Source organism: Vigna radiata, chromosome 1 (assembly GCF_000741045.1).
Source record: "Vigna radiata var. radiata cultivar VC1973A chromosome 1, Vradiata_ver6, whole genome shotgun sequence".
NCBI classification, from domain to species: Eukaryota; Viridiplantae; Streptophyta; class Magnoliopsida; order Fabales; family Fabaceae; genus Vigna; species Vigna radiata.
Window position 1 is genome coordinate 28,359,026 of NC_028351.1, and position 68,953 is coordinate 28,427,978.

Here is a 68,953-nt window from a genome sequence, read left to right on the forward strand (position 1 = left end):
TGTTGTTTTTACCACGATAAATGATTTAATAAAAATAACATGATAGTTTATTAATTTCACCAAAGTACTTATTTAACTCGGAGAAATTAGTTTCTATTTCTCTCTACGGGAATATTTTGGTGAAAAAGTTAGTTAAAAATCATTTCCCGTTAATGTTATTTTCTATAAATGTTAATTTTTTTTATAATTAATAAATTTTTCCAATTTCAGAAATTAAAAAGAATTCTTCTATGAAACACCAAAATTATTTTTTATATAAATCGTAATAAATTAAAATCGTATTTGCGTTGACTTAAAACTTATTTACTATATAATTAAAAATAAAAAGAAATTCCTATTTATTTATTTTATGTCTTGTTTGTGTAAAGCAGAAGGGTATCAACGTAAAAGCATGTAAATTCAAAATCTAAAGACAAAGGCGCGTGATTTTCTCATTCAATTTTCACTCGCTCTCAACGGTACATTTTTCTCTTCTTTTTTTCTCTGCCAAGCTCTTCAACACTTCAAACCAATACCTCAATGGTTTCTCTCACGGTAAGGATTTCACTTCCAATTTTCACTATTTCAATTTGCACCTTCCAATCATTTCACTCTCCGATTTTCAAATTTCGCACAATCCTGCTATCATTCTTCACGAGGTATTCACCTTCGATTCTGCCTTTAAACCCTAATTCTTGTTTGGTTCTTGCATACTTCAGGAAAAATCCAGAGTGGGCTCAACTCGAGCCTCTGTGGTCGCTGCTGCCGCCCAATCTCGCCCAAGCGGTATATATGTATTTGCTTGATTTTTTTTTCTGTGTTGTTTTTTGTTGCTCTCGAAATGCTATATGCTTTTGGTGATTTTGTATGTATATTGAGCAGTGGGTGGTAGGAAATTCAAGGTATTTTCGGAAATTGACCGGACTAAAGCTGGTGATGGGAATACGTAAGGTTTCTTTTTTTTTTTTTTTGTGATTGGGAATTTATAGCTAATATGTATGTGTAAATATTATTCAGAACTGATTTTGATTGTTTCTTTAGGACTTCTGCCAGAGGAACAGTTGCAAATTCAAGGTATGGTGCCTTAGTGGACTTCAAATGATGTGCTTTCTGATCCATGGGTGGTTTCTAGATGCTGAAATCGTGAATATCTGAAGAAATCTAATGTTTTGTCAAAATGATTTTGATTAATTGTTTGCTTTTATGAGATATCAGATAGATAAGGAAGCCCTTTAGTCGTGTCACATTAGGGAAAGGGGTTTTAGATAGCCGAGCTTTTAACGGCCTCTTGTAGTTCAAATTGGACGGGCTTGTCTCAAGATTGTATCTTTTATGCTATATGCTATTCATATGAAGCCTGAATCTGCTGGTCTGTTTTGTGTTTTTTATGTCATTGCCTGAAACAGTTGTTTTTTGTGAAACCATGACAACATTTTGCAGAATGATATTCATTTCTTGTAGATGTTCCTATATGCCTGAAATATGTAAAAGCACTGTAGTGATCTATCTATATGTTCTCGCTCCTCCTTTGCAATTTATGCAGAAGGAGTACCGTGGTGGCTGGCAAAGGGAATATTCTTACCAGTACCAGTAATCAAAAGGTAACAAACATTCTGAACTCTAATAGTTTTTGAGGTCTAAATATTTGTATTCTTGAGTCTGTCCTTGGTTACATTACACTCCATATGTCGAACTATCATGCAACTTTAATGGTGAAGGGTGGTCTCAAACAGAGTATGGATAAAAGTAGTGGCAAATATGGTACTTGTAAGTATTAACTGAACTCATTTTTTGTGTTAAAATTGCGTGGAATAACACACTTTTCATTTTCGCTTATTCTGGCTTCTAATACTAAATACAGCTGTGAGAAAGGCATTGGCTGATGTTAGCAATGTTGAAGAAAAGTTAACAGCAGCTGTTGGGCATGCTAACTCAAAAATGAAGTAAGAATCATATTTATTGTGGATAGAAAGAAAGTTAAAGGGAGGTGGTAGTATTACACTGTTTAAATAAAACACTTGCAAGTTATTTTTGGATACTTATTTTGTACAGCTATATAAAAATTTCATATATATTTATTCTCACATATCAGCTGATATAGACTCCAACTATTGACGCCATTCTTTTGTGACATGTTTTGTTTTGGATTTTCTGATAGATTGCTCGATAATATCCAGTGGCAACCTAAACATTTTCACCTTTGATTTTGTTTGAATATCTAGAAATTTTCTCATAATATTTATTGTATCTTAGAGTGTGTTAAATATGGATTTCAATTTCATGGGTTTTCCACCTCACTAATTAGGATTGAGAGTTGGGAGTCTAGTGATCTAGTATTAGTAAAAAATAGTGGTTTATGAAAGTATTTTGTCTCACGTCATATCACTTCAACTGTCAACCTTTCTCGTCCATGCTGGGACACGTTTGCCCTAGTTATCTCCGGTTATATCCTACCCACAGGTCCCAATTGGCCACCTTCCCATTGCTATGTGGCTCTATTGGACCACTGACTTTTCTTGTTTGATGGTAACTTTCATTTCTTCTTTCTGTCAGTATTGTCATTAGTTCTAGACAATATCTGTTCCTAGACAATTTCTGGTCTAATTGTGATTTTGTCCTGGTTCTGGCTCAAATGTAGTCCAAACCCAGTTCAGCTCCATTTTGGCGCATCATTTTTAATTTTCTTTTCTTGTTAAATGTAACAACAAACTTAGTTAGCTTTGGCTTTTGAGTTTTAGTATATTAAATAATCCCTTGGGAGTGATTTCATATTTCATAGTATATTAAATGATCCCATAGGATTAGGAGTCTAAATTAGAATAAGTAAGTGGTTAGTGTTTATATATTTTTTTTATCATGAAGTCATGTCTGTTTAAGATTTTGAGTAGTTTAACTCTCTTTGTCCTTACTATCTCAATCCTTCAATTTCAACAAAATGTCAAAAATTAACCACACGAATAAGTTGCTGCACAGAAGAAGAAAGAAGAGCAAGAAAATTGTGTTTGCATGAAACACTCTCTGAACAACCCCGTTCCTTTTGTTATTCTTTTAAAAACTTATAATAATAATATAAACAAAATAAATGAAAATAAAAATAATATTATTCTCTTTTTCAACTAAACAACATCTATTACCATCCCATTTTCACCTATTTGTCTTCTCTTTTGTCACCTACCTACTTCCTCTTCTATTTCTTTTCTCTCTACCAAACACACCTAGTCTGAAATCACATTAAATCATGTTTAGATTATTAATTAGTTTAGTCTCTATCCTTCTATATATCCTATCATATAAAACACTTAAGCTGATGTGTAGAATCACATGAATATGTTATAATTAAGTAGGTTAAGATGCCTTCTCACACTAGAGATCTTTGTTCTTGAGAACTGAACAATTTTCAGAGACCCGTCTTATCAGATTGAAGCTTAATATTCCTCTAGAAGAATGGGGCCAAAAACGATTTGTTGCATTTATCTATTATATGGTTATAAATAATAATATTTACACTAGGCATAACCAAGTCTTCTAGATTCTTAAGCTCCTTAATGCAAAAATCTCTTGAATTATTTCATATTTTAACAGCTTTCCTATGTTTTGGTCACATGGACCTTTGACATTGAAATAAAATTCAATCTCTAGACGCTTCACGTAAAAGAAACTGATCTTGTGGTAATGCTTCACGCGTAATAGAATTTGATCTTGTGATTTTGGTTTTTGTCATGCAGACATTGATCCAGTATTCTCTCCAGTTGCTTGATAGTATATTATTTCCTCTAATGTTTGCTTCATTATTTGATTTTGCATCTTATGTGCCTTTCCAGGGTTTTAACAGGTTCAAGTACAAAAATAGTGGGTGTATCTTTGAGGAAGTCCATAACGGTATTTTACCCACTTGACTGATTGTACCAATTTTCTGTTAAGCTCATGTTTTTTTAACATGATAAGTGCTTTATGTAGAGGAGTACTCCTTTTACTGGTGTTAGTTAAAGACTCAATACGCCAAAATGACCAAATCGATGAAGTTTTGGCTATGTAATCTACGAAGTGAAGTATAAAAGCATAATAAAGTGAAAAGAAGTCCTACAAAACCATTAACCCTATTTTAACACTTCTATTTTCTCTCTTTGTTAAAAATATATGATTATGCGTAATATTTTTTTAAAAGTTGTTTTTCTGCTTTTCCAAAGAGCTCCATCAGGGAATCTTTTTTTTCATTCGGAAGTATTAACGGTGGTACATCTTAACCTTTCATTATCTTGCTGAGATGGTCATGGTAAAAGGGAAGCATTTATAAAATATAAAACATTAATTTAAACTTCCTTCGGTCTATACTAGGATGAAGCACTGATAATTTTTCTTGTTTAAATTAGGGAAGAGTGCAAAGAAATAATAGTAAAGCTGATGTTCGGTTAGATGCTCTCAATAAAGGTGACTGATTCATTACCTCATGACTATTTTTATTGTATTTTGGAAGTTTAGAATATCATTTAGAAGTTTTTCTCCCTTTAGATGATCAGAAGAATAATACAAAAGGAGGCCAATCAATTTTCTCCACAAAGGACAGGTACTTAGGATACTGTCCTTTTTTCATCTTACATTTAATAGGATATTAAAGTTATTAATGGTTGATTTTTATGCTTCCGAGGACTTCATTACAGAAATTATATTGCCTTTTATTTTATATTTTGCAGGTTTACATGGAAGACTACAGCTACGAGGTTTCTTAATATTTCATTTTTTTGGTTCAAGTGAATTTTATGAATGACGTGAACTGAAACCAGTATATTCTTTGTCTTTTCCAAGCACTACAAGGAAGTCTTTACCAGTACCAAGGAGGGTAATCAGAGAAGATACGAGTATAACAAAGGTAATATTTCTTGTTATTGTTTGTCTTTTCTAACGGTAGAAAGTTCCAAAATAATATAGCTCATTCAGATTGCCATATTTTTCATTTTTTTTTTCAAAATCCTTTTCCTTTTCTTATACTTGCATTTTGCTTCCTTGCAGGAAAATGTTAGTTCTCAAACAGCAAAAGGCCAAAGTTGTCTTCCCTGTAAGAAGTTGTGGCATACATAACCACTTTGAAAATGTCAATGAACTGACATTTGCCATGTTAATTAATTTTAGTATGTTATTGATTTCAGCTAAGGCAACAACAAATAGAAGAGATAGCTCCCAACTGGTTAATGCAAGAAGCCATCTATGGAAGAATCGAGTGAGTGATGGTTTTGTTCTGACGTAAGTGATAATTAATCATATCATCAGCTTTGTTCCTGCTTCCTTTGTTGTCAATTATGCACTTCCGGTACATTTTATCTGTGTGATTAGCTTTAAGCTGCAAAACTGAGGAATGTAGCTAGTTAGCCGATATAATTACGAAGTGATGTCTAGAAAGCCTATACTAATTAGCTGCATCGACACTCTGCATTCCGACGGGCCAAAGAAGGAGGCACTTAAAGGCGGTGATATTTAGATTACCCTTTTCTAGCGTAATCCACAATATGATGTTGTTGATCTTTTGGACTATCTAATGCATTCACAGTATATAATTATGAAGTGATATCTAGAAAACCAGTACTATTAGCTGCATTCACACTCTTCATTTTGATGGACCAAAGGAGGCACTTGAAAGGGGTGATATTTAGATTGTTGATCTTTTTGACTATCTAATGCATCCACCGTATATAATTATCAGGTGATGCCTAGAAAACCGATACTAACTAGCTGCATCGACACTCCGCATTTTGATGGCCAATTAAGGAGCCACATGAAGGAAGTGATATTTATGATTACCCCTTTTTAGCGTAATCCACTTGATCTTTGACTATCAAATGCATCCACAGTATCTTTGACTGTCAAATGCATCCACAGTATCTTTGACTGTCAAATGCATGCACAGTATCTTTTACTGTCAAATGCATCCACGTCAATTAACTAGTATTTTTTAATCGCAAAATACTTGTAATACTGCAGTATTTGCTGTCCTAACTCAATCAAATAGAGACAAGTTCCTTGTGCAAACGAGAAGACAATAAATATATATTTCTATTTAAAAGAAAAGGTAATTGCTCCTAAATGTCTGCTGTGAACTGTCACCACGGCTGCTAATATTGAACATTTTCTAACAGTACGTAACTACTAATGATATGTTTAAACATTCTGATATTGAATTACTACTACTTTCCAACAATAACTGCCCGCAAAAGTTTTTGACCTGTCCCCTCAAATAAAAACAGTGGCCTTGCACCATATACAATGCACGGCCTCACCCTAGTATGTACTGAGATTTGAATTTTTTTTTTTTGGACGAATATAGGACAATAGGAAGTGGACTTTAGGGTTTAGGAACAAGAAGACAGATGGATGATTTTATATGTACAGAATCTATGAAATAGGACATCATTATCATATTTAGTTTGTAGCTGAAGGCCTGTTTATGCTCATCATTAACGATTAACATTCTTGATAAAAGATTAATTATCAATTGATAGACCATATTAGTATATTAATTGTTCCTTTCATGCAATTCACCTGTTATGCAGGGTTCAGCCTAATGTTTCACATGCATCCTTAAGGAAGCCTGCCAAGGTATGTTGGCTGCACTATGTTGTCTGTAGTTTGCTGTATAATTATTGATAAGGCCGAACAGTATAATGTAGTTTGGTGAAGTAAAATATAGCAGTAAATCTTTTAACGCATACATGTATATGATATGATTGATACTTGCACTGTTGTTCAAGCTCTAAATATTTACTTGGTTCATTTAATGACATAATGAAGTGTCTTCTCAGTCGTAATTTCCTCTACATTTTGATTTTTTTTCCCAACTTTGTGAGAAGTAATTGAAAATTTGTAGAGTGTGAACCTGAGTTTTACCTTGTTCGTTTCAGCCAGTCGTTAAGACCACACTGAAGGCTTCCATTGCGCAAAGGACTTCAAAATCTAAATCCATATCAGCTCAGAGTAAATTAGAATCAACTATTGCAACGTCATCTCAGAACAAATCCATATCAGCTCAGAACAAATTAGAATCGACTAGTGCAACCTTATCTCAGGAAAAAGAAACAGTTTCTTTGTCTCTTCCTGGGAATGGCTCGACAGTTTCTGATGATGCAAATCAAAGACATCTTCCGTCTGAGAGCACACTAAGAACTGATCTGTCAGAGATTATTCCAAGGAAAAAATCCAGCCGCCGAAAATCATATACAAGTTCATTAATTGAAGGATCTAAGGTTTCGATGCTCAAATGAAACTACTAGTTGCTTTTTAGTTTCCGTAAATTTAAATGACATGTAGCCCCTTATTTTGCAGTTTCTCAAGGAAAGTGAAGTTAGAGAGCAAGATAACCTACCCAATATAGATAATGAAAGCAATCAATTTGAAGTTTCTGAATACGTTGATGACATATATCAGTACTATTGGGTTACTGAGGTAATACTCGTCGTGCCTATGATGTCAGCTACTTTTTATGTTATGTTATCCTCTTTGTTACCCATTACTCTAGATATGTACTTTTTTTGTAGTTGAGTAAATTTATTCTTTGATGATATTAGATGTTTGAGAGGTTGATAATATAACATGTGGTTGAGAGGTTGATACTTTTAACAACTATGAGACGTTGATGCTTCCTCCATTTTTTTGCTAAAAATCTTTCTCCAAGTGCGCTCATGCCACAGTTGTAGTATTTGAAATTCTTGAAATTTTGATCTACTGCGATTTTTGACTTCCCCTAGAACGACCTCATCTCATAATCATCAGTCTTCCTTACTATTTTTTTTACCTTGATTCTTCTTCAAGAATAGCTCCAGCTGCATAGATGTCTATGACTCAGCTACCTCATCTCATAATCATCAGTCTTCCTTACTATTTTTTTTACCTTGATTCTTCTTCAAGAATAGCTCCAGCTGCATAGATGTCTATGACTCAGCTATTTGGTTTGCACTTTGTTACTCGTTACCCTAGAGAAATAATTTTCCTTTTATAGTTGAGTGAAGTTCTTCTCTAATGAACGTGCTTGTCTATTTCTTTCTATTTCCCTCCCATTCCACTGTAGGCTTTAATAGCTCCACCAAGTATGGAATTAGTAAATATTTTTCTACAATAAACATTTTTAGATTTGTAAGCTATGCATTTAAGAATAAAATCCCACGTCGGATGTAAGTAGTAAACGTTTACTTTGTGATTTGCCCCCACCAAGCCTACATATAGAAGCTTTGGTGGAGCCTTTAAATCATCCCAAAGTCTTCCCATAATTTTAGTTTATTTGGAGAAAAATTAAGAGAGAAAAATCTTTTTGAGGTTCTTTTATTCTTTTTTTTTTCTAATTTCTTACTTTGGCCACTGAATTATTGTTTTTCCAAAAGTTGACTGTATTAAATATAATTTAAAAAAACTTGACAATCGACCAGCAACTATCGTAATCAGCACTTCCAATGCGCACACTGACACTCAATGCAATCAATATATACAGTTTTTTTATATATTTTAAAAATCCTTTTATACGGAGGTCTTGATTCAGTTGTAATTTTTTATTTTGATGTTTAACTCTTCTCCCATATGCTTGAATAAATACTTTATTACACTAACAGAAGGAGATGATGCAACCTTGTTCAGCTTCTGTCATCGTTTGAAGACATTTTTTAACTGATTTTGTCGCTTCCTTTTTGGCGTAATCATACCACTGGGCTCATCTATACAAATTTATATTGTACATTTTATCAATATCCTGTAGTATCAAATAATGTTTTTATTTATTAAAAATTTGTTTCAACTGCAGGCACGTAATCCAGCTCTAGCAAATTACATGTCAATTCAGACTGACATTACACCACATTTGCGGGGCATTTTGATCAACTGGCTAATTGAAGTAAAGGATTTCCATGGCTTTTCTTTCATCATGTTGTTTCTTCATTTTTCTTGTTCTGCCGATTACTTATCATAGTCACTTTCTTTGCCTATCATCATTGGCTGTTGTAGGTACACTTCAAATTTGATTTGATGCCAGAAACACTGTATCTCACTGTTACGTTGCTGGATCAATATCTCTCCCTGGTGACTATCAAAAAGACTGATATGCAGTTAGTTGGCCTTACAGCACTTTTGCTGGCTTCAAAGTATGAGGATTTTTGGCATCCTAGGGTAAGAAGCCATATTAGAGCATGTACACTTTTGAAGAAAAGATGACATGCTTTATCGGGCTCACTTTCTTTTGTTGCATCTGTTCCAGGTCAAAGATTTAATTAGCATCTCTGCTGGGTATACTAGAGATGAAATGCTTGGAATGGTAAGAAGTGAATATTAAAATACATACGTAATTGCACTTCTCCCTTTCATCGTCATGTTTAAGAGTGAACTTGAATCTTGATATATTTCATAGCATGTGATGGATGCCTTAGCAAATTGGTGAAATTTTCATTCAGATAATACGGATTGATCGCACTATTCTTTTTACTGAAAAAATATGAACGAGGAAGTTTACACGTGCCAATTGATATATTCTAAAATTTTCCGCGTTCAATTACTTGAAGTTTTATACTAATTTGTCGTTTGGTTCTCTGTACAGGAAAAACTTATTCTTAGAAAATTAAAGTTCCGTCTCAATGCTCCTACTCATTATGTTTTTTTGGTGCGGTTTCTGAAGGCTGGACAATCAAATAAAAAGGTATGTAATTCAGCATGCATGGTCGTACAAATTTAGTTTATCCTTGCAGCTTAACGTTATGGGTAAAAAATCAATTTGAATATGAGAAATCAATCGGTCTTTCCAATTGACTGTTCTTTGCAGGAACACATCAAGTTTGATTTCTAACATTTTGTCTTGAATTTATTCTTCTAGATTGAACACATGGCATTCTTTCTGGTTGACTTATGCTTAGTTGAATATGACGCTTTAGCATTCAAGCCTTCATTACTTAGTGCATCAGCTCTCTACGTTGCACGGTGTACTTTGCAAATATCTCCACCATGGACCCCATTACTTCACAAGCATGCGCGTTATGAAGTTTCACAGCTCAGGCATTTACTCAAACTTTCTCTATCACTTTTAAAGTTTGCGATGAATTCCATTTATGCTGACTGTAACATTTGTAGGGATTGTGCGGAAATGATACTCAAGTTCCACAAAGCTGCTGGGGTTGGAAAGTTGACAGTTGCATACGAAAAGTACTCTAGACCAGAACTCGGTAAGGTTGCAGCAGTGAAACCTTTGGACGTACTTCCCCTGTGATTTGGACGCACATAAACATGCATGAGGAGAACCGTTGGATGTACTGTGATTTGAACTGTTCTCTAGTTATACATCTGTTACATAATATGATATTCCTATGAACACTCTAGTTATAATATGCCTTAAGATAGGAATTAAATTCGAAAAAATCTCGAGGTTTTATTTTCGTCGAGGTTTTCTTGTGTACAAACATGATTCTAGTTGTAATGGGGTACTTTTTTTTTGTTAAAAACAAATTGATTACTGTTATTAAGTCCAATCTACGGAATATTTATTATTTATCTTTGCAGTTTAAGGAGACATTCACTTGATTATCATTAAATGAAAGTTTTTGAATTTATCTGGATCATTCATTTATAATATATAAATTTATTCATTGAATTATTACTAGGGACATCAAATATAGCAATCACTTAATTTAATTTTTGTGGAATAAATTACAGATTAATTATTTTATCAAATGGATTATTACTGAATAAGATTTTTCATTCTTTAAACATATTAAAAAAATGAAATGAAATGGAAATATATTTTTAAATTTTGTTTAAGTTAAAATTAGAAAATATCAATATTTATTTAATTTTATTAATATAAACCTAGAGAAAAGGTAAAAAGAGAAAATAAAAAAGGTTTAATCATAATTGGTTCCTTGTGATTTTTGTTTGTTTTTTCTCAATTATATTTTTATTTTTTAAAAATTGAAGCAAATATCATGTGTCAATTATTTTTTAAATATTTTAATATTTCTTTTAATTATTTTTATTTATAATTTTTTTCTTTTAATTAAAAAAATATAAAATAAAATTATGGTGTGTCAAATGACAGTGTCATTGCATTAGGTTCCTTGTATTTTTAAAGAACATTAAACTCTTACATGTATATTTAAAAAATATAATTAACATTTACATAATTAACTAAATATAAATATAAATAAACTTAATTTTGTTAAAAATATTTATAAAGATTTGTATATAAATTAAATTGTGTTTGAATTTACAAAAGGATAAAATTGTTTAATTTTAAAAAAATAGAACTAAATTGAGATAAAATAAAAATATAAAGATTAAATTGAGACTAATGCAATGACACATGACTTGACAGTGACACATGATACTATCAGTGACATGTCACATTATTATTGTCACGTGTCAATTTGACATGTGATAATTTTTTTAATTTAAAAAAAATAATAAAAAATTTAGAACTGACATGTGATACTCTTTAATCGTGTTAATACGAAACTAGCGACAATTACTTCATTTTTTTAAAACTAGAGATCTAATTGAAAAAAAAAAATAAATGACTTATTTAAGAAAAGTTACCAGAAATAAACACTAACTATATGATTAAAAAAAACATGATTGTAAAGTTGAAAGTTTATTATTAGTCAAAAAGAGGTGGTATGGATAGATGATTTGTAGAATAAATGGTAAAAGGGGAGAAATGGGAGTTTGAGATCTTTGGTAAGGTAAATTATGATTTATTAGGATTGATTTGGTTATGTAAATGGTTTAGGAATGCATGGTAGATAAGAAGGTTATGTTTTTAAATGACTTTAAGTGTAGTTTTGAGGTATTGAATGATGAGTGTTGAGATTGTTGATAAGGGAAGTATTGGTTTAGTTTAACCTTAATCTCACAGTGCTCTGGTTTTTTATGATGACAACACATTATTAATAACACATGTATTGTTATGTGTTACATGTTCTATTCTTTACTGTGATTGATATTTAAATGAACATGTTTGTGTTGTTTCTTATACAGATATGCATATTCACTGATTTGATATTGGATATATCTTTTGTGATTGCATTACATTTGTTTAAGAAAGGAAAACCACATGCATTTTGATGAACTTATACTGTGTGGCAAAATTGCAAGTTTTAAGTCGACTTCATTATGAAGTAAGTTGATTAAAACTCGTGACTTTGCACAGATTTTCAAAAGCAATGTTGTGTGTGATTTTGCATTGAAAAGATTTTCAAACTAAACTGAAGTGTCTAAGTCGACTACATACGCATGAATTCGACTGAGTTAGTTAATTGATTTGAAATTTTGTTAATGTTTGTTGCTGTAACGACTAAATTTCAACTCTATGCTAAAGCATTAATTGAAAGTCAATTATATTAAAAATGAAATCATTTTGGTTGTTATGACTGTTGCTAACTGTCTTAACTGTTACAATTGTCTGATGACAGTTGACTTCATTAGTAGCACAATCGACTATAAGAGCGTCTGATTTATAGAAAACTATAAATAGACATGACTCAGTTGATCACAAGAGGACTTTGGAAATTCTAAACTTTCATTTGATTTACAGATTGTGATTTCTAAGAAAAAGGCTCCAAGAACTCATCAAGGTGGAGATCTTTCTTGCAAGAGTGTCTTAAGGAGGAAGTGTATTGCGCTTATTGTTTGATCAAATTCTACATAGCTGGTGTTTTCATATTGATCAAGGTTGTTTTCAATCTATTGGAGATTGGTTATCCTGTTGGGATTACACGAGGTAGACTCGTGGAGTATGGACACTTTGAGGATTGTTCAAAGTGGGTTAAAGATTGCAGAAGAGGGGATATCTTGCTGCAGATCTTTGTGCTGTTGCTACCTATATTTTAGTTAGAGGGTTAGAGAGGCTGTCTATATTTTTGACGTGGAGGTCTCTATAGAAATCTCGTTGTAAAAACCTTGACTATTATAGTGCACTGGCTTCCTGGTTGAGGAAGGACATTGGATGTAGGCATTGAGGCTGAACCAGTATAAAAACTGTGTTTGCTTTCTCTTTCCCTACACTTTTACATTAATTTAACTTTACTGTTTATGTAGTCAATTTTATATTTCCGTTGCACTGAATTTTTTATTCTTTACGATTCAAGAAACTTTGTAAAGGTTTAGACTTCGCGAAAAAGATTTTTAAAAGACTCTGATTTTTAAACCTCACCAATTCACCCCATCCCCCCTTTTGGTGTTGAAATCGAACCATCCTATTTCCAACAATGAGTTTTGAAAATTTGAGGCATGAGGTAAAGTTAAGGTTTTGAGCCTGTTATTGAGTTATTTTGGACTTTTGTTGATCCCTAATTTGGCCAGTTTTGAGTTAAAGTGGTTAGAATTGAAATTTGGTTTCTAAATTGAAATTTTTAGTGAATTTGGACTGAAACTCATAGTCATACAATTTTATATTTGGTTTAAGTTGAGTCCTATGCATTTGGATAGGTCATATGTGTCTTAGAATGCCTAATGGAAGTGATAAAAATTCGTAATTATGCCTAAAACAGGTAGGAAGTATTGATGGGTGCATAATATGAAGATTTTGATGCTACAAAATTATGTAGGATGGTTGGGTGAGCAAGGAGAACTCGTTAGGTGAATAAATAAGGATTTTGGTAATGAGTTTCAAGGGCTGGACGAGCTTTCTCGTTGGTCTGTGGGAATTCTTTGTTTTCACACTCACTAGGCGAGTGAATTTGGTTCGTTGGGCGAGTTTGTAAGGTTTTTAGGTGTTAGTTACAGGGGCTAAGCGAGCCATTGGTTTTGCTCTCGCTGAGTAAGTAGAGACCACTCACTGACCGAGCAAGTATAGGTTTTCTTGCTAATTTTTAAGTGTTTTCTCTACTATTTTTATTTGTGAATGATTGAATGATGTACCTTATATTCTGTAATATGGTTGAAAGGTATAACATGTGAATGATGGTTATAAGGAGTTCAAGGATAATTCCTTTAAAGGGTTGCGTGTATAAGTGTATGTATTATTATAGGAAACTAGTGATTAGAGATCATTCTGACGCTCTCAATAACCTCTAGTCTAAAAAAGAGAATGATGATTATGTGGTGGAGAGTAGTAGGAGGTCCTTAGTTTATTCGTTATTTGTTAGTCATAGATGTTTGAAAGGATTAACCTTGGAGTGTGGTGATTTGTGTATGAATATTGTTTGGTGAGTGATAGTTAAATTATTGAATGACAGTTATAAATGATGTTTATGCATGTTCTTTAATAAACTAGCTTATCATTTTCTTTTTGTTTGTGTTTGTTCATCTCTTAAGGTGCAAGGATCATCTTTACGATGTGAGCAAATTAAGAGTTGATGTTAGGAACTCGAGATAGAATAAAGGACCAACCTTAAACTTCTTAGTGATAGATGTTATATGTATATTTATTTATAATATATAGTTATAACCACACTTTAACTTTTTCTAGTGTAAGGCGTACCATTAATAAATTTTTTTTTTTTTGTAATATATGTTATACTATTCATAATAAAAAAATTCATATATGTTTTTTTTCTTATAATTGTTCAAGTTTATTAACATATGATTTATTCCGTGTTAATAATATTGAAAATTTGGGAGGTTGTGATAATATAAATATTTAGAATCTAATTTTATATTATCTGTTTTCTTAGTATATTATAACTTTAATATAATATATTTAGTTATTTTATTTTTAAATAATAAATAAAATTACATAAAATAAAAATAATTCTAGAGTCTTTTTATTTTCTTCCATACTTACCAAATCGCAGGAGAAGAACTCGGAAGAAGAAATGAAGCCGCTGCAAACGCTGCTGATGAAGTCACTCTCAGTTTGTTCTCTACCAGCTTCTGCTTCCACCCTTCAACAAATTGCCCTCCATCAACCAAAAGGTGTCATTTCTCTCTCTCTCTCTCTCTCTCTCTCTCTCTCTCTCCTCGTGTTGTGCATGTATTTGGGTTTTTGTTCCCCAGTGAGAGAATGAGCTTTTTTCGATGTTGGGCATAGAGTGATTACTAGTTCAATTTACAAACTTTTTTAAATTAAAAGGCATTTTGAAGAGAAGGGTACCTGAATGAGGGTTTTAAGTTGCAGCTCTTCTAATCGATATTCCAGAAAATTGGTGGCAAATGTTGTTCATGCAGTTACAGAGAGTTCTGTACTAATATCTTAAACTTCGAGCTAAGGAAAACGTGGAGCTTTTTTGAGTAATGGTTATTGATTAATAATGTTTTACTGAGAAAGCAGGAGGGGCTATGGATTAGTTCAAGTGTCATACATGGGAAAGTTATATTCTTTTAAACTCACTGAATTATTTTATGAATAGTTTGGGTTTGGTAGGTGTTGCAAAGGTTGTGCTGAAAAAGGGGAAGACACAAATCTTTAAGGATGGCAACCCAATGGTGTACAGTGGAGCTGTTGATAGAATAATCGGGCGGCCCCCTCCTAAGACTGGAGATGTTGTTCTTGTAGCAGATGGGACTGAGAAACCAATTGGATGGGGTTTGTACAACTCGGTTTCTATGTTCTGTGTTCGGCTCATGCAGCTTGAAGATGAAGCTACCAGGTTTGTGTGTGTGTGTGTGTGTATATATATATATATATATATATATATATATATATATATATATATATATATATATATATATATATATATATATATATATATATATATATATATATATATATATGTGAGTATGTGTTTCTTGGCAATGTGCTACCTTGATAAACAAACCAAGACAAGAATCTAAAGGGTACAAGTTACTCTGATATGAACCTTGGGAGCACAGCACCACAAAAGCTTGCTATTTTAATTGGAGAGTCCAAGGCTTAGAAGCCCCACATTCCTATTCTTTTTGTGTGGGGGACTCAGATCCTAAAACTTGCACTTGGATTCTAACATTCTACCATGCTCAACAGCCTTGGTGCCCATGCAAGTTTGCTGTGCACTAGCCCTTTGACTAGTCCTGGGTGACTACTGTACTGCGTGCATCACCAGCTACACCACACATTTGCAGCTATGAGACATGGTGGAAAAGGCTGTGATACTATTAATGATTACAAAAACACTTGGGGGAACTCACCCTTCAAAGATAATACTAAAAGAGGAAGAATCAAACACTTGAATACCCTAGCGGCATCCCATAATACTCAATTCCCTATGATAGCATTGTTCTTGGGAACTGACGTCTCAGCAACTCACTCGTTCACTTGGTGACTCATCATATGATTTCCTTTTTGGTTAGAACCTTCCATTGTTCAAAACCCTCCTTAGTAGCCTTTTCTGAGACACAAAAGGGAACTCTAATACTATTCGATAAGATCCTCGGGGAAACCACAGCACAAAAGCTAACTATTGTGATTAGGGAGCTCAAGACCTTATATACCCCACAATAGAAGTCCACACTTATTGACTCAAGTCCTTTACATTGCATTTGTATTGGATCTAACAAAACCTTTGATAATAGTGTTCTAATAGCATGCCATCATTACCAAAACGTGAATTGCCTAACCTATGAAATTCTGGTCAAATAAAAATCTTGACATGATAATATTTACCTGAGAGTATATTTTCTTAAATTTCACAAGAATTGCAATAATGCCTGAATAACTCAATAATTCTTAACATTGCTTTTCCTTTGCATCACCAGACCTCTGATCGTTAGTTCTTGATAATACAGCGATTCATATTGTGCACTCAATATGGAGAAACTGATTGAAACAAGAATTGATGCAGCTGTTGAAGTGCGCAGAAGGTTGGGTCTTCCATCAGTCCTCACAAATGCATACCGTCTAATCAACAGTGAGGGTGACAGGTGAAGGTTTTAACTTTTCTTTTTTATGTTTCAAATTGTCAACTTTAATGTACCCTATCAGGCGCTCATTTTTTATGCTAAAAAAATAAAATAAGAGTAAGTATCAGAAGATGGATTTTATTTGTAGCACCCTTGCCAGTGTGGCAAGGTGGATAGGAAGGAGGGGGAAATGGTCAGAGTGCAAAGATAAAGGGGAGGGAAAATTTGGGGAAATGGCAGGGAGTCATTTGGTGTGTTTTTGGTGGAGCCTTTGGTTGTGAGTGATTCTCATCTAACTTAGATTATTAGTAAGTGTTAGAATCTTTTTATCTATATTATTTCTATTAAAGTCTTTGTTTTTATTAATTATATTTCTTCCTTATTTAGGAGATTAGAATTATCAGGTATGATTAGGATATCCCTGAAATATAGGGATCTTTCTTTAGGAGCTATTATTATATTTTCTAAAATAGCTTTCTAGCATTGTATATATGGATTTGTAATCTCAGCATAATAATATATGCATTTTACCCTAAATTATGAGATGGTATCAGAGCTCTCAACATCTGGGAGCCGCCTCTGACTGCACACTAAAACCCTAGCCGACAGCCTTCATTGCTGCCACTCTCTCTGTCAAAACAGCCTTCATTGCTGTTACCAACACAACTCTACACTGTAGCCTTCATTGATGCAGTGTTCTTTCTTTTGTTGTGCTTTTCCTTTCAAATCTCTTCTCTTTATCATTGTGCTACTGCTTGGACATGGTAGACCACATTGTGGAAGTGGTGCCTAATGCATCACAAACCAATCAGGAACAAGTGGTGCCTGCTGCATCACAAACCAATCAGGAACAACTCCAGAACCTCAACACTACTTACCGCTTAAATGGGACAAATTATTTGAAATGGGCCCAGCTTGTTCACAGAACTTTAAAAGGTAAAGGAAAAGCTAACCACTTGACTGATGATGCTCCTCCAGAAGACGATCCCATATTTACAAAATGGGATGAAGAAGACTCTATCATCATGGCATGGCTATGGAACTCCATGATCCCAGAAATTACTGATACTTGCATGTTTCTTAATTCTGCAAAGGAGATTTTGAATGCAGTGGAGCAGACTTACTCAAAAGCTAAAGATGCTGCCCAAATATATGATGTGAAGGTGAAGACTGTCGCTACCAAACAATGAACCAAGACTGTTATAGTGTATGCCAATCAACTCAAATAGCTATGGATGGAATTAGACCATTACAGGGTCATCAAAGCCAAGTACCCAAATGATTCTGCCATGCTCAAAGAGTATATTGAGCAAGATAGAGTTTATGATTTTTTGGTAGGGCTTAACTATGATTTTGATCAAGTGAGAGTCCAAATTCTTGGAAAAGACAAAGTTCTAAGAATTAATGAAGTGGTAGCTATGGTAAGAAGTGAAGAAAACAGAAGGAGAATAATGCTAGAATCCCCAACCATGGAAAACTCAGCCATGGTAGCAACCGGATCGGCCAAGATGGTTGATCCCCAAAAGGGGGGACTCATCAATATGGAAAAGAAAAATGAAGGAGTGTGGTGTATCTTCTGTAACAAACCTCGCCACACTTGTGATAAATGTTGGAAGCTACATGGAAAGCCTCCTAGTCGAGATTGGGGATCCCAAAATCATGAAAAGGAGTGGGGGAAAAGAGGCGACAACAGTAGAAAGGGCGGACAAGCACACCTAGGTGCTGCAAAACATGAAGAAAACAGTAGCGGACCAATTCCACTTAACCAGGATGAAGTTCAACAGATGCACTCCTTCCTTAACAAGTTGGATAAATCACCAGGTAGTTGTTCTCTAGCACATTAAGGTATGTTCGGCAAGTTTCCTTCTTTTGGACTTAATGCCTCAGATAAACAACCTAACCCATATTGGATACTAGATTCTGGGGCTACCAACCATATGACACCCTTATCTAACATTTTCTCCTCTTACACCCCTTGCCCCAACAACAAGAAAATATCCATAGCTGATGGCTCTCTGATGACTGCAGCAGGTCAAGGAGATGTTCAAATAAGTCCATCTGTCACCCTTAAAAATGTCCTTCATATTCCTAAATTATCTGTTAGTTTGGTCTCCATAAAAAAACTCATACATGATCTCTCATGCAATGTTATTTTTTCTAACAATGATTGTTTCATACAGAACCAACAATTGGGGAGGACGATTGGAGATGCTAGAGACTGGAATGGCTTGTATTACTTGGACAATCCAAATCTGCCATCAGCCCTGGGAAATAAGAACTCTTTTTTCTTTGATTCAATAAAGACAAACAGGGAGAAAGTCTTCCTCCATCATTGTCGTCTTGGATGTGGCAAGCCTCAATTGTGAAGTGTGTGAACTTGCTAAACACAATCGTGTTTCTTTCCCTGTTAGTAATAATAAAAGCACTTTTCCCTTCTATTTAATTCATACTGATGTATGGGTGTTGACGGATTGGCAAGCGTACTAAATCATTCGAGTAATATAATTGGTAAAACCCAATATCGTTCTTCCCAAGAGACTCGAAAGGCTTTCTCGTTCACGTGAATTAAAATAATAAGACTTGAAAATAAAAATAATTAATTTGATTTGAGAACAAAAATATTAACATGCAAAAGAGAATGATTCAATTGACAAAAGGAAAACAATGGATGAATGGAGTTGTTGGGGGTTTACAATTTCATCTAATCCGCTCTCTCTTATCTACTCCTCTTGAATATTAGTTTGATTAATTAATTGTTATGCAACTTTCTTAGCCTACCCTTAACCCGATCCCTCGGCGAAAAGAGCCTAATATTAATTACTGGCTTGCTATCCCTAGCCTCTCCTAGCAATTAATACAGCCTTAAAGAGCAGAAGTTAATAGCAATTGATCGTCCTACCCCTATCCCTAGGTGGTATTGCAAAATTCACCAGTTCATGACATTACTGTACGTCTCTGTATCAATAAAGACAAACAACAGTTACCGAATGAGTTAAACGATAAAGGCCATAAACACAGATGAAAACCCAACAATTAACCATCAAAACATATGGAGACCATATAAATAATCAAGAGTTTCAATAAAAGAGAGTATCAAAAGATTACATTGTTTCCCCCAACAACAATAGGGTTTAGTTCACCATAGACATCAACCCCTCCGCCAAACAAACCGAGAGTTCCATCGGGTTCTCCTCCAGGTTGACAGTTTTTGTACCAGCGTCCTCCTCCTCCTCATCCTCAGCCAACAGAAGTACTCTCAAACTCTTCTCTGGGCATCGATGTCCTGGTGCAAACGGATCTCCGCATCGGTAGCAACGCCCCTCTTCTTTCCTTTTGAGAAACTCTGGGTATGGCAAATTCCTCACCATTCTCCCTCGATTATCGCCCTCGTTCACATTGCTTCCCCTCGCCATCGTGTTCGGTGTAACACCGTCTCTTCTCCCTGGTCCTCTGCCCTCTGTTCTTCCATTCTGGTTTGTNGTAGNTCTAGTCGGATCCCATCGCGTCACATTTTCCATTGATTGCGAACCAAATGGGTTTATTTTGAACCCGCCCAAGTAACTCCCCTGTGCTCTCATTATCGCGTCTTCCACATCTCGTGCAATCCGCATAGCCTCCATTAAATCTGGTGGGTTCTGGATCCTCACCTGGCCCTTCACATCTTCCCGCAATCCGGCAAGGAAATAGCCTAGTACTTGCTCCTCGGGTATACCCCTAATCTGCCCTGTCAAAACCTCAAAATTGCAGACGAATTCCTCCACCGATCCCTCCTGTCTCAACGTAGCCAATCTTTCGAAAACCGTCCCTCTACAGCCTCCGCCAAAACGATTCAACATGGCTGCCTTCAACCCTTCCCAAGATTTGTTTCGAGCCTTCTCTTTCTAGAATGTAAACCAATACGCCGCGCTTCCATCCATACTAACATACGCGATTTCCACTTTGTCCTCGTCGCTCGTCACCTTCTGAATATCAAAAAATCTCTCCGCCCCATTGAGCCAACTAAGAGGCTCCTCTCCATCGAAGGTAGGTAACTCGATCCTTTTTCTCCAAGGTTTTTGTTCATCGCTCTTTCCGCCTCCGCCTCGACCTCCATTTTCTTCCCCATCTCTGTGTCGCTTATCGTTTACCGAGCTATCATCAGAATTTCCCTCCGTTCGATCGACATGCGTTCCTAGTGCTTTCATGATCTTCTGTAAATCCCTCCTGACAGCCGCCGATTCCTCTTTCATGCCTTCTATCGTAATTTCAATCGCCTCGAACCTCGTCTCAATCGNGTTCTCCATTCTCGCCTCAATCACGTCGAGTCACTTCCCGATTTGGATTCGGCAGGTTGGACCAAATTGATAGGTTTCTAATCAAGAAACCTCAAGAAAATCACTCTAACACACACAAGAATCAACGCCCAACTCTCTGTAAAACCTCCACTGGTATTATTTAGTGAAAAGAATACAATGAATAGGGTAGCCTGGGAGCCTAACCTCCCCCAACAAGACTAAACAGTCTGTTCAGAATACGCAAATGGCCAAAAGTCCCTTCCCCCTATTACTAACAGCTATTTATACAGATATGAGTCCCGCCCATCCTAACATATACTCTAACATCCTATCATAATCTATCACCATAGAATCGCTATGCAATAAATACATGATATTTATCTTTATTTTCAATGGTTTACTTGTGATGTTGTTAACAATAATGTAGTTATGCATAGTGCTTTCAAGTACCAACAATAAATGGTATTAATATCTGGTACATGTTTTACGAGATGCATATATCTTTTTATTTGAATTTCTTGTAGAAAATGTGAAGCGGAATGTTTAAGCATAGGACAAAAACCAAGAGAGGGTTGAATTTGTTCTAGTTAAAAATCGCTTCCCTTTTAATAGATTTTTGCTTTTAAAAATTTCTTTGATTAATCTGAAAAATCGATTTGAATAAAAGCAAGTAAACAAAGTAGAGAAAGGAAGAGAAAAAATTACACAAATAATTTTTATACTGTTCGAATCAAAAGACTATACGTCCAGTTGTTAATCTCTCTAAAAGAGGGATTAACCTTTTCACTAAAATAAATAACAATTTACAATAGAGAAATAAAGATTGAGATTAGAAACCATCTCTCTTAACATATAAGAGATGAAAGGCACCTATTTTTGACAGATGCACAAGAGGATGAAGAACTTGGCTCTGCTGTGTAGGTATACTCCACCACTTAGATACACTAAGAAAGAGCACTTCCTCCTATAAGCACCAAACAAGCTCCCTTTACACAAATAAAGAGTTTCCCTTAGGCACACAACTCTAATACTCTTGATGAAAAGTTATTTTTAAGTTAGGCTTAATTTAATTATTTATAGACTCTGCATTTGAAAATTAGGTTAGAAAACTAAGAGTCAGGTTCGCAACAGCCACCGATAATTGATTATTCTAGAAACATTTTCAAATAATAATTTCTTACTGCAATAATGGATTATCCTTAGTGATAATCGATTATTACATATGCATTTCTAAAATTCTTGATTTTAATTGCATAATTGATTATCACATAGACTTTTATGAAAAATAAAACTTTTTCTGAGTGCTATGTTACTTGTGTTTTTACCTATTAACTCTTGAACTACTAAATTAATTACAATACACACATATTACAAGTCTTTACGACTAAATTATTGAGTCTTCAAAGTATTTCTTGAAACCAAGCACTTTAATTCTTCAACACTTCTCCATGAAACATCATCATCAAAATCCTTTATTGAAGCAAGATGTCCATCTTCTTCTTTTTGCTAACATTTCTATCCTTACAACTTCAAATGAAAAATAGGTCTAATAAAGAAGATTGCATGATTTTGAATTGGGTTTGACTGTTCCCTACAGATTATCAGGATTGATAATTGATGTCTTTGGAGATGTAGCTGTAGTAGCATCATCTGCTGCTTGGGTTGAGAAATACAAATCAGAGATAGAGGCATGCCTCGGGAAAATCAATTATATCAATCATATAAATTGGAGGCCATCTGTTGATATTTTGAAGGAGGACGGGATGAATGAATCTCACTTAAAAGAGATGCATTCTTCTACATGCCCTGAAAGAACTAAGGTATGCAAAGATCAACAATGCAATTTTTTCTTTACTTAAACCTTGGGGGCAGGGCATACGTTGTTTTGTATGGGAAAGGCTAAGCCCAAGTTTGATCTTAGTAAAGAAACATGTATTCTGCATAGACAACAGCCTTATTGATTTCTTCTTAGATTTCTTTGCAGTCATCAAATTGATGTGTGGCACAAAATAAATTGCCACAACAAATAATAAGTGCTCCATATGGTTAATCACAAAGTTTGAAGAACCATTTTCAATACGTATATGTCTAATGAAGATGTAATTGAACCGAACTTGTTGAATGGAAGCTGTGATGTTTTTACAGAAGGGTGAAAATAAGCTGGAATTTCATTATTGAGTGAACATAATATATTCTTTTGTGTTTTTGTTATTCTCGATTCTTGTGTTTTTTGTTATTCTCATATTATCCACGTCAATTGAATAGTTTTGCTCTACAATGTGTTATAGTCATATAGGGTGTACAGAACTAAGGATCTGAAAAATATGACCTGGATTTTCACTTCTTAAGATCTTTTCAGATTGTGGAAAATGGAATTGTATACACAATTTCACTTAAGGGTCAGAAGACAGGATTTTATGCAGATCAGCGTGAGAATCGGCAGTTTATATCAACAATTTCAGATGGTCTAAAGGTTCTTGATCTTTGCTGCTATAGTGGTGGTTTTGCTCTAAATGCCGTGCGTGGAGGTGCTTTAAATGTCACTGGTAGGTTATATGTTTTTAGTTTTCATTTTTTTTTTCTAACAATTATCACTGCTTACAATTGACATTATAATGCTGTTGATACTTTGCTGTTTTACTGTCTCGTGCTTGAAATTTGGAAAGGAAGGATGCATACACCTTACCATCCTTGAGCTAGTGATGTTCAGTATTCCTGACTCAAATCAACTTGGAACTAAACTTATAACATTTATTGCTAAATTTTAACAGTTAAACTTATTAATAGTTAATCATTAATCAAGTAAGAGTCTTCTATTGTGGACCATTGATTTGAACGGCTTTGAGTAATCCAATTGCCTGCATATCAGCTGTGACTCATCCTGTTTGTTAGAGAAGAAGATTGTTAGAAAAAGATAGGTCAATACTTTCAACCAAGAGGGAAGGTGAATTGGTTTGACTTTAAAATTATGTTCTTTCAAAATCTTTTCGAAATCTTTAATGTTTCTTGGAATGCAATATGACAAATATAATGAATCAACAAATAAAAGAGATAAGGAAGAGAAATATTAACACCAAGATTTATACTGGTTCGACCAAGTCTACAATCCAGTCTTCTTCAACAACCTTAGTCGTAGGATACCACTATAATGATTGAGTTTACAAGCAAGAATACAATAAATACCTTACAATGCACTCTTCTTCCCCACTCAAATTCACTTATAGCAAACAAGAGGTGAACAATCCTCACACTCTTACAACCCAGAAAGTAATTCCAACTTTCTGTCACCTTAGAGATACCTCACTCTAAGAGTACCTTGAGAGCAATCCCAACTCTTAATGAGAACAATCACAATTCTCTCCCCTGGCACAACAACATAGGAACTTAATCTATAGATTAAAAGAATAAATCTGATCTTCACAGCAAGCACTCCAATAGTGCATATATGATAAACAACCTTTAAGCACACTTCTTGATAGAATCTTGGTGTATAAATCCAAAGTTGATCCTTGATTCTTCAAGATGGTTCTTGGTCGCTTTCTATAACAAAATTTAATCACAATGTCAGTTATAAAATTGTATATTCAAAAATTAGTTTGAAACAGTATGCAAGACAGTGATTATACAACTCATGTAATCGGTTATGTTTAGAGATAAGGCCAATTTATAATATATAAGTGGGGTGCAGACCTCACCTTACAAGCCGGTTTTGTGGGGTTGAGTTAGGCCTAGAACCCACTTCTAACATGGTATCAGAGTTATGGTTAGAGCCTATCCTAGCGATATTTGTTGGGCAGATTGTTCCACCCGCTATTGGGCCGTTATCGGACCACCGGTTTTGTGGGGTTGAGTTAGGCCTAGAACCCACTTCTAACATGGTATCAGAGTTATGGTTAGAGCCTATCCTAGCGATATTTGTTGGGCAGATTGTTCCACCCGCTATTGGGCCGTTATCGGACCACCCATTAATATCTAGTCTCACGCTCGATATGTATATACATCGGCGTGAGGAGGGGTGTGTTGGAAGTCCCACATAGGATAGAGATAAGGCCAATTTATAATATATAAGTGGGGTGCAGACCTCACCTTACAAGCCGGTTTTGTGGGGTTGAGTTAGGCCTAGAACCCACTTCTAACAATGTTCAACACTTAAGTAAAATTTCAATTTCAAACTTGTTTTAAATCAAATTTTCACTCTTTTGAGAACATGTAATCAGATTTTCACTCTTTGGAAAACATGTATTGGCTAACTTTTTTATTTAATCAGTTATACACATTGTATACCAGATTATGTTAGAATAGTTTGTCTCCAATAAAGCATACAAGAAATCTGAAACAATTGAACAAATTACATGGATTGCTTAACAGATTAAATATACCAGAAATACATTTTCAATTAGTTTAAACATGTAAACCTTTTTCCAATCAATGATACATGTATCAAGCACACACATCAATAATATCAAACATTTGTTATGCCATTTTGTGCAAGATAACAATAGAATAGATCCTTAATTTCCACCAACAAAAAATGTCCATTATACAATGTTCATCATCATGTACATCATCAGAAACAAGATATTCAAAGATTCATTCTTAAACAATGAATATGCATATCACATATATAATCACGTATATAATCACAATGGATATGCATAACATATAGTTCAAGCATAAGGAAATATATAAACAACAGTTTTACTTAATGTGTGCAAGAAACTATAAAAACATTTTTGTTGTCATCATAAAAAACAAACAAGGGTTTGGGTTTAACTTTCAGATAGCTCCCCCTATCAGCAAAGATTAAGAATGGAATGAAAACTTAAGAAAATGGAATAAGAATCGGAATGACCGACTCTCTATAGTTTGTCTCCCTACCCAGGAAGTTATAATAACCTAAGAACTATTCTGTATCACCGCTGATAGTTTTTTATTTTTATTTTTTTAAAGTAGGTGTATTTCTTTTCCCTGGCTTCAAATACTATAAGTCTTCAGAAGTAGATTTGACATTCATCAGTAGCAATTGAGAATTTTCTTTTTATATTATAATAATTTTCTAAAAAGTCTTTGCAGAAACAAATATATTCAGTGATAGTTTATTTGATCAGTATTATATTGTGGCTACTGAACTGATTTAACAAGTCTGATTATTCTAACAACTTTGTTAGGTGTTGACACATCACTGCTAGCTTTGGAGCTTGCTAAAGAAAATGTTCTACTCAATAGCATTGATCCTGGAAGAATATCCTTTTTGAAGGAAGATGCAACTGAATTTATGAAGGGTGCTCTCTTGAGAAATGAATCTTGGGATATTGTCATCATCGATCCTCCTAAACTAGCACCAACAAAAAAGGTACAGATTATGACAGCAAACATATTATGTTACACCATAAGTTTATACTTGGGCTTTAGGTGAGGTGTTAGGTTTCTATTCACGAAACCTCTACGATCAATCACAACTCACACCCAAACACACACCGAAACCAATGAATAACCTCTTGTATTAACAAAGCAAGAATGCAATATAAAGAGAAAAGAATGAGAGCATAACCTCCCCCCATGGGATCAACAATTCGTGTTAGAATACTCAACAACCAAAAGTCCCCCCAACAAGTAAACAAAAGCTATTTATACACTCTTATTCCGCCTTTCCTAACTACTAAGGTAGTTAGGCAATTAGTCTTTATTCCTTCTCCCGTACACTTTCCAAGACCTAATATTACCTTGCGCTCCCTCAACAACCTTGTCCTCAAGGTTGAATTCGGGATATTGGTCCTTGGTAGTGCTCCTGTCCTCCCAGGTTACACTCTCTCTCCCTCCTTCTTGCCATTCCACCAGAACTTGCTGTACCATCTCTTCTCCTTGCTGCACTTGCCTGCTTTTCAGGATTCGAACTGGCCTGAAAGTAGGTCCTTTTGCTTGCAACTCAGGTGGCAGATCCTTCTCCACCTTCTTTTCGCCCACTTCCTTCTTGAGCTAGGATACATGGAAGACTGGTGTATCCTAACTGTTTTGGGTAACTTGAGCCTATACGCCACCTCTCCCACCTGCTGCACCACTTGAAAAGGGCTAAAGTAATGAGCTGAGAACTTCGGATGGAGTCTTGAGGGTATAGAAACCTTCCTGTGGGGTTGAATCTTCAAGTAAACCCAATCTTCTACCTTTATGTCTGCTGGACGCCTCTTTTTGTTTTCCTGCTGAGTCATTAAATCTTGAGCTCGGTTCAAATGGAATTTCAGCTGTTTGAGGGCTTCATCCCTTGTTAACAATTCCTGGGCAATCGCCTCCACTGGTGTCTCCCCTGGCACGAACCTGCTAAGGGAAGGTGGAGCTCTTCCATATACCGTCTCAAACGGGGTGCATCTGGTTGCACCCTGATAACTAGTATTATACTAGTATTCAGCCCAATGCAGCATAGCACTCCAAAACTCTGTTTATTACCTTGGTTTGGCCATCTGACTCAGGATGATATGTCGTGCTCATCCTGAGTTGGGTTCCCTGCAGTCGATCAATTCATTCCAAAAAATGTTCAAGAACAAAGGATCCCTATCCCTAACAACGGAAACGGGAATCCCATGTAGCCTTACAATCTCCTTCACAAACACCTCCACTACTGTCTTGGCTGAATAAGGATGCTTGAGCAACACAAAATGACCATACTTGCTCAGCCGATCAACTACTACCAGAACTGCATCGTAGCCATGGGATTTTGGCAACTTTACTATGAAGTCCATACTCACTTCCTCCCAAACTACGTAAGGTATGGGTAGTGGCTGCAACAGCCCCTAGGGAGATGCTGCCAGGTATTTGTGCTGTTGGCACACTAAGCATCTTGCAACAAAATCCGTTACCGACTTCTTCATTCCCCTCCAATACAACGACTGGGCAACCCTCCTGTATGTCCTATACACCCCTGAATGACCCTCGTTTGGGTTACATGGAACTCGGCCAGCAGCTTTGAAATCCAACCTGATTTTGCAGACAACACTAGCCTCCCTTTGTAATGCAATCAGTCTTGCTCTAAAGTAAAAGCTGCATGAGCATCGGGATCCTTCTTAAGATCTTTAATCACCTTTACTAACTCCTCATCCTCCTCTACTTCCTATAATATTTCTTCGAAGTTTTGCCAATGTGGCCTCGCGATCAGTCTTATCTCCTTCTCCTCTTCTTCTTCGCTTTCTCCTCTTCTCAACAATGCATCCCCCACCCGATTGGTGTTGCCAGCTTTATACCGAATCTCAAAGTCATACCCCAATAACTTTGCTATCCAGTTCAACTGGTTCTGTGTAGTTATTCTCTGCTCCAACAAGTATTTAAGGCTGCGCTAATCCACGTGCACTATAAATATTTGTCCCAACAAGTAGGGTCTCCAATGTTGGATTGCCAAGACTAAAGCCATCAACCCTTTTTCATATATTGACTTATTTAAAGATCCCTCTGAGAACGCCTTACTAAAGTTGAAAATGAGACTTATTATTATTCTCAAATCATAAAAAATACATTCTCAAACCTTCTATTTGTAATAATCTAGCTCTCTTAAAAAGGGAAATAGGGAAACTAGGAAACCTAGGGAAAAATAAAATAAAATAAAATATTATGTATCTATTTCTTCTAATTAGGAAGATTCTACAGATATTATCCCAGATTATAACACTCCCCCTCAAGTTGGTAAATGAATATCAATCATTCCCAACTTGCCTACAAGATCTTGAAGTCTACCTAGAGGAAGCCCTTTTGTGAAAATATCTGCTATTTGATGTTCTGTAGGAACATGAGTTGTAATCACAAAGCTTCTGTCAAGATTATCTTTGATGAAATGTCTGTCAATTTCAATGTGTTTGGTTCTATCATGCTGTACTAGATTATGGGCTATGCTCATAGCAGACTTATTGTCACAGTGTAGTTGTACCGGGTGCTCCACTTTGACTTTCAGATCATCCAAGATGATTTTCATCTAGAGTCCTTCACACATTCCTTGAGCAAGGGCTCGAAATTCAGCTTCTGCATTAGAACGGGATACTCTATCTTGCTTTTTGCTTCTCCATGTTACCAAACTATCTCCAAGAAATACACAATACCCAGAAGTAGATTTTCTAGTCAGTAATAGAACTTGCATAGTCAGCATCAGTATATATCTTCATATTCAATGTGTCTTCCTTTTTGAATAATAGCCCCTTTCCTGGACTTGACTTCAAGTATTGGAGAATTTTGTCAACTGCTTGCATATGTCTCTCTCTTGGATCATGGATAAATTGGCTCACTACACTAACTGCATAAGCAATGTCTGGTCTTGTGTGTGATAGATAAATCAATTTTCCCACCAATCTCTGATATTGGGCCTTCTCTACAGGAGCACTTTCTTCACTTCCAATTCTGTGATTCTGTTCTATAGGAACAGTTGAGGTTCTACATCCCAACTTTCCTGTTTCTTTGAGGAGATCAAGTACATATTTCCTTTGGGAGATGAAAATTTCGTTCTTGGAGTAGGCAACCTCTATTCCAAGAAAGTATTTGAGTTTTCCTAGGTCTTTCATTTCAAATTGAGCTGCCAATTTTTCCTTTAATGCCAATTTTTCTGTTTCATCATCTCCTGCAATAATCATATCATCCACATAGACAAGCAATANAGTGAGNTTACCTGNAGAAGAGTGCTTTATGAATAGAGTATGATCTCCTTGGCTTTGTCTGTATCCCAAGGAAACCATTGCTTTTGTAAATCTTCCAAATCATGCTCTGGGGGATTGTTTAAGACCATACAATGCTTTCTTTAGGAGACATACCTTGTTTCTTTCATTTTTTATTTCAAAACCTGGAGGAATCTCCATGTACACTTCCTCATCTAGATCTCCATGAAGAAAGGCATTCTTCACATCCAGCTGGTGTAAGTCCCATCCAAAATGGGCAGCCAAAGTGAGAATAACTCGAACTGTATTCATCTTTGCCACAAGGGCAAATGTCTCCTCATAATCAATCCCATATGTCTGGGTATATCCTTTTGCCACCAATCTAGCTTTATATCTTTCTATTGTCCCATCTGCCTTATGTTTGACTGTGAATATCCATCTACATCCTACTGCCTTCTTGTCTCTTGGCTTATCAACAATCTCCCAAGTTGAATTTCTTTCTAATGCATTCATCTCTTCTTTCATAGCTTGATTCCAATGTTCAAGTTTCATGGCCTCGTGGATTGAGGTAGGTATTTATGTGGCATCAATGGCAGCCATAAAACTTTTGTGCTTATCAGAGAGATTGTTAGTGCAAACATAATGAGAAATAGGATATTTAGCACATGATCTTCTTCCCTTTCTCAATGCAATGGGTAAATCCTCAGTAATACTTACCTCCTCCTCATTGATATCTTCAGGGATTCTCACCTCCGGATCAAACAATTTTTCTTGGTCTAGAGGCGAAGTGGGTTGTTCTCTTCTTGCATATTTTTTGCCAAAACATCTGTCTTCCTCTTCTTGCTCACTGTGGACTACGGTAGCTTCATTGCTCAGGTCTTGGGCATCCTGCAAAGACAAACATGGTAATGACAAAAAGGAGAGTTCATCCACAAGTGCTTTCTCCCCGTGAAGTGGTGGACTGACATAAAAGGATTTGGTTTCATGAAAGGTGACATCCATGGTGATAAAGACACGACGACTTTGAGGATGATAACGTTTGTACCCTTTTTTATTAGAAGGATACCCAATAAAGACACATTTAAGGGCTCTGGGATCTAATTTACCACGGTTAGGAGGATGAGAGTGAACAAAAACAACACATCCAAAGACTCGACTAGGTAGACTCGTTGTGAGGGAAGAGGAAGGAACAAAAGACAATAGAGACTCTATAGGAATAATGCCATTTAAGATACGAGTGGGCAACCTGTTGATGAGATATGTGGCAGTTAACACAGCTTCTTCCCAGTAATGTTTGGGAACAGACATTTGAAAAAGAAGAGCTCTAGTTACCTCAAGAAGATGACGATTCTTTCTTTCAGCAATCCCATTTTCTTGAGGGGTGTTAACATAGGTTAGTTCGTGAACAATACCATTATGAGACAAAAAATTGAGAAATTCATGATTCACATATTCAGTACCATTATCAGACCTAATTTTTTTTTTTATATTTTTTTCAAATTGAGTTTGGACAAGATGGAAATAGTTAACAAAAATTTGAAAAACTTCAGATTTATTTTTCATAAGGTATGTCCACGTGACACGAGTACAATCATCAGTAAAGGTAACAAACCATTTGGCTCCAGAAATAGAATCTATGACAGGATCCTAAACATCAGAGTGAATTAAATCAAATGGAGAAATACTCTTTTTATTACTAATAGGATAAGATGCACGATGCTGTTTTGACAATTGATAAATATCACAATTAAAAGACTCAACAGACTCTTTGGTAAACAAATGGGGAAACAGGGACTTGATAAGACTAAATGATGGATGCCCAAGCCTTTGATGATGTAACCATATTTGTGATTTGGCCCACGTCTCGGATGTAGCTTGTTGACTCAGATCTTTTACAGTATGTACAATAGTCCCCACGAGTACCTCTATCAAACGTTTTTCCCCCAACATTTGTTCCTTTGTGGACTCCCTTTCCAATTGTCATGGCAGAGCCTGTGTTGGAGATCTCTCCATGAAGCATGACAGTTCTCCGATTTTCTTCTCCTCTTACCATAAAAAAAATTTCTGACAGGGGTGGTAATTTTTCTCTTCAAAAAATGTGAACCCGGATTGGGTCCTACTCATGATTAAGGTCCTGGAGAAATTTAAAGATTTTTTCCCCTTCCATGAATTCAGCAAGAGCGTTTTACACATCTTTATTGTTTGGATCTGATCGAGTTCCATCCAAAGACCATTCAGGATCACGTGATACTCTGTTACGGAAAGGGAGCCCTGTTTTGTATTAAATATCCTGTTCTTGATATCATAGGTGTCGCAACCAGGATCGCGACGGGACGGCGAACCGAAAAACAAGCGGGTTTGAGAAAAGATTTTGGGAGCCGCCACCATAATTTATTATGGAAAAACTATGGAAAAACCCTAAAATAAAAGCATGGTCTACGAAAAGAGATTTTCAGTTTCGGGAATCGGTTACACGTAAGGAAGGTATTAGCACCCTAGCGTGCCTGCCCAAAGGCAATACCTCTAATTAAATGTAAAAAGTTAATGTGGTTTTTCAAAATATTTAATTTTCCCCGAAAAATAAAAGTAAAATAAAATAAAAGAAATTATTACGAAACAAAAATATTTTTTTTGTTTTATGAACCCGACAAGGATTGACCTTGGTCCTACGTATATCCATTAATGGACAATCAGGGATCACGTAGTTCTTTATCTAGAAAAAGGTTTGTGAGTTTGTTTAAAAATTATTATGGATTGCTTGACATTTTTCAAAAAGTGAAAAGGTTTAGTTTAACAAAGTTAACCTTTTGGTTTTAAATATTGTGTATTTTTTTTGTGTTTAAAAAAAATGGTGGAAAAAGAAGAAAAGAAACTAACCATATATATTTCAAAATTTATGATTTTAAGAAAACATTGTCTGTGTGTAAAAAAAAATCTTTGGAAGAAAACTTTAAAGTATAATAACATGAGAAGAATAAGAGTGTAGAGATGACATACCTTTTTAGCTTCTGGAATTCCTTTAGTGCTCCTTAGTGATTGTTGTTCACATAACCCTTATGTGTGAGAATATATTTTTTCTCTATATTTTCTCCTTCAATTTCTAATATATCTAAGTGTTTTCCTCTATTTGTTTTCCCATCCCTTTTTTCTTTCACAGAGTGTGTATTTATAGGCACATATTGTAATATTATGACAATCTTGTCTTAATTGAGAATTAATTGGCAATGGACAAAATGAGAAAAGAAATGGTCTTGATTGTAGTCAAATAAATCAAATAATATTCATGACAAAGATTTAATAATTGTCAGAAAATTTGCCCAATTTTAAAAAAAAGATCTTATTTTTCTTTTCAGGGAGAAACTGATGGAGCAAATAATATCAATATATTTTTTATTATTGCTTACCATTATTGCCATAATATTGGTTCAAATTATTACCATATTAAACAAATATTTCAAAAACATTTTAAAGTGATTAAGGAAGATTATTTTATTAATTATTATTCTCTTATTCTTCAATTTTGATTATTTATTTTTCCGGACGAAATTGAGTGTTGACAATAGGTAGCAGCAAGATCCTTTTTTAAAGAAAAAGTACTCTGTAAATCATCCCATATTTCCTTTGCGGAAGAATGAAACATAATTTTTCCTTACTTTTGGAGTCATGGATTGCCACATCCAAGTCATAATTAAAGAATCTTCTCTATCCCACATTGAAAAATGTTTGTCATGTGGTGCTGGTCCTCCTCCATGTATATGATCAAGTTTGGAACGACTCTTGAGAATCCCTAAAATAAATTGACTCCATTGTAAGTAATTCTGACCATCCATCCACGAGGTACTTCCTATATTTGGTAAGTCATTGGGTACCCCCAAAGGAATACTCTTTTCTTCAGACATCCCGTACCCAAGAAAAAAAGGGCAAAAACTTCAAACTCAGATCTACTCAAATAAAAGCCAAACGGGTCGTCACCAACCCAAGGAACAAAATCAGGAGGCTCCGGCGACCCTTCTATGGCGGCGACGACGAGTGGGTTTCACCGGAAAAAGAGGAGCAAAACGGAAAAGTCAGATCTGCTCAAATACAGCCCAAACTAGTCGTCACCGACCCTAGGAATGGACTCAGGGGGCTCTGGCGACCCTGTTTGTGGCGGCGGCAGCGAGTGGGTCTCGCCGGAGGTGGGCGCGTTGGCTACAGGCACCGGCGACGGTGGCGGCTCCGTTCGAGGAGCGACTTCCGGCTTTGTGATCGCCGGTGTTGGGCGCACCTTTCTGCCCTATCGACGACCCTGACCGGCGACGGTGGCAGCGGTGGTGGTCGGACAGTGGCGGCGGTGCGCTTCTTGCAGCGGAATCTAGCCCCTAAGATCAGGAGCTCTGATACCAAGTTGAAAATGAGACTTATTATTATTCTCAAATCATAAAAAATACATTCTCAAACCTTCTATTTGTAATAATCTAGCTCTCCTAAAAAGGGAAAGTAGGAAACCTAGGAAAAAATGCCCCTTCAATCCAAGCGAAATGCCCCTTTTTCAAAAATTTGGTTAGGGGTTTGGCTATCTTGCCGTAGTCCTTCACGAACCTCCCATAATATCTCGTCAAACCCAAAAATCCTCTCAAACCCTTCAAGCTTCTCGGTTCCTCCCACTCTCGAACGGCCTTGGTCTTATCCAGGTCCATCTCTACACCCTTCTTTGAAATCTGATGTCCAAAATACCAAATCTGTGTCTGTCCGAAGTCACACTTCTTCTTATTAGCCACCCACTTACTCTGCTTCAACACTTGTAATACTAGTTTAACATGGTCCAAGTGTTCCCCCCACATCTAGCTGTACACTAATATATGTCAAATAAAACCAACACAAACTTCCACAAATATGATTGCAATAGACCGTTCGTGGCGCTCTGAAAAGTGGCCGACGCGTTGGTGGGGCTGAACGACATTACCAAAAACTCATAGTGACCCTGATGAGTCCTAAAAGCGGTCTTATGAGTATCCCCCTCCCCCATCCGAATCAGATGGTATCCGACCTTTAAGTTGATCTTGGAGAAATATCTAGCCCCCCCCCCCAATTCATCTAGGAGCTCATCTATCACCAGAATCAGACATTTGTCCGATATAGTCGCATGGTTCAAGGCTCTATAATCTACACAAAACCGCTAGCTTCTATCCCTCTTCATGATCAGGATGACCGAGCTGGAATAAGGGCTGGTACTTGGCCGAATGACCCCTGCTCTCAACATGTCGGCAACCTGTATCTCTATTTCTCCCTTCATTAAGTGCGAATATCTATAGGGCCGAACGTTCACTGGCTCAACCCCTTCCTTGAGGGAAATTTGGTGTACCATTCCCTGTTCGGGTGGCAGCCCACCCACCTCCTGCAAAATCCCCGGGTGTAACTTCAAAATCTCTTCCAGCTCCCCTTTTTGCTCCTCTGACAACTCTATACGCCCTTTCCTATCTTCCACCTTGTCGGCTTGACCCAAATCCCACACCAGTGTCCAAATTTCCACCTCTGTCAGCTTCAATAAGGCTTTAGGCTCAATCACCCGCCTAGCCAAGGTAGGATCCCCTCTGATCTTCACCTTCTTCTCTTCCTGATTATAGACGATTGTCATTTCTCCCCAGTTCAACATTACTTCCCCCAATTTTGCTAACCATTCTACCACAAATATGATGTCCACGCCTCCTAACTCGAACAAATGGAAGTTCTCCTCTATGGTGGCCTCTTCCAAAGTTAATAGAACTTTCTCACAGCACCCACTGGTTCTCTTCCGCTGCCCGTCTCCCAGGCTCACCTGATAAGGGGTTGTCGCTCTAATGCATAAACCCAGCTTTGGCGCCAACCCTTTATCAATAAAATTGTGGCTCACGCCACTATCTATCAGCACCAACACTTTTCTTTCCCTAATTCTTCCCTCCAACTTCATGTCTTTGGCTGGGTTAAGCCTTTGCCCGAAAAGGCCGACAATTCCATTTGCCTTTGTCTCCGTTCGGTCATTTCCTCCTCCTGTTCGGTCATTCCCTCGTCATCGCCCTTTTCATCCTCTGCTAAGATTACCACCTGCAAGCTCCTTTCTCGACACTGGTGATCGGGCGCGAATGGTCCCCCACATCCAAAACACTGCCCCTCTTCTTTTCTCTTCAGGAACTTAGGATAGGACATGTTCCTCATTGTTCGGCTTCTGTTGTCGCTTCCTCCAATACCGTTCGGTCTAGTGTTGGCACTCGTTAAGACTCCAAGATTGCGAATTCTTGGTCGCATTCCAACTTCCTCGTCTTGCTTCATGCATTACGTCCTCCACGTCTCTCGCGATTCTCATTGCCACTATCAACTCTTGCGGATCGTGAGTTCGAACTTGCCCCTTAATGTCCTCGCGCAGTCTAGCGAGGAAATATCCCAGCATCTGCTCCTCCGACATGCCATAGGTTTGCCCCACCAATATCTCAAACACTCAGACATAACCTTCCATGGTGCCACTAGTCGTTCAAACATCGTCCCCCGAAATCCACCTCCAAACCGAACGATCATGGCAGCTTTAAGGCCCTCCCAAGAACGATTCTTGGCTTTTTCTTTCCAAAACTTGAACTAGTAACCCGTGCTGCCCTCCATGCTTATATACGTGAGTTCCACCTTCTCTTCCTTCACCACAATCTGAATATCGAAAAACCATTCCGCCCGATTGATCCAATTGAGAGGTTCCAGCCCTTCGAACGTGGGTAAGTCCACCTTTTTCCTCCAATTACTCTATACCTCCTGGTGATCGTCTCCCCTTCTTCCTCCAATTTCCTCCTCGCGCCTCCGCTGATTGTCATTTACGGATGTTTGACTCCTATCGGAGTGGCCTTCATTGTTGTTAGCCTGCGCCCCCATCATCCTCATCAATTGTTGCAGGTCCCGTCGTACGGCGCCGGATTCTGCCTTCATCCCCTCCATCGTAATCTCCAATGCCTCTAGTCTTCCCTCTGTGGTTCCCTCCATATCTTGTTCTCGTGCCCAATTTGGGATCTGGCAAGTCGGACCAAATTGTTAGGTTTCTACTCACGAAACCTCTATGATCAATCACAACTCACACCCAAACACACACAGAAGCCAATGAATAACCTCTTCTTGTATTAACAGAGCAAGAATGCAATGTACAAAGAAAATAATGAGAGCCTAACCTCCCCCCGCAGGATTAACAATTCCTGTTAGAAAACTCAACAACCAAAAGTTCCCCCAACAACTAAACAAAAGCTATTTATACACTCTTATTCCCGCCTTTCCTAACTGCTAAGGCAGTTAGGCAATTACTATTTATTCCTTGTCTCGTACACTCTCCAAGTCCTAACATGAGGTGACTATGGAAAAGGGATAGAGGTCAAAGTGATGCAAATTGGTTTTAGGCTTTAAGCTTTTGTTGGGTTTATTGAATGAAATGCTTGTGGATTCCAATGAATATGTTATACCTACTTTCTGATATGTGTAAATTGCGAGCAGCCTACTCTCACCAAAATGACTCTTTAAGATAGTTTGTAACATGTCATTTTGCATTTAATGAATGGATGTGTTCCCAGTAATGGGGGTTCTTCATTGTGTGTTTATGATATGGTTTATGTTTTTTGTTTATTTTTTCTTTCATTTTCTAGTGTGACCAATAACATTCTGTTATTAACTAATATTATTAGATTGGTTGTTATGGTTGTACCTGTATATCTGTGTCTGTAATTCTGTTACGTTTGTTGGTGAGTTTATCTGGTGTATCCACAAGGTTAAACACTTTCTTCTATGGTCTAAAACATCTGATAGTTAGTTTTGTAAATTCTCAACCACTTTCATTATGACACTTTTTTGAAGATATTCATAAGTTGGTCTTGTGTTTCTTAGATACCCCTTTTATTCCCCAAAACATGTAACTACCTTAAAATAAACATGTAACTTTCTTAAAAAATTTTCCATTTTGAGGTGATTAAATATATCTCTATTGTTTATACATTTCTTAATGAATCTAGCGATTTGAAGTGGTATTTGCATTGCTAGTCTTCAGTTTACTGATTGGCTGCAAGTACAAGATTGAAGTTTAAACCCACTCCTGCCTTTGGAAAACAAATATTATAAAAGAATAAGAGTTTAGTAATTCTACTATACTTGATTGAGAGTATAGTAAACTATTTTAAGAACATTTTTATGTAATATTTAAAGTGACATTGTAAAGGTTTTGTATGATATATAGATAGATGGATGGATAGATAGATAGATAGATAGATATGCTAAGAGTTAGTGATTACAGGCTGTTGTGAAATCATCAGATTCATAACAGAATCATATACTCTCCTTCAGAGTGATTGAATTGTTTGGTGATATTACTTTTGAATTTCAGAAGGCTTTGTTGTGAGTCGACAGATTTCGGATTCTAAGTTTTTGTAACTTTACACAACAGATTTTTCTCTTTTTTACTAACTTGTTTACTATTTTGGGGGATTCCTTATCATCACATCTCTAAGTTATGTTCCTCTTTCTCTTGGTGAGCTACTTTTAATCAAAGAAAAAAAAAAATCATTTATTCGGTTATTTTCATGTGTTGTTGGTTTTGAAACAGTAACACAGGGAAATTGCAAGGCAGTTGAGGTCATACTTGTATATGTGATGAACATAGAAATGCTTACTACGTTGAATGTTTGATTGGAAACAAAGATAAGATTAAGGCATGCTTTTCTTTTCAGTCATTGAATCTCGATGAAGATATTTAATGCCATAAACTGTGTACTTGAAACTGAAAACAATAGATCTTGCAAATTCTTTTTTGAGCTGGCATTGTCTCTAAAATTTTACAATTAGCAGGTCATTGTTTCTTCTACTTACTCTATGAGTTTTCTCTCTTTGAATGTTTTATCACCTTATAGGTTCTACACAGTGCATCTGGCATGTACAGGAATTTGAATTCTCTTGCCATGCAACTCACAAAAAGAGGGGGTCTTCTGATGACCTGTTCATGTTCTGGAGCTGTGACCCAAAGTGGGATATTTCTACGTATTCTTCAGGTAAGTTATATGCTTTAGATCTAAAACCTGGGCTCATCAGCCAAGACTTTTAAGTTTTCTAAATGATTTTTTAAGGTCACCGAGTTTATGAATCCTAATTTTATGTCCTTGTTTTATCAACAGAATGTGGATAATTTTGAATAATAAAAGAAAATGTTCAGTGAAATATTTAGCCTTTGTTTTAGAACAAATTGCACTCTCCTTGTATCAAATTATGCTAAACAACATTCAAATTCCCTCTGGTTTTAAAATAAACACCCACCTCTCTTATGTTTGTAATAAAATGACATTCACGTTCTTTCTGGTTTTTAAATGCATATTCACCTTTCTTATGTTTTTAGTAAATGATATTGAAGCGAAAACGTGTCAAGCAATGCAAACAACTCAAATATTAGCATGAAATGTGTTTGATGTGTAAAAAAAATTAAATATAATTGGGTTAAAAAGACTATAAGCATTTATTTTTAGAGTTTGGGAACCAAAATGTATTAAAATTTCGAGGGGCGAATTTCAATTTTGCATTGAAATTATGGAACTAAAAACTTATTTAATTCATTTTTTTTATAAGGAAGGTGAGTATCACTTTATTAAAGACTTAAGAGAGGTGAATGTTATTTATTACAGTCATGAGGGAAGTTAATGTCTTTCTAAAATATATAGGGAGTATGAGTTTTATTCATTAAAAACATAAAGGAAATAATTGTCTTTCTCTAAATTATAGGATATGTTAGCATCATGTAAATGTAATTTCCCTTTTTTTAATCACAGCTTATTTTTCAAAAATTGTTGAATATTAAATTTCATGGCTGCAAATTTTGGTGCAAGTTTTTTCCAAATAAGTTGTACACAAAAAGCAGAAGTATAACAATACAAAATGTTATCTATATTGAAATGAAATCTTTATTTTTAGATATCTGTCCTCGTATATTTTTTGTTCAGACACTCATTCATGAAAAGAGTTGTGCAAATTTAATTATCTGTTTATAAAATAAAAATTGATGATAAAACATGAAAGAAATAAACATTTCAGCAAGTTCTGATGATAAAATAAAATAGAAATATTATTAAAAGAAAATAAATAACTAGGATCATAATTTACTAAAAGTGATTTAATTATACTATTTGAACAAAATATATTATTTTCATCTCATTTTTGGTGAGCATACTCTGCCATAAACTTATTTTGATTTTAATTAATTATAACAAATTAATGGTTTTGTTTTGATGAGAAATTTTTGTGGCTTTAGGATCACATAGGATTAGAGAAATTTTAAGTTGATTTTGTTTTAAATGGTTAAGCAACAATGGATGTATATACTTATAAGCAATTTCTATAAAAGCTCTAAGAATCCATTTGTTCCAATTATATTCTCAACTCTGAAGTTGCTCTTACCCTTCTTTTTCTTTCTTTTTATTAGGGTGCAGCATCTATGGCAGGTAGGAAAATCACTGTTCTCAGACAGTCTGGAGCAGCATGTGATCATCCTATTGATCCATCATATCCTGAAGGCGCATACCTCACCAACATTCTTTTGAGAGTTTCATGATGAGTAATGTATTTAAGTGATTTCATTTCATTCATTCAAGTCTTTTTTTTTTTTTCTATTATATATTTTAATGCAACTTTGCAAAATATCCTCACACCAGAATCAGTGAAAAAAATATGTTTTCAACATCAGTAGAAAAGAAGAAAAAAATGATAATAGGTTTGTCTCAGTTATTCTCATACTAATTTTATCATTTAAATTGAAATGTGAAACTGTCAGCCACAGTTTTACAAGAACAAGGGATGGAAATCAGAATGAGACCTTCTAAACATTGATGCTATCTCAAAGATGTCTCTGAGAATTGCATTGCATGAGAAGTATTGGGTTGAAGACACTTTCAATACATATTCGTCCTTTCAATGCTTGTGTTTTGTCATGTCATTAAACGAAGTGAAAGGATTTTCTTTTTATTTACAGGTTACCTATTTTTATTACAGTAAGTATTGAACTTTATCTCAAGAACATCTGAGTAACTTTTTATGTGGCATCTTCTTGGTGGATAATTTGAAATGTTGAGTTTTGAAACATACTTTGATCTTTGGTGAGTTCCAAGGATTTAACTTACCTGAATATTAAATTTACAAAAAAAATAAAATAAAAATAAAATAGTATCTACTTTTCTGAATTTGCTGGTGAAGTTCGTTTCAAAGTGTATTTTTCATGAAAAGGAAAATCTTGTCTATAATTGAATATGAAGTGTTTCGGACTAAGGGCCTATTTATATAAATTTTTTGGGTGTTGATCTCTGCACCTTTTCCACCCTCTACCTTTCCATTTTTTTAGTTTTTTATATTACCAAAATAACCTTTTTTTTTTACTTTATTATTTACTTTTTTAACCTTCTTTATTTAAGTAATTCTAGATTTCTACTTTCCTAGTGGTGGTGGTGGTTAAAGGTAACGGATATCAACATCCGAAGAAACGATCTGTCATATCCGTTGAGTCTGTAAGAAAACTGCATGTATCGAAGCACCACCAAAGCACCACTAACGAACCACCACTGCTCCACCACAGCACCACCGGAGTATCATCGGACCAACACCACACCACCACCGCACAAGGAACACACGACCAAGACATAAAATGGAAAAAATTGAAAACGGATGTGAAGAAAGGATTGGGAAAACATAGATCTTGAGAGAAAGAGAGAAAGAAATAAAATGAAAGTTTGGTGGGACGGGGTGTGCGACTGCCCATGAGAGTGAAAAGGAAAAGTAAAGATTAGGGTTTTCATAAATTAAAAGGGTAAAAAATTAAAGTTAAAAAAGATAATTTTAAAATTAAGAATTATTTGGAGAGGTGCAGGGTGGATTTTGGGAGGTGGTCCAAACTTTTTTCTAAGACTTGTAGGAGGAAAGGTAAGTAAAACATAAAATGAATTATTTTTCTTTTCTGTAAGTTAAAATTAATTTATAAGTAAACTAATTTATAAAATTTCTCTTATAATATTTCAAAATTTATATTTTTTAACTTGTGGATAAATTAGTTTTAGTTTATAAAGAAATATATTATAAACATTTTTAATATCTATTATAGATTTTTTTAAGAAAAAATTGTCTAAATGGATTTTAATATATTGAGATTGTTTTGTAGTAGAATGTTGGGTTAAATTTCAGAAACCAAAAATATTAGCCATGATAGGATTGAGTTTGCCTTTATTTAGCAATTTGTCTAAATTATAATTAGACTAGGTTGAAATATTAAATTTGATAATAATTGTTTAACTCAACAAAAAGACACTTAAAAATTAGTATCTTAATTCTTGAGAAGGAAATAGTTTTGCACTCATAAATAATAAATTCTCAAATGGACCTCTTAGAGAGAAAGTTTAACATGATCTCCCTCTATAATATTAATATTTACTTGTAATAGCATTGTAATGTGAAATGTTTAATAATAAAAATTCATATGGTAAGATATCTCATTAGGGGTTGTAGGCAATGTGTGAATTGTTTTTTTAATGTCATTCCTTGTAAGTAATACATAATTAATAGGTTTTCATGCCTAAGTAAGATGAGCAATCAAATTAACTAATATTCTTAATACACTCGGGATTAGGGATGACAGCGGGTCGAGTCGAACACGAATAGTGTGATACCTGAACCCAACCTGATATAAAATTTGTACTTGTTACCCGTCTCGTTGCCCGTTGGGTATCCGTATAAGAAAAATCCATAAATTTTTTTCAACCTGCGGATACTCGTTTTTCCCAAGCTCAAATTTTGGTCTAAACTCTATTTTCCTTTCTTTTTCAAAATTCAGAAACCCTAAATCTTCACTTCAGAAACTAGGACTTCAAAAACTATTGTTTTCATTTTACGTTAACGAGCGGATATTGAAATTGAATTATCCAAGGATACCTTTTACTCACGGATATTAAATACCTGCAACGAATTTTACCTGCAGATACCGAGTTTTTTTGCCAGCCATCCCTATTCGGGACCCACATTAGCATTCTACTATATTAAATACAACAATTTAATTCTTACTAGAATCTAGTTTTAATTTATTTGTAATTTTTAACTTAAAAAATAATATTAATTATAGTTTTGACTACTATATCCTACCTTTTTTTTAGCTTTCTTTTTAATTATATATATATATATATATATATATATATATATATAAACACAAACATTGATAAAAAAATAATTTACATACATACATTTAACGTACTATTATGATTGGATAACATTTCTAAAAGTTATTACTACTATTATGATTTACCGTTTAATCATTAATAACTAGCTTTTATTCACATACTCTCCTACAAAACCATAGATGAATGAAAAAACAATTAACATTATAATAAATAATATATAGCTATACAAAGATTCCGTGACAAGGGTTAGGACACTACAAAACAAAGAAATTCAGTTCAACAACAAAGACTAGTTATCTCTCCTCAAATTGTTTCTTATTGTGTATTATTTATCATGTTTATCTTAACATCACATCACTGAAGAATGTGTCCTACAAGTTTAAACAAAACCACTTTTTTTTTTTCACTCAAGAAAAAGGCCAAAAGGTGTAGCTAGCAGGAACTTTCCTATGTTTCCCAGTTTGTATAAAAGTAACTAGCTCATATATTCAACACTATTGCATCACAAAGTACAAGATATTCAGATTCTGAGGCAGAAAACCGAAAGGCATTAGAATAATTTTTGTGGGGTAGGGGACAATAACATCACCTAACATCTGAATTGTATTATTATTAGCATGTGTGAATATTGATTGATGTACAAAATTAGAACCGCCATTGTAGTTTGTATAATGCACAATCCGTGTAAAAGTCTATGAAGATCAATCACATTCAGTTTCTCTGCTCATTGCCCTCCAGGGTTCCTATTCCATGACAGATAAGAGGGATCTCCAAGTTGCCTGAACAAAGAGACAATCATCATATTAGGAGCAAATTATATTCACAACATGGTGTTGAAATATATGAACTTCAGACAAAACAAGAAATTACTTCGCAATTTCAAAGGATATAGAGTTGAGTGTTTTACAAGGGAATCAACATGCATCATGTACTCTTGATATTTTGACTTTTGCTACTCACATATACAAGTTTCTAGTAAAAGATAATGCCATTTTGTTTTTGTTTGTTCCATCTTTACTTTGCCAGAAGAAAACTCTCACATAACATGAACTACATCAGATACACAATTAATTTGCAATACACTAGGCAAACAGTTAACTAGACCAATATGTAGCTTCTAATCAAATTGATTAATGGGGTAATGATTAATAGTTTAGCAACTGAAAAAGTGCTGGTATGGGAGAACTTTTAAGTTAGATATGTTATTAATATGTGCAAAAAGTGAGGGCATTGAACAACATTTCTGGTCAAACACATATTTAAGAAACTAAGGACAGAATGAGGAAGTGCATTATGCTATGCCATGAACAGAATGGAGTCAAAAGAGACTTGCAAGGCAGAAAGTAGTAGGGGATTTCATTACCTAGGCTTGACAAGATATACAAGAGTAAAGACCATAGCCAAAAAGAAGCTCAATCCTCCAACAGTAAGATAAGCAATGCCAAGGAAGTCATTTTTCCCGCCGAGCCAGGTAGTAGTTGACAGAACAAGCTTCTTCTTGCCATTAAAACTGTATGTGTTGTAGACATTGTTCAAATTCACCTGAATGACATCACCTTTCTCCAAATCCACTTCAATCCTTCCATACAACTTCCTAAAAGTTGGCAAAGCTGCCGTTCGCATCCAAACAATGAGATCCTCTTGCTTACTCAACTGTTACATAAACATTCAAAAAGTGAGCAACTTTTCTCATTGATGCAAGCAAATAGAGAATGCCAAGACAATCACAAGATGAAAAATGAAACAGATTATAAATTATAAAAACGAGAATAAAAACAATTACCCTCGCAGCACAAGTAACACAAATAACTGAATCAGACTGGTGCAGAATGGACCAATACTAATTTACTACCATGCAGAAGATAGTCATTTCAGTGCACAACTCAACATGCCTTTTTGTTCACCAGCATATTCATCATTTGCTTATTCAGAGTCAGGAATCAATAAAAGTTGGGAGGATCAAAGGTCTCAAAACTTGGATAGGAAGATTCATTCATATCAAAAGGTGCCTATAATTTCAGTCTACGACTCTAGTCTCTGATCTTAACTAGAAATTCAACAACTTTATTAAATTTGGACAAGGACATTGGACTAGTGGTATGACATACTCAATTATTATCTACAGCTATCACTCAGTATGGACTAAATTATGAATTCTGAATACAGAAAAAGGTCAAAGCTCAATCCTCTCTGCAATCAAAAGATGGCTGATGGTTTAATTATTTATATGCTTTCACACTCTGAGCATTTACAAAATAAATATATTAAATTCCTTCCAAAAACTTTCCTGTCTTTGGATTGATTAACTGAGTTGTTTCAGCCAGTTATATTCAAAACAAATAGTTAACCAGATATCCAAACTTTAGCATGCTAACTATATTGGTAGTTTCAGTTTTTAAAGTCAAATTGTGGTTTAGAGAACAATTTTAGTAAGAAAAACATAAAGATAAAAACAATACAAAACCTATGTACACACAGTATGGACACAAATCATTACTATTAGACAGCCTGAAGTGTAATTAAGTAGAAACAAAACATTATTAAACCAAAAGTTGCAAGCACAAATATATTTATATTTAAAAGGGGATTACAATTGACTGCTGTACAGCACATATCAAACAACCTCAATTTACTGTTCTGGACTTTATGAAAAAAGGAGAATTATGCACACAGATGCTTTTCTTTCTTTTTTTTATCAAAATTTGAGTTCAAAGAAAGACTTACAGGTGTGTTTTCATCAAGACTACCACCCCCTATTAAAGAACCATTCTGGAAATTTTTAGGAAAAACATCACTTCCAAATTTGTGATCCCTATCGCTTTTCCATGAGATGTCGTTCTTGTTCACTGTCAAATTAATGCTGCTGCGTGAGAAGCTGTATGTATCGTTGAACAAGCTCCAAGCTATAAGACCACAGGGTACGATTGGCATTCCATTTGCTGAATCTTCAGGGTCACAACCACTTGTTGAGTTAGCATTTTTGGAATCCCTCAGCTGTTCATCATTTCGGCTTTTAACATACCTAAATTACCAAATAACATATTTATAATAATTACATGAAAAAAGAACTATTTGCATTACATTCCACCATTAGCCAAACAAACTTTGAAACTGAATTATTGAAGGATTCAGTCACTGAAGACTGTAATGGAACATTCATAATATAAGATGAATGCATGAAAAATAAAGAAGTTCATAATTGCCTCTTAAACTTTTATATCTGATGCACTTCCCTTAAACTCTTCAAGTTAAAAAAGAGTCACAACTTACAACTCAAAGATTTACAATTATTATTTGTTAAAATATTTTTTGCATTTTACATGCTAGATTTTAAATGAATTTCATGTCAGATATCAAACTAGTTATTTCTGTACTTTCATTGTAAAATTGTAGCAGACTAACAGGAACGCATGAAACCAAATCTGAAATTCAGTGCAACTCAACAACTTCTGTTAGAAACATGCACAATATCCCAATGAAAGAGAGGTTTCTGTAAGATTTTTGGCAGTCAACCATAAACCTTTGTTGAATGCTTGAATCCTTATTAAATAAAATAAAATTCTCATTGGCTGGTAAAATTAAATTCAAATCGATGATAGAATTGCGTGGTTCACAAGAAATAAAAGGAGTATATACCGCCTATGATTCTGGTAAAAGTTGTCAAGCTGGTAGTAAACATAGATAGGAGACTTCATACGCTTGTCCACCTATTCACAAGAGCAATGTATTGAAAAACAAACAAATTAAGCAACCATCAAAATTTGAAATCCAGAATTCATCAATTATGGGAGCAGATTCAATATGAAAATAACGGTTAAACACCAATAAGAGAAATCAGAATCAAGAAAACTTACACGTAGCGTCCTATTGCATGGCTTTTCACCAGGAGTCTGGATGTATGCCACCTTGTCCGTCACATTTGGTGGTATGCACTGAGAGTCATACCTATCAATAATCTCAACAACCTGATAGATATAATCAAAATCAGCACTCAGCAGTACTCATAATACACAGAACTGGTAAGCATAGTTTACAAAGTATTGCACTCAAGCATACATCATGCGAAGCAATCAGCGAAGCAACTCCAATCGGAATGAACACTATGGTGACAATCAAGAAGGCTGAAATAACCTGCATGGAAAGTAACACACCATGTAAACCATGACTTCTAAAAACATCATAGAAATCACTGACAACACATCCAAACAGGTAGACCTACTGCTCGTGGTGTGAGAATAGGCTTGCACGCTGGTAGTTCTTGTTGTGTAAACTTTGAGTCTGGGAGGCAAAAAATAAGTTGGGGTTAGAAGCAACAAAAGACACAAACACAATTGTTGATAAATCAAAGCATATTGTCTAAGTTCAAGAGTTTCAAAGAACTTTAGTCAACAAAGTTCTGTTCAATTAGAAACAACAAAGGATACAAACGAAAAAGTTTCTTCAATCAAAACAGGCCAGCTAACTTCTTAAAATAACAAAAAATCCCCAACTAGCTCAACAACAAAATCCATGTCAAAAACATTTCCTTACAAAAACACCAGCAGATAAAAAGGGGTAATGTTTGCTTAACAAAGTCTAATAAATTATTGAAACAGCAGCTTCTAAAAGGGTCTCAAGAGAAAAACTCCATCCTCCTTTGAGAAACAAACCTCAACAAAACCATCAACCCTTCCCCATAAAAAAAAAAACCAAAAATTCACACGACAAGCACAAGAAAAACCACCAAAATAAAAACGAAAAGCCAAAAAATAAATGATAACAGAAGAGAAGCATTACACTTAGGCCTCTTGCTTTGTCTCCTGCCAGCATTGGAATCATTGGATCCAGCACCTCCAGCGGCGGACGTAGACATGGCCAAAATCCAATTCAATAATAAAATAAAAAAAAAAAACTAAACCTTTTCCAGAAACTCGTATACCCAGATGATAATTAAGAGCAGAGATGAAGAAATCAACAAATGAAGATTGAAATTTAAGAAAGATGAGAAAAGGGTCAATATATGTGCATAGTGAAGGGAGGGGACCGGTTACCGGTTGGGCAGGTGGTGATGAAATTGACTTTTATTGTAGAAAGGAAGGAGGAAGGAGGGTACGTTTGGCGGGGGCGGCCGGTGACCCTTTCTCTCTCTCCCTCTCTCTCTTCAAAGAAAGAACAGAGAAAGGAGAGAGAGAGCAAAGACCAGTCAAACAAATACAAATATACATATAAACAAACAAATTCACACGCTTTCTTCCATTGAATTCATCTTCTTATGTTATGGGCTATTGTGTCAAATTCTTTTCTCTCCTTTTTGTTCTTTTCTTTCTAATTTTAGTTTTTCAAATCTTCCAGAATCCAGAAATAAAATTCAAATTTTATTAAATTTCATGATTCCGCAACTTTTGGAATGTGGGAATATTAGTACTTTTCCTAAAGTATATATAATATTATTAGTTAATTTTTAAAAATACTATCAATGTATTACAATAACTTGACATTTGTAAACTCTCTTTTATTTATCGCGTAATACAGGATATATGAGTGTGAGATTGTTTTAGTTAAAAGTTTTGTTTTTTAAAATTTGCTTTATTTGACTTTTCTATAAAATTCTTAGATAAATAATAATCATGTTTATATTTGTTTGAATAAACAAGATTGACTAATCAAATTTTTAATTACGGTAAGTTTTCCTTTATCTTATTTTACATGCTAAAGGTTAGAGTTTATATATTCATGAATAATCCGAATCATTCATAAAATAAATATATTATTTTAATCATAACATAAATATATAATTTAATCACTAAATTAGATAATGGATTAGACTCTAAAAATATTGTTTAAATAAACAAAGTTTGAGCCGTTTTAGGAGAATGCACTAAGAAAAATATTAGGAAGACCTTACCATGTAAGTTGTGTAATGTCGACAAGTCTTATTTCTTGACTGTCTTAACAACGTTAGGAAAATTATAATAAATTAACTTTACAATTTAGAAACCAAAGGATCACCCCTTCGCCATATCATATTAGTTAGGTTAATCGATAATTTCAAATAAAACAAAGCTTCCACTTAGGTTTCCTTCTCATTCAAACTATCAAAATATTAAATTCAAGATAAATTTTAACTCATCATTTCATAAATTGTATATGATATTAAAAATAAACTTTAAATTTAAAAATAGTCTTAACTACATACTTGATTTCTCAATTATTGTGATTTTACAAATTTCATAGTTTAAGTTTTTCTTTAACAATGTACCACAATGTTTTTGTTCTCACATATTTACCATCTATTTTTTTTCGCACACTTTATCATCATATTTTACATATTTTGAAAAAAAAACATAAAATGGTTTTATTTTAAAGATATATGTCACCACTTTATTAGACATTCAACAAATTAGTAAAATATGAAAAAAAAATAAAAAATAAAAAGTATGATGGCGAAATGTGTGAAAAGCAAACTTATGTGGTAAAATTTATGAAATGCTGATAGTTGAATAATTAAATGTAAAATTTTAAGAAATGACCGGTCAAGTTTTTGTGATTATAAAGGAGATTGTTTTATTGGTAGAATTTTGTTTTGAGCATTGTATTATGAAATTTGATGTTTTTTAATCAAATGAATGACTTCCTATATGATCATATTAATAAAATATTTTTTTTTGGTGTTTAGAATTAATAACTTGGGTGTTTGTGTTTCAATCATGATAATTTAAAATTGATTACAATTTAATGATATTTTTTTAATAATTAATTAACTTTCGGAAATAATATTATTCAAGTATTGAGGTAATTAACCATTATTTTCATTTCACTCTTCCTTTTAAAATATAGAATAGATAATAATTTGCTTAAATAATAGTCGAGAGAGTGACATTTTTTATAAGAAAATGTGTTTGGTATGACCCTTCTTTTTATAAGTTAGTATCATGTTTCTTATAAACTAGTTGACCAATACAAACATTTTGTTTGGTAAGGTTAGTAAATTATTTTTTGACTTATTTAACTACCTAATAAACTAGTTTGATAAATACAAAAGTACTCGGTAAGTATATTAAAGTAGTTTATTTTAGAAATTCAAACTTTTAATTTACTTCAAGTAGTTTGTAATTTATAATTTATTTAATTTTTTCTCAATATTTTCTTTATGTTATCAATATTGGAAAGTATTGTTGTATATACTTTATGAGGATTAATACTAGAAAACCTTCTTGTTTGATGAAAAAAACTACGATGATTAGTGTGTAATATGAAAACTCCAACCTATAAATCTAAGTTATTGTCCCGTACTAATATTATACACTTTAATATGACTTTTTCTCAAAATTTAATTTTCCTGAACTTCAATTATTATACTTAAAAGAACTTTTATTATTAATAAAAGTTTAAATTTTTGATTCATTCTCATATTTATTGAGAAATATCAAGTGGGTCTTCTTGTTGAAAACGGTCACAATTGAGTCTTATTAAATTTTATAAAATCGTAATAGTTAAATTATTTCTGTTAAGTGGTCAAAAACAACGTGAAGAGATGTTGTACTGTAGTTTTTTTATAAGACGTTTCATTATATATTAAATTCACTTCCTGATGTTTTTATAACGATGATTTCCACATGTACAACAAGCACCAACAACAGTGCAAGATACAAAAGCAACTAAGGTAACTGTTATGACCTTGGCAAGTGTATCGAATCGTATCAAGTAATAATAAATAGTAAAACCAAGTATCGTTTCCCAAAAGACTCATTGCACTAAACAATTGTGTAATACCTTAAATAATTAAGACTAAAAACCAATTTCTATGATTGGAATTTAAAATGCAATAAAAATAAACATAAAACTTGAATGAAAAATTAATCAATTGGGGCTTAACGCAAGAATGAATTGATGATGTTGATAATATGAGATGATTTTGTTGTGGTGGTTTAGATTTCATATTCTTTACTTTCATGCATATAAGAATTCATCTTCTTCATTAAATTGGTAACGTCACTTTCAAAAATTACTTAGAACCCGATCCATCGACGTAAAAAGCCTACATTTGATTATTAGACAACAATCCCTTGAAAACCCTAACAATCAATTCCGCATTCAGATTAGAAGCTTAAGACAACCAAACATCATATCCCTATCCCTAGGCAATATTTCTTTTGGGTAAAATTCTCCAGATCATGGTTTCTAGGTATTTCCCAATAATAAAGAAATCCAAATATCATGCTATGAGTGATCAAAACATAACAAGCATTAAGCAAAGGAGAAAATCACTAACAATTAATGAAAGAAGCATAAAATAATTCAAATCATATTCAAATACATGAAAGTTTAGAGGTTACATATTCTCCAACAACAAATGAGCTTAGTTCTCCATTGTCGTGGAGAACCTAGGTGTGCAATGGAATGAAAGTGAGATAAAAACCCTAGAAAACGAATCAGAAAGCTCCCACATCCAATTCTATCTCTAGAGGGCGAAGAGGGTGCCTTTGCTCTTCTGCCGCCAAAAGATACAAACCCTAATGTGTAGAGGTCCTTAAATGAATCAGAAAGAAGTCCAAAGGCACAACACGCTAGCGCTTAACGCCCCCACTGTTAAGACTCCGACAAGTGTACCGAATCGTATCAAGTAATATAAACGGTAAGACCAAGTATCATTTTCCCCAGAGACTCATTGGTCTAAACAGACATGTGATTTTTTGATTATTTAAGACTTGAAAATGAAATTTAGGTTTAGAATGGAAGACAGAAAATAAACATGAATGCAAGTTGTGATCAATTGACCAAAGAATACGCAAGTGAATGATTGATAAAATTATGGAATGATATTATTGTTGGGGTTTCCGACTTATCGTATCCACTCTCATGTATTTATGAATTCGACTTCTTCATTAATGTTAATGTCACTTTCTAATTTACCCTAAACCCGATGTCTCGATGAAGAGAGCCTACTCTTAATCACTAGTTTATAATGTCTTGTCTCCCTAGCAATTAATTATGCATTACATTTGCACAAAAGCTTAAAGGCAATCGGTCCTCCTATCCCTATGTCTAGGTAATATTGCTTCCGAGAGAATTTCCCTAAGTCTAGATGTCCCCATTGTGTCCATATCGACAAAATCAAAGATCATGCAATTGAATGAGTTAAACAAAGCATGCATAGAGTGTAGATGAGAAACCCTAAAAATTAATGAAGTAAAGCATATATATCAAGAATCAATTCAATACATGAGAGTTTCAAAGGATTACATCGTTTCCCCAACAACAATGGAGGTTTAGTTCACCATAGATATGGTGAAACTAGATGAAAATAATGAAAACAATGAAAGATAGAATCCTAAAAGTTGTAGATTGGAGCTTCCGCATCCAAAATCCGCCTCCGAGGGGTGAAAATAGTCTTTTTGCGCCTCTTTCTGTTAAAAGATAGACCCTCTAGGTAAACTAAAACCTTATATAGCTCATAAAAATAATAGGAAAATTGGCCCAGGCCCACGAAAATGGCGCTCAACGCTACAATACCGCTCAGCAGTAGGTGCGATACTTCAGAATAATGCTCAGTGTTGACGCCCAGGCAAGAGGTAGTGAACTCACTGAAGAGACTGGTGCTCAACGGTAAAAGTGGCACTCAGCGATGACTGCGACACTTGTTTTTCCCCTCAGCGTTGGCGCTTAAGCGTCAGCTAGAGAACTCCACAGCGAGAATGGCGCTCAACGCTGAATTGGCGCTCAGCGCTAGCTTCGATTCTTCTTTTGTGAACTTTTCCTTCTTCTCTTGAGTCCAACTCCTTACTACTTCAACTTCTTTCATCAAATTCATGTTAATTCCTGCCAAAACAAGGAAAACCAAGCATAAAACCAATAATACAACCTTCAACTCTCTTATTCTTTAACTTAAGCAAAAAACATGATTTCAAGCTAGTTTCTAAGTCATAAAGGGTGTTTTTAGTATCAAATTGAAGTATAAAAATAACAGTATTTCAACCTTTATCACCCACTAAGGGCAAGCAGACGCCCCTGCGAGAGGAGTGGCCCTTAGTGCCCTAGTTGAGGGCAACCAAGTGTTCTATGATAGGTGGAGTTGGCGCTCAGCGCCCCCTAAAGGGCAACCAGGCATGACTGCAAGACTCCCTATGCTGAGGGCCCCAAAAAAGGGCAATCAGGCATGACTGCCCAACTCCTTACGTTGAGGGCCCCAGAAAAGGAAAACCAGGTGTGGTTGCGTGAGAACCTACGCCCAAGGCCCCAGAAAAGGGCAACCAAGTGTCCTTCAACCTTGTGTAGCCTTCTCTTCTGGTGCTTTTTTTGTCCTTTCTAAGTTCCAACTCCTTGATACGTTAACTCCTCTTCCAAATCATTCCAATAACCTACAAAATCAAGGGGAATTTAGTGATAAAATCATCAAGTATAACCTTAACTCTCTTATTCACAAAAATAAACTAAAAACAAGAGTTTAAGCAAGTTTCAAAGCCAAAGAGAGTTGATTTAATATCAAAATTACATCACAGATAATGGTAAAATCAACCGTTATCACAACCCTAAACTTGAAATTTTCTTGTCCTCAAACAAAAATGTAATTTGGCCTAAACAACATAGTTAAACTACAATGGTTTAGCACATCACAAAACACTTTTTTCTAGAACAACTAATCACTCATGTCTACTCAATTGAGACCGTTTTTGACAAAAAGGCCCATTTAAAACTTTTCATCAAATATAAGGACCAACCAAGGATTTAAACCTTAATAAAACTAAGAATATAATTAAAGATTATATTTATAGTAATTAATGACCATACAAAATTTGTCATTAAAATAGTGACATCTAAATAGTAGTTTTGTATCAATTCTACATTTCTAAAGTCTTTTTCTAATAATAATTTAATGTCTTATATGAATATTTCATTCCTTTTACTTATTTTCATTACTTATTTTCATTAAATGTATTTATATATATTATTTTTTTTTATAAAATTTTTTAAAATTATCAATGAAGTTTTAGTAATGAAAATAAATCTGTCAATAAATTTAAATTATTGATAATTTTATAGATAATATTTTAGAACTTTAATTATCAATGAATTTTATCAATAAACTTATTTCATTGATAATATCTTACAAAAAATCTATCGATAATACATATTTATTTATTGGTAGATTTTTTTGTTAGTAAAATCTATCGATAAATGAAATTTGTCTTATTGATGGATTCTTTTTTAGTAAAATTCTTCGAAAAAAGAGTCACAAATATCTTGTTCGCTACCTCTCTGAGAGCTCGCTCTCGTTCTTTTTCTTTCTTTCTCTCTCTTTATATATATATGTAATCCAATATTGTGAACCATATGTGCTCTCGTTGTGAACTACCGAAGCAGATCACGTGATAAAAATCAACGCAAGCTCTGGATTGGTCAACTACTACGACAAGGGCACTAGTGTTGCAAGAACTCTATTGTCTGGGAAGAAGAAGCCTCCATTGTCATCACCATCGATGCATTTTAATTAAAATCCCTAATCTAGTTTTCATCTTTCTTGTGAGTTTTCTCTTCTATGTTGGATGAAAGTGTAGTTCTAGATATAGAGGATATACTTTGGTTGATTTTTCTTCAACTTCTGACTCACATATTTTTATTTAAGTGTAATTCTAGATATAGAGGATTTACTTTGGTTGAATTTTCTTCAACTTTTGACTCACATATTTTAATTTTAATTTTATTACATGATCAATGACAATTAATGTTGTGTATTAGCAATAAATTTGCGTAACTATTTATTTATTTATCTTTCATGTAAGGACTCTAAACGTAAACATTTGTAAATCTAAATATTTTTCCTTTTTCAAACACTATAAGGTGTAAATCTAAGCACTTCATCGTCTATAGATATAAGTCATTGTCATTTATCTAAGCACTATCTAATAATTTCAAATTATTATATAATAAAACTTAAATTTTTAATCATTATTATATAAATTTAGCAACTAGAAATAATTGAATTTTATAAAATTATAAACTATTATAAATAATAGATTTATTATTAGATAATTTAGTGATCAATTATATTAAAGTTCACGACTAAATGTATAATGAACAAAATTAATATTTGAATAATGAATATAATCATTAAAATAATATATTGTTTTTTTATTTATAATTTTGATTATACTCTTTTTGTTGTGTATTCTAAATATTTTAAACACTTTATTTGTTATTATTTTTAGGTGTGTATTTGAAATGGTATAAACTTGATTTTGAATAACAAAGAAGCCATGACATTAATAATGTTGAACATTGCTTATGATAGAACAATATCACTAGTGCAAAAAGGGTTTTAGACATCTGTTATTTTGGATTTTTAACGTCACTTTTCTACTCGATGTCTTTATGGGTGACGTTAATGGGACGTCGGACTGTACAGGTCCGACGTCTTTATAAACGTTAGTTAGTGCCATATTCGGCGTCTAAGGCCCTACAAAAATGTTAGACATGACACTAACCGACGTCTAAGAGCACAATAGATGTCGGATATGGCTTTAACCGACATCTATTGAGTTTTTGTTGTGTTTTAATGCAATTTTGCTCGTGTCTTTGGGTAGCGTAGTAGCACCTCCTCCCTTTCCTAGCTTCTTCGTAAGAAAAAATTGTCTTTTTGATCTCTTAAAAGAAAAAGAATATGGCTGGTGACATGAAAACTAGACAAGGACCCAGGTTCGGCTTTAGGTTGAAATGCCATAAGAGATCCAAAAGACGCAAGCTTTTCTTACGAGGAAGCTAGCAAAGGGAGAAGGTACACTACGCTACCCAAAGACACGAGAAAAACTGCACCAAAACACAACGAAAACTCATTTTAATCGGTTCAAACGAAAGATAATACATCAAAGATTACTTTAATCAAAGAAAAAGTAAGTTTAAACAACTCAAAAGACATCAAACACACCTAGAAATGCAATGCTGCGGAAAGAAAAGGCAAAGGAAGACAATGAATTGCACTTAACTGCTGGTTCGCAATGTCATATTTAATAGGAAATCAGACGTCGATTTCCACCATGACCGACGTCTATAATCGAATATACGTCGGGGACCTAACTAATGTGACGTCCATTCGATTTAGAAATTAATATTCGTGGTATATATAGACATCCGATGTAAGGTGAGCCGATGTCTATAATCACATATAGACGTCGGGGTGGCGGGATCAGACGTCTAGTTGGCAGAAATAAATGACTTTTCACCTACCTGTCACACATATAACGTCGGTTAGGAGGGACACCGACGTCTATAATTTTATAGACATCGATGCCCCTACTAAGAGACGTCTATATGGCGGAAAGAAATGACTTTTCACCTACCTGTCAGACATATAGACGTCGGTTAGGAGGGGCATCAACGTCTATAAAATTATAGACGTCGGTGTCCCACCTAACTGACGTCTATATGCCCAACTTATTTACAAAAATGTCACCAGTCAATAATTTACATTGGGTGTTTTTTGGTCTGACGTCTATGGGATGACGTTAAAGCCCAATTTTGCACTAATTTATTAACCTATTTAAAATATTATTTTCAATTACTTTTCTTAGATATTAAATTTCAGTATAATCCATAAGTTTTTTTATGTTTTATTCTCATTAATCATGCTTATAAAATTTATATCAATTTAAAATTATTTAATATTTATTCATATGCATCAAAATTAGGATTACATATTTCCATAAAATCATGAATATATTTATATTGATTTTATTATATTTCATTTTTCTAAGTTAGGTATTGAAAGTATTATTAGTAAAAATCATTGCACTCTTAACTCTATGTACATACATTTCAAACCTAATCACGCTAGGGTACTTTACTTATTCCCATGTTTATACTCATTTTAAAGGGTTAAATATGTTTTTCGTCCCCCAACTATTGGCTGTTTTTGTGTTTAGTCCCTCTTTCAAAGTATGGTACAATTTAGTCCTTCAACTTTAAAAAACTCTGGTATTAGTCCTTTTTACCAAATTTTTTTAACTTTATTTGTTGTTTCAAACGCGTTTCTCAGTTAACATTGAAGCAAAAATGTGTCAAAATGTGTAAACAATCCAAATGCTATAATGTAACGTGCTTGAAACAACAAATAAAGTTTAAAAAATTTGGTAAAAAAGACTAAAACCATAGTTTTCTAAAGTTGAAGGACTAAATTGTACCATACTTTGAAAGAGGGACTAAACACAAAAACGGCCAATAGTTGGAGGACGAAAAACATATTTAACCTCATTTTAAAAGATAATATATTTAAAATGCATTTGGAAAATAGTTAAATAAATATATTGCTTTCAAATTTAATACTGATGTTTCTTCTTTCTACAAAATGAGCAGATAAAATCTATCACTTTGTAATTTCAATTAAGTGAAAATATCATCGGTTAAAATATTCTAATCAACACAAGAGACTATTGCAAGTCTAATGTAATAGTTGACTTGAAATAAGGACATCGTTGATTACACGTGAAAATATTTCGCGATTGTATATTTTAGTTTTATATTTCAACATGAAAAATGTATGTTATGGTCTTTTTATGGACTAGAGATTGGTTGCTTGTTTTAAAAATGATTGACTTGATTTTTTCCTACCCACACATAAAACTAAAAACTAATTCTTGCATGTTCTTTTATATTAAGAAGATATATAACCACATAAACTATCAATAGGGAATTTAAATGATAAACCAGCTCTAAACAATAATAACTAATTTTTAATAACAATATATTATATTGAGATATTTAAAATTTAAATATTTTCTAAAAATATTTATAAAGTTGTTGTATAAAATAATAATGCAGTTTTGTAACTGTAGAAAATTTTGACTATTTGTTATTTTGAAAAAAAAAGAAAAGATAACACTAACCATAAGATAAGTTAAGTGACACCGTAAATAGATATGTATAGGTGGAATTTATGTTGTGAATGTTATGTTGTTACATACCAGTAATGTGTTTTAATCTTAGGTTTTCTGAGTAAAAGGAAAAACATATAAAGGTAATTGAAAGCATCATAATAGAATAGAAGAAACATCGAAAGTGTATCAAATACAAAATCGAATGACGGACACAATACCTGCATGTTACAATATATCTATAGTTAATCCTAATCAATTTTGGAAAACCGATAAAGTCTTGAAAACAGAGCTACCTATTTTGGCCATTCAAATTGCTTTTACTGCTGTGTTATCTCGTCTCTTTTCCATAATCTATAAACCTCTGCATCAAACTCGTCTCATTTCACAAATCTCTGTAAGTAAATAAATCTCGGAGTTGTTTTATTTATGAAAATTATCTCAAATTTTTTTGTACGTGGCATTCTAACAATGTAATGTATGGACATTCTAAATTGTAATTACGTAGGTTGGTTTCCTACTGACACCACCATTACTTGGAAGATTCACGCCAATTTTTGAGTTCATTTTTCCAGTAAATGGGATTATTAATGTCGAGATTCTTTCCCACATTGGTCTCATTTATTATGCATTCCTTAGTGGATTGGAGATGAACTTAAATACCATTCTAAATGTGAATAAGAAAGCTGCAAGCATTGCAATTGCTGGGATCATCTTTCCCATACTCGTTGCACCATGCTTGTATGCTTTGTTTCGAAAAGTTTATGGACATGTTATGATGTTTCCCCTTGAGGAAAATACAAATAATGCTTATATACTTTGGACTTTAATTCTTACTGTTACAAGTTTTCCTGTGGTAGCACACACACTTTCTGAGCTTAAGCTCCTTTATACTGGTCTTGGCAAAGAGGCTTTAACAGCAGCCATGATTGGTGACACCTATGGTTGGATTCTTTTCACTTTATTTGTCCCCTTTGCAATTAATGGTAAAGGAGCCACTAACACTCTGTTATGCACGATAATATTCGTTGTTGTGTGCATCTTTGTGGTACGTCCACTCATTCAATGGTTTATTGATCGCAAGGCAAACAAAGATGAATGGAGTGATAACCAATTGCTCTTCATAATCATGGGCGTTTTAGCTTGTTCATGTATTTCAGATTTTCTTGGTGCACATGCCATTGTTGGGGCTTTTACTTTTGGATTAATTTTACCTCATGGAAAATTTGCTGAATTGGTCATGTCAATTTCAGATGACTGTGTTAGCGGCTTTTTAGTACCCCTCTTCTTTAGTGGAACTGGAATGAGACTTATGTTGATCACAATTTTCTCCCAAGAAAGTTGGCCCTTTATAATTATGATTATACTCTTGTTGTGTGCTCTAAAGATTTTAGGCACTTTATTTGTCACATTTTTCTTTGGTATGCGTATTCGAGATGGTTTGACCTTGGGCTTGATTTTGAATAATAAAGGTGCCATGGCATTAATAATGCTGAACATTGCTTGGGATAGAACGGTATTGATCTATTTAAAATGGTTTATTCAATTACTTTAATTTCTTAGATATATAATTGTAGTCTAATCTATTGGGATATGTTCTTGTAGATATTTTCTGTACCTACCTATGCCGTTTTAACTTCTGCTGTTCTTTTGATGACCATAATTGTGTCTCCCGTCATCAATGCCATCTACAAACCAAGACAATTATTTGAACAAAACAAGCTAAAGACCATACAAAAATTAAGAGTTGATGCAGAACTTCGATTTATAGCGTGTGTTCACAATACTCGCCAAGCTGCAAGCCTGATTAGCATAATTGAATGTTTTAACCCCACGAGAGTTTCCCCTATGCATGTTTTTGCCTTGTACCTTGTCGAACTTACTGGACGTGTTGCTGCCTTAGTTGCTGCACATATAGGGAAGCCTAGTAGCCAACTCGGAGAACAAAACCTGACCAGGTCACAGGAAGAGTTAGAAAGCATTCGCAACACATTTGATGGACTTGGAGAGACATATAATGCTATTAGAGTTGAGACCTTAAATGTGGTGTCAGCATATACAACTATTCATGAGGACATATACCACTCAGCAGATGAGAAACGCACAAGCTTGATTCTACTTCCATTTCACAAACAATTAACTTTAGAAGGTACTCTAGAAGTAACTAGTGTTGTATACAAAGATATAAATCAAAATGTAATGCAAGGTGCTCCTTGCTCTGTGGGAATATTTGTTGATCGTGATTTTGGGTTAGTTCCTAAAATGAATCTTCATGTTCGTGTGGTCTTTGTTGGGGGTCCTGATGATCGTGAAGCCTTAGCCATTGCATGGAGGATGGCAGGACGTTCAGGAACACAACTCTCACTGGTTCGAATTCTTCTATTGGGTGAAGCAGCAGAAGTAGATGCTTCAGTTCACAATGAATCACAAGGGATATTATCTGCGGTAATAGATACAGACAAGCAAAAAGAGTTAGATGAAGAGTATATAAGTGCATTCAGACTTACAACAGTTCACAATAGTGATATAATATCCTACTCAGAGATTGATGTTTATAGTGATGAAGATATTCCTGTAGTCCTCAAAGAGATAGAAAAAATTGAATGTGATATTTACATAGTTGGACAAGGGAATTGTAGGAACTCTAAGGTCTTCTCAAATTTGTTGGAGTGGTGTGAATGCTTAGAACTTGGAGTTATTGGGGATATTTTGGTGTCAAACAATTTTGGTTCACGTTCGTCTGTGCTAGTTGTTCAACAATATGGATATGGAGGAATGGTTTGTGGAAATAATCTTAACCAGAAGGCCACTAACAAAGGCATGTTTGAATCTATTGTTTAAAGACAAAATAAACATGAAGGTTCGCAATGAAGCACAAGGATTTATATGAAAATGTTTTATGAGCTTCATGTATATCAATTTATAGTATATAAATGACTAATAAATTAATTTTTTTAAGATTGAATTCGACTTAAATTTATCTCTTAATTTGTTCAATATCGTATAAATGTTTTGGTGCTTAATTTTAGTTTTATTTTTGTTTTGTTTTGGTATCATTTTATATTCCTTAATTAAACTAATAAAAGAACAAATTTATTTTGCTTATATTTATTAACCGCTTTTTGAATAATAGTCATAAATATTTTTTAAAATCTAGTTTTTCTTGAAACTTTTCTCATTATACATTGATATATATATTTGCATTTCTTTTCCTTTTTCTTAAAATCTAGCATCCTTATTCAACTTGCTTTGTAACTTAATTTAGTTTTAGTTTTATCATTTTCTTTCTCTCTTATATTTTTATATACGCTTATTATTTAATCACAGATGAATATGGGTTTGCGTGCTTGAACTAACATAAAAAATAATAATGATAAACTAATGAGATAATATTTTTTATTTTTTTTTCATAATTAATGACATCATTTTCTCTATTAATGATATATTGACACCATAAATAGTCATGTATAGGTGAAATTTATGTTGTTCATGATATACTATGTTATTAGATGTGAGTAATGTGTTTTAATCTTATGTTATGGGAGTAAAAGAAAAAAGCTATAAAAGTTGAAAGGACCATGGTAGAAGTAACATTAAGAATAAGTATAACTTACACTAGTACATAAATGGTTTTTGACGTCTGTTATTTTGAGCTTTTAACATCAGATCTAGACCTGACGTCTTTGCGGGTGACCTTAATCAGACATCGAACTGACGTCGGATGTGTATACAACAGACGTCTATATAGACGTCAGATGTGGGTATATCAGACGTCTATATAGACGTTAGATGTATCCATATCTAACGTCTGTAGGCCTTGGAAAGTTTTGTCCACTGTAACTCATTGGATGTCTGTTTGTGCACTAACAGACGTCTATAGACGTCGGGCATGGAATTAACATACATCCACTTGGTATATTTTTAAAAAGATTAATTTATTTTTACAATAAAACCACACTTGGAAAACAAAATTTTTTCCCACATATATATATATATATATATATATATATATATATATATATGTGTGTGTGTGTGTGTGTGTGTGTGTGTGTGCGTTTCAATTAAAGAAAGTTCTACTTAATCTAAAAAACAATCCAATACCAAATTATCAAAATATAAACTTAAATTAAACCTAAGTAATGTTCAACAAAAAATATAAGTGTTCCTAGCTCCATCTTTGCAGAAGATAAGCTGCCCATTCTTACCTTATTTGCCTAATTGTGTCCTCTGGTATAGGAGATGTACTCTTGAAGCGCTGGAAAATGAAGAAAGATTCATTATGGTTTCATATATGTTCAAAGATGAATTTGATTTGTAATGTATTGAAGGTAAGCATCATTACCTCATTCCAGTCATCTGTAATGGTAGCTTGAATGATGGTCTTAATCCAAGACATCACATAGAAGCCATATTCCCATGAATCTAGCTGCTTACTACACTAAAATGACAAACTAAATAGTCAAGAATCTAGATCATTCAATAACATAGAGAATGAATTAAAACTATAAATGACACCCAACCTTTGGATACAAGACATGAACTAGTTGACCTCGAGATTTACCCATTACTTTATTTACATTAGAAACACAAAGTAATATTAATATAACTATATTTATCATAAAAATTTAAGGTCAACATGAATTTCAAAGTCATTTTTGGAGAAACACTTACCCTTGAAGCATGTTTCTCAAGTTAGGTTTGATCTTCCTGTGCAGCGAACAAAACCATACAATTTTACATTGTTTGGGAATGATGACCATCAGCTGCTAGTGAGACCTATCATGAATCATAAATAGTTAGTAAACTAATTAAGTAAACTTTAATGAACTTTTACATAAAACAACACATACCCATCAATGTATGGCACAAGGTATACGTCTCTATTTGACTCAACCATCCATGTTTGCAAACAATTTTGTTTGCTTTCAAGTGTGTTACCAGAAGCTTGAATGGTATGAGGTTCAACAAATCCATACATGGAAGACCAACCTTGGTCTACAATGACTGTGTCCATGTACCTAAAACAACAAAGTTAAGTTGTTAGAAACTAGGAATATAAATAAAATTAATATGGAAGACAAAATTAACTATCTTACATGCACCATAGTTCAAGACCCATTGGACATAATTTTTTTTTGTCTTGTAATTACGAATAGGTAGAGTATTATTTTCTGGAAGCATCTCCTTCAACAACTCCAACAACCCTGTGAAACTTTTATCGGTCCATCCGTTTCAAAGTTGCAGACAGACATGTAAAGTTCGAGCATCCTTGGAACAACAGTTGCTCTAGATCATTTATAAGAGAATCATACAAATTAGCTCTTCCAAAATTATCTTCACCAACATCACGTATCATGTCCTCTAAATGATCACTCTTCCATTCTTCCACATAATCCATTCCTCATGACGTGGTAGGCTGGTCCTGTATTTCTCCATGCCAAGTCCAAACGGTATAAGTTTTGATTATGCTGAACATGAATAGATGGTCACGCATATTGCCTAAGTCTTGCCGTATTTGATTAAGACAAGGAACACAAGGACAAAAATATGTCCCGTTCACAGACTTTGCATTTTGTTGAACATATTGCAAGAACACCGAAACACCCTTGCCATATTCTTCACCGATACGATGTTCATTCATCCAACTTCGATCCATACTATGTTCGTAACATAGTTCACCAGTTTCAATTTTTTAACTCTGTTACCAATAAAGGAGTATTGGTAAAAACCTGAAGATATGTTTTGATGATGCTGCAACTTATAGATTTTGGACGTAGTAGGAAAATATTTAAAAAGCAACTTATAGATTTTGAATGTAGTAGGAAAATGTTAAACATTGTAACTTTTACTGATATAATCGATTATGTTTAAGCTATAATCGATTATCACATGCTTTTGAACTAGAATAATAGATTATCATGAAGCAATAATCGATTATCACAAGTCATACTTGAATAATCGATTATCACAAGTCATACTTGAATAATCGATTATCACTTCATATAATCGATTATCACTTTTTGAAAACTCTGTAACGGACTTGAATAATCGATTATCACTTACAATAATCGATTATTCATGGTAGTTGGGAGCTGACCTTTGGCATTCAATGTACTTGGCTATATATATGGTTTTGGAGAACTCATAACTTAACGTTCTTGAACTGAGAAGCTTAGTAGAACACTGTTTGTCAGAGGAAAGTTCTCAGAAGCTTTGTTCAAGGTTCCCTTGCTTGGTCTCGTGAAAGGAGAGACTCGCGTATCGTGTGTCAATAGTTGGAGCAGACTCTCTTCGAGTTAGCAAGGTGCTCTGCCTGGTCTCGTGAAAGGAGAAGCTCGCGAATCGTTGGTCGATTGCCGGAGCGGTTCTCTTTGAGTTGGTAGAGTGTGCTCTGCCTGGTCTTGTGAAAGGAGAAGCTCGCGAATCGTTGGTCGATTGTCGGAGCGGTTCTCTTCAAGTTGGTAGAGTGGTTCTTTTCGTTCTTTTTCTGTTCATTTGATTGTAATCTGTTAAACCATTTTTAGTGGAACTGTTAATCACTATTTGTAGTGATTAACGACTGGACGTAGATTCTGTTGAATCGAACCAGTATAAAAATACTCGAGTGATTTTTCTATTCCCTACACTCATTTTATTTTAACGCATACCAACTGTTTGGTTAATTTTCTGAAAGAAAATTATTTGTGTAAAAAGGGCAAAAATTGTTTCGACTGTGACCTAATACGCTTTACGATGTCTGAGTTTTAAATCCGCTGCGAAATACTCTTCGAAAATTACCCCCTTCGATACCAACAAACTCTTACAAGGTTAGGCCCTATCCATTCAGAAAAATTATATTTCATAAATTGCTAAGACACATGCAAAGAAGTCTACATCATAAATTTGATAAGATTTCTGCAGTATTTTGCATTGGTCTCCGAAATACACGAAATGAGAGTAGTCAAGGATGACCACAATCAAATATGCATCCGGAGAACAACAAAAATACTGAACGAAAATTTTATCAATCTTATGCATAAACTCCAATATAGCAAATTACGAAAAATAATTTTCCCAAACTGTCCAATCGAACAATTCAAAATTTATTACAAACGATTAAAAGATTAATCGTTTGTGTTAATTTTCAAACAAGAACTAAGTTTCACTCAATGATTTCATACTTATAATCTAACATGCCAATTATAATAACATAACTAAACTTTATCACATGCATATTCAAAAGGCAATAACACATACCTAAAAGTCAAAAACATGCAAATGCAAAAGCCAATAACATGCATACACAAAAGACAATAACACGCATACAATAAAAGTTTACAACAAAGAAGCTAACCTTTTTAGCAGATTAAAAAAGCAATGTAGGGAAATGGAGGACTGCATGCCTAAAAATGTAGGCCAAAAAGGTTCAAAAATGTCCCCCAAGAACATGCCACAAACTACACCAAAACGCAACGAAAATGATTTTTAATCGGTTCAAATTGAAGATATTTCATCAAAGAGTAATTTAATCGGAGTAAAAGTAAATTTAAATGGTCCAAAAGAGAGAAAACACACCTAGAAATTAAATGCTGAAGAGAGAAAACACAAGGAGGAAGATGATGAACAGTGAGCGTAATTGCTCGCAGGTTCGTGTTTTCCATATAAGAGCCTATAAACGTCGGGTTCTATGGGGGACCGACTTCTATAATAGTATAGACGTCGGGGACCTCACTAATATGACATCTTTATTGATGGCATACCCCTTGTCATGACCTAGCACATTCATGAAGAGTTGGAGAAATCTATGGAAGATGGACCTATACTCTTTCTCTTAGGCCATCTTAAGTCATCATGAAGATTTAGTAGAGTAAGAATAATTTTGGGTCTTGTATTTTGGGCCAAGTAGTCTAGATTTTATTTGGGCTTTGTATTTTGGGCCAAGTAGTCTTGATTTTATTTGGGCTTGGTATTATTTGTATTTTAGGCCAAGTAGAATAGGATTTTGACAAAACAAGTCAACAAAGGGTCAAGGCCCAAAGTTGACTATGCTTGGACCTCCAAAATGGGTGTGTTGACCAAATGGTCAACATTTTGGCTAAGCTTGGAGAACAAGGGAGGATAATTTCGTCCTAGACATGTGGAAGCTTCCCATTGGAGAGTTTTCCTCCTATTTAGTGGCCATGTGTCACTTTAGGAATGAAGATTTTTTCCATAGGTAGTGGCCACATGTCACTCTCTCATTTGAGAGGATTTTGCCACTTGTCTCTCTCTTATTGGAGAGGATTTCTCCTTGCTCTCCAAGACAACCAAGGTGGTTCTTTTAGGTTAAGTTTCTTGGTAGAGCATTTTGCCATCATTTGGTATCAAGAGCCTTGGTTCTTCAAAGAGCTAAGTTTCTTGGTTTTGATCCCTTGTTATTTCCTTGTTTATTGTTTTCCTTACTTGTCTTATTGTGTTTTCTTTTTCCATCTATCATTTTGTTTTTCTGGCAGTAAACTGGGACGATTTTGAAACTTAAATTGCATCTGGCCCAGTTGTCCAAAAAATTCGTAAAAATACTCAAATGAAAGCCCTTTGAGTCTAGTTTCACACAAAAAAAAAGTCTCAATTCATTTGGACTTCTGTAGAGAAAGTTATGAGTAAAACACTCAGTAAAGGTCAATGCTGCCAGAATGTTGTCATTAACGTTTTCCAAGTTATGTTTTGTTAGTTTGGCTATTGTTTTGTGCCTTTTCTTTTTTTGAGTCATTCCTTACTATTTTTTTGGGTCTTTTATTGATTTATATTCGGTGCATTTCATTGTTTAAGTCATTTTAAGTTTTTAATCCATCCATGTTTGTCTAGAGTCATGTGTAGTTCTTTTCTTGTCAATTTTCTCTAGTAACTTTGAAAAATCATCAAAAAAAATATATAACTTAGTTTGCAAAACTGCACCATGTACAACCATTTGAGGGTCTTATCTTTGATGTTTTGGGTTCATACTTGCCATTAGATCATTGGCAAGCTCTTAAGAAAAATTCCCTATTGATGTTTCTAGTTTTCAACTCCATTTTTTATTCTAGTAGGATTCTCTTCTATTTTGTGTTTCTTGTCTTTGTGGCTTTTAAAACCCATAAATCACCTCTTTTCCAAGTGTGTGGTGGTCTTATTTTGCACCTTAAGCTTTTAAAACCCATAAGTTTCTTGTTTTTTCATTGTTTTGGAGGGTTTTGATGAGAATTGAAGAAGGAAGTAAATCAAGGCGGACTTAGACTCGTGAAAGATGAAGAAAAAGGATGAAAAGAAGAGTCAAAGGGACCGCTGAGCGTTAGAATGGACTGTTCAGCGTCCAAGACGATTAGGGGCAAACCGCTCAATGGTAAAATTGACCGTTGAGCGGTCCAACAACTAAAGGGAAACCGCTGAGCGGTTTACTTAGGCGCCTGAGCGATTGTCTGTTTTTATCAGCTCGGATTCTGTAATCTTTCTGTTATCTTTTTGGTCTATAAATAGACCTAGTGCGATTCAAAACATAATCTTTTGGCAGAGAGAAACGTTCAGAGTTGTTCCACACACCTTGGAGGAGGTTCCTTGGATGCTTAGGCTCCAATCTACCAAGTTTAGGGTTATTTCTTCCATTCTTTCATTATATTTCATCTAGATTCACCATGATTATGGTGAACTAAAACCCTAGGTTGTTAGGGTTTAGGGAACAATGTAATCTTTTGAAACTCTCTTATATCAAAATTCTTATCTTCTTTATATGATTGCATATGCTTAGCTTTATCAATTGTTGGGTTCCTTAGCTTTGCTTAATGCTTTTGTCGTTTAACTCATTCGGTAAATGTTGTTTGTCTTTATTGATACGGGAACATACAATAATGTCATGAACTCGGGGGAATTCCTTGATTATGCTAATACTGCCTAAGAATGGGGGTAGGACGATCAATTGTATTTTGCTTCCGTTTATCATGCATTATTAGTTACTAGGGGTGTCTAGAGATAGCTAGCCGATAATTGGTAATAGGCTCTTTTCGCCAAGGAATTGGGTTAAGGGTAGACCAAGAAAGTTTGCATGACAATATGATAAAGAAGAAAATTAGATAAGAAAAGTAGATATAAGAGGGTGGATAAGATGAAATTGTAAACCCCAACAACTCCATTCATTCATAGTTTCTTTTAGTCAATTGATTCACTGCATCTTGCATGTTTATTTTCGTTTGCATTCAAAACCCTAAAATTTAATTATTTTCTCAAGTCTTATGCGATTGGTTTACATGAAAGTTAAGGCCTAAGAGTCCTTTGGGAAATGATAGTCGAACTTACCCGTTTTAAATTACTTGATAACGATCTGGTACACTTGCCAGGGACTTAACAGTTACAGGGGGCCTGACGTCTATAATCATATATATACGTCGGGGTGGTGAGATCTGACGTCTATATGTCAGAAAAGAATGACTATTCACCTACCTGTCAAACCTATAGACATCGGTTAGGAGGGACACTGACGTACATCGGTGTCCTCCTAACCGACATCTAAGGAATGACGCTAAAAGCCAATTTTGTACTAGTGTTATAGTATCTTTAAGTATCTTTCTTCATGTGAAGTAAAACTTTGTAAGAAAGTCACATTGTAAATTCTCTACACAAAAGTTATTTCTTGATATTCAACCTTTATTTTGGTTGTAATAAGAAGTGATAGAAAAAATATTTAAACTTCTTAGTCTTGTAAGAATATCGAAAAAGAATATAGTAACTAATGTACTTGTGTTGTGAAGAGTACCATATGCATTTTGTTTGTAATTAATGGTTAAGAGTAGAATCCTTTAAGAGTTATTTTCAAAAAAACTATACATAGTCTAAAATGTTAGAATAAATCAATATAAAAACATTTTTGTTGTTTTTACTTTTTAAATGATTTATTGTTAAGCATGCTAATACTTTGCTAGAAAGACTCATGCTCTATTAATCTTCTTTTTATAACCTATATGTTATTTTAATTTAAACTTAAGATTGTTAACAAGAAAAAAAAAACGATCTCAATTTGATTTGCTCGATAAAATGATAGCACTAAATCAATATAACAACTTCATCAAGTGTCTTTTCACTTACAAACTTATCTTAAAGTTTTGAAAAAATTATAAAACTTTTCCAAATTAATTATATAAAGATTGCTTTTCAAATAACTTGCACATGTAGTTAATGAGTGTACTGAAATGTCTTATCTAAATTTTAATCCATTCAAATATATATTTAGTTCATTAAAATCATTAAAGTGTGAAATTTAAACGACTTAACCCATTAAAACAAGGTTTAATACCTATTTTGGTCCCTCCTTT

At 34.3% G+C, this 68,953-nt stretch overlaps 5 protein-coding genes across 6 annotated transcripts; 4 read left to right on the forward strand and 1 right to left on the reverse strand.

Moving 5' to 3' along the window:
• Window positions 1-426: 426 nt before the first annotated feature.
• On the forward strand, window positions 427-10,485 carry LOC106764052 (putative cyclin-B3-1). 2 transcript variants are annotated; one of them, XM_014648262.2, is made up of 23 exons: window positions 427-534; window positions 699-765; window positions 862-925; window positions 1,021-1,053; window positions 1,523-1,580; window positions 1,698-1,746; window positions 1,841-1,922; window positions 3,801-3,858; window positions 4,350-4,407; window positions 4,489-4,543; window positions 4,671-4,697; window positions 4,783-4,846; window positions 4,987-5,032; window positions 5,124-5,217; window positions 6,522-6,567; window positions 6,870-7,211; window positions 7,291-7,410; window positions 8,756-8,845; window positions 8,956-9,117; window positions 9,206-9,262; window positions 9,542-9,640; window positions 9,815-9,993; window positions 10,069-10,485. In XM_014648262.2, exons 1-23 carry the CDS (start codon window positions 520-522, stop codon window positions 10,202-10,204), a joined length of 2,001 nt encoding a protein of 666 aa, XP_014503748.1. In that variant the 5' UTR covers window positions 427-519; the 3' UTR covers window positions 10,205-10,485. The 2 variants fall into 2 exon arrangements, with proteins under 2 accessions (XP_014503748.1, XP_014503756.1); XM_014648270.2 differs by having other exon boundaries at window positions 1,713-1,746.
• Window positions 10,486-14,711: 4,226 nt separating this feature from the next.
• On the forward strand, window positions 14,712-40,651 carry LOC106774810 (ribosomal RNA large subunit methyltransferase I). Its single transcript, XM_014661869.2, has 8 exons — window positions 14,712-14,844; window positions 15,293-15,518; window positions 16,633-16,767; window positions 22,618-22,840; window positions 23,380-23,566; window positions 26,189-26,373; window positions 38,527-38,664; window positions 40,083-40,651. The coding sequence occupies exons 1-8, from the start codon at window positions 14,745-14,747 to the stop codon at window positions 40,209-40,211; spliced, it is 1,323 nt and encodes a 440-aa protein (XP_014517355.1). The 5' UTR covers window positions 14,712-14,744; the 3' UTR covers window positions 40,212-40,651.
• LOC111241705 lies at window positions 17,950-19,174 on the forward strand. The gene is made up of 2 exons (XM_022781473.1): window positions 17,950-18,567; window positions 18,927-19,174. Exons 1-2 carry the CDS (start codon window positions 17,982-17,984, stop codon window positions 18,959-18,961), a joined length of 621 nt encoding a protein of 206 aa, XP_022637194.1. The 5' UTR covers window positions 17,950-17,981; the 3' UTR covers window positions 18,962-19,174.
• Window positions 40,652-43,273: 2,622 nt separating the features above from the next.
• Window positions 43,274-47,983, reverse strand: LOC106773440 (ALA-interacting subunit 3). The gene is made up of 8 exons (XM_014660136.2): window positions 47,590-47,983; window positions 47,033-47,091; window positions 46,870-46,944; window positions 46,668-46,778; window positions 46,450-46,520; window positions 45,538-45,835; window positions 44,177-44,466; window positions 43,274-43,592 (listed from the first exon to the last, which is right to left on the reverse strand). Exons 1-8 carry the CDS (start codon window positions 47,663-47,665, stop codon window positions 43,538-43,540), a joined length of 1,035 nt encoding a protein of 344 aa, XP_014515622.1. The 5' UTR covers window positions 47,666-47,983; the 3' UTR covers window positions 43,274-43,537.
• A 9,878-nt stretch (window positions 47,984-57,861) lies between these two features.
• Window positions 57,862-60,497, forward strand: LOC106760728 (cation/H(+) antiporter 15-like). Its single transcript, XM_014644141.1, has 3 exons — window positions 57,862-58,053; window positions 58,165-59,172; window positions 59,262-60,497. Exons 1-3 carry the CDS (start codon window positions 57,862-57,864, stop codon window positions 60,495-60,497), a joined length of 2,436 nt encoding a protein of 811 aa, XP_014499627.1.
• The last annotated feature ends 8,456 nt before the right edge of the window (window positions 60,498-68,953 follow it).

Bases quoted from the DNA above. Each gene is read 5' to 3' on its own strand.
- LOC106764052 (XM_014648262.2), top strand. The intron at 1,747-1,840 runs GTAAGTATTAAC...TACTAAATACAG, and splicing joins TAGTGGCAAATATGGTACTT to CTGTGAGAAAGGCATTGGCT. The intron at 4,408-4,488 runs GTGACTGATTCA...TTCTCCCTTTAG, and splicing joins GTTAGATGCTCTCAATAAAG to ATGATCAGAAGAATAATACA.
- LOC106774810 (XM_014661869.2), top strand. From the start codon at position 14,745: ATGAAGCCGCTGCAAACGCTGCTGATGAAGTCACTCTCAGTTTGTTCT. The intron at 22,841-23,379 runs GTATGCAAAGAT...AGATCTTTTCAG, and splicing joins CATGCCCTGAAAGAACTAAG to ATTGTGGAAAATGGAATTGT. The intron at 23,567-26,188 runs GTAGGTTATATG...CAACTTTGTTAG, and splicing joins AGGTGCTTTAAATGTCACTG to GTGTTGACACATCACTGCTA.
- LOC111241705 (XM_022781473.1), top strand. From the start codon at position 17,982: ATGGAATTAGACCATTACAGGGTCATCAAAGCCAAGTACCCAAATGAT. The intron at 18,568-18,926 runs GTAGTTGTTCTC...TGTTTCATACAG, and splicing joins CAAGTTGGATAAATCACCAG to AACCAACAATTGGGGAGGAC.
- LOC106773440 (XM_014660136.2), bottom strand. From the start codon at position 47,665: ATGTCTACGTCCGCCGCTGGAGGTGCTGGATCCAATGATTCCAATGCT. The intron at 45,836-46,449 runs GTATATACTCCT...TTGGTAATTTAG, and splicing joins TTTTACCAGAATCATAGGCG to GTATGTTAAAAGCCGAAATG. The intron at 44,467-45,537 runs GTAAGTCTTTCT...TTTATGTAACAG, and splicing joins GTCTTGATGAAAACACACCT to TTGAGTAAGCAAGAGGATCT.
- LOC106760728 (XM_014644141.1), top strand. From the start codon at position 57,862: ATGACGGACACAATACCTGCATGTTACAATATATCTATAGTTAATCCT. The intron at 58,054-58,164 runs GTAAGTAAATAA...GTAATTACGTAG, and splicing joins GTCTCATTTCACAAATCTCT to GTTGGTTTCCTACTGACACC. The intron at 59,173-59,261 runs GTATTGATCTAT...ATGTTCTTGTAG, and splicing joins ACATTGCTTGGGATAGAACG to ATATTTTCTGTACCTACCTA.